Source organism: Mycetomoellerius zeteki, unplaced genomic scaffold, assembly GCF_001594055.1.
Source record: "Mycetomoellerius zeteki isolate Tzet28-1 unplaced genomic scaffold, Tzet1.0 scaffold51, whole genome shotgun sequence".
NCBI lineage: Eukaryota > Metazoa > Arthropoda > Insecta > Hymenoptera > Formicidae > Mycetomoellerius > Mycetomoellerius zeteki.
In genome coordinates, this window is record NW_017257512.1 from 901697 (window position 1) to 973785 (window position 72089).

General features: G+C 35.0%; 5 protein-coding genes across 5 annotated transcripts; 4 read left to right on the forward strand and 1 right to left on the reverse strand.

Moving 5' to 3' along the window:
* Nucleotides 1-23794: 23794 nt before the first annotated feature.
* On the forward strand, nucleotides 23795-25516 carry Phm (Peptidylglycine-alpha-hydroxylating monooxygenase). The gene is made up of 3 exons (XM_018455746.1): nucleotides 23795-24008; nucleotides 24330-24545; nucleotides 24624-25516. Exons 1-3 carry the CDS (start codon nucleotides 23892-23894, stop codon nucleotides 25290-25292), a joined length of 1002 nt encoding a protein of 333 aa, XP_018311248.1. The 5' UTR covers nucleotides 23795-23891; the 3' UTR covers nucleotides 25293-25516.
* A 7161-nt stretch (nucleotides 25517-32677) lies between these two features.
* Arl6 (ADP ribosylation factor-like 6) lies at nucleotides 32678-33203 on the reverse strand. The gene is made up of 2 exons (XM_018455722.1): nucleotides 33053-33203; nucleotides 32678-32922 (listed from the first exon to the last, which is right to left on the reverse strand). Exons 1-2 carry the CDS (start codon nucleotides 33201-33203, stop codon nucleotides 32678-32680), a joined length of 396 nt encoding a protein of 131 aa, XP_018311224.1.
* A 1458-nt stretch (nucleotides 33204-34661) lies between these two features.
* On the forward strand, nucleotides 34662-36642 carry LOC108727567 (uncharacterized). Its single transcript, XM_018455723.1, has 4 exons — nucleotides 34662-34831; nucleotides 34921-35408; nucleotides 35489-35830; nucleotides 35908-36642. Exons 1-4 carry the CDS (start codon nucleotides 34765-34767, stop codon nucleotides 36640-36642), a joined length of 1632 nt encoding a protein of 543 aa, XP_018311225.1. The 5' UTR covers nucleotides 34662-34764.
* A 2910-nt stretch (nucleotides 36643-39552) lies between these two features.
* On the forward strand, nucleotides 39553-42072 carry LTV1 (LTV1 ribosome biogenesis factor). Its single transcript, XM_018455745.1, has 7 exons — nucleotides 39553-39636; nucleotides 40085-40634; nucleotides 40705-40931; nucleotides 40997-41125; nucleotides 41182-41373; nucleotides 41559-41798; nucleotides 41880-42072. The coding sequence occupies exons 1-7, from the start codon at nucleotides 39634-39636 to the stop codon at nucleotides 41991-41993; spliced, it is 1455 nt and encodes a 484-aa protein (XP_018311247.1). The 5' UTR covers nucleotides 39553-39633; the 3' UTR covers nucleotides 41994-42072.
* Nucleotides 42073-42707: 635 nt separating this feature from the next.
* Nucleotides 42708-44244, forward strand: Vha13 (V-type proton ATPase subunit Vha13). Its single transcript, XM_018455740.1, has 4 exons — nucleotides 42708-42879; nucleotides 43468-43568; nucleotides 43663-43761; nucleotides 43846-44244. The coding sequence occupies exons 1-4, from the start codon at nucleotides 42798-42800 to the stop codon at nucleotides 43918-43920; spliced, it is 357 nt and encodes a 118-aa protein (XP_018311242.1). The 5' UTR covers nucleotides 42708-42797; the 3' UTR covers nucleotides 43921-44244.
* The last annotated feature ends 27845 nt before the right edge of the window (nucleotides 44245-72089 follow it).

A 72089-nucleotide genomic window follows, 5' to 3' on the forward strand; every position in this document is an offset into this window, starting at 1 on the left:
GCGAACGGCACGTGGAAGTAAATTTAATCCTCAAAAATACGGATGCGGAAAACGCGCGAGGAAAAAAACGTTACGTGGGAGACCAGCGATGTAAGCGCTATTTACGAGTACGAGATTTTAACGCAATTTCATCGGCGAAAGCCTAACGAGATTAAAAAGAAAAGAGGAGCCGATGCGTTCTCATCGCTTCCAACAACACTGTGAAATGAATCGCGAAAGTGTACGATGCGGCAAATCGGCAAATCAGAGAGAAAGAAATTGTTCCGTCGCCGACTAGTAATAAAATGCTTTCTGCTAATCGTATTTAAGACTCGCTATAACATAAATTGCACGTTTACGTGCAGAAATTAGAAGATATCGCATGGACCATTTGTAATAGACTCCTGCAATTCGTGTATTTATCTTCGTAGCATAATTACCGTTAACAAGCCGATGGAATAAAAAATATTTTAATTATTACTTTAAAATCATCAAATAACGAATCATACAGTTTGCAAGGATTTCCTGTGCTTCTGCCGGAATCGTGTTCTGAATAGGGGTCAAGATTTACATGTTCTCGCTCCTTCCAGCGACGAGGATTTCTCCGGTTCTTTTCTAGGTGGTCCGCCGTCTGATTGAAGGAATGACGAAAGTTATGTGGGCTCCCGTGAGCGGCATCGATGCGACGCATTGAAATAAATTCCACGCGCCAATTCCGTCTCCGATTTCGTTTTATTCCGCCGCCAAATTTCAACGGATCGTCCGCGGATCGCTAATTAAATTATTTCTTCGCGCAGTTCTAATTACAATACGCGGTTCCACCATGCGGTACTTTTCAGCTGGAATTTCGTTATCAAACCCTGCTATTTCTATAAAGATGGAATTCATAACGCTCCAAAAATGTGCGGCAATGCATTGGAAGTTATGCGAGAATCATACATAAATGTAAATTGAACATGTAATCTACATAATGATATATAAATAGTGAATTGCGTTTTAATTATTGACTTTTGCTTTGCATGTTGCGAAAGCGATGGTATATAGGATCGTTATTAATTACCGTTGATAATTAATATATTACGTAGTATATTTCTCTCTAATTAGTGAGAATAAAATTTATAGATGTCACAGACATTTATTTCTTCGCGCCGGTATACCGTTGAAAATAAAATAGTAGGCACTATAAAATTGCAATAAATGTCGAATTAACACGTAATAGTAACATAAAGTGGCATAAATCTCCATTTTTTAAAGAGAATATATGTATTTCTATTTTTATTAGACATCGTAATATTGTGTCATAACACCACTCTATGTCTTTTTACAATCAAATAAAAAATAAACTGCTGTTATCAGCATCTCGCGCAATAAATTTGATGTTATTAGTTTAAATATTTCGAACTTTCTCAAATTTTTCAAAGCTTTAAAGTTTATATAACTCAATAAATCGATCCACGGTCGTTATTTGATGTCTTGATATCAATAGCGCGGATAAATCAATACTTCCATCGAAATGCATCGTTAATAATTATCACATTTTTGTGTAATTGGCAGTTGCTAGTCTCGTATCGTAAATCGATCACCTACGCGTATAGCATTAAAATTATTCCTCTACAAGCCCTTTTATCAACAAAAGTCTTTGATATATTAATTTAATATGACAGAACGTTACAGATCGTAACGCGCGTGCCAATGTGAATTATTGTTAATGTTTATCTGAGTCTCGGTATAGAATTTAAATTTCGAATGTGCATAACACCTGTCTTCGTTAATTTTCGCGTGTTACTCTAGTATACAATCGGGCTTATTGTTTCGACTTGCACAAATCGCATCGTTATGCGCGACCATCTGTGGACAAGAACATTAATACAGTTCGTTTCGCATGCCAGTGGGTATATGTATATGCTCCAGTTGCATAACGTTACGAATATTTACACGCGACATCAAATATTGCTCGTGCAAACAAACACATAAAAGTGACGATTTTCCAATGAATACGTGGGAATTATGAATTCGGAAAATATTAACCGCTTTTTTTATTACGTGAATCAATTGTAGAAAATACGTTAAAATATTTCTTGTCCGTTTTTTATTTCCAAATATTAAATGCATATTTATAAAATCTCCGAATATTACTTTCTTCTCTTTTGCATCAATTCAACGAACAACAAATAAGTAAAAAGGTATATCAATTTATATAAAATTTAAATAAATTCTAACTGGAGACATGAATGCAAACTTCAAATTCTGCTAAAATAATATTTAGAAAGAAAAAAGAAAATATGAAGTAACATATCTACGTACCATATATGTCAATACTTTCTCACCTACAATACGTACCCACAAATATACTATAATCGCGACTATATGTTGTATTTAGAGATGCAAAATTATTGTCAAATTCAATTTTACAATTACTTACGGTAAAATTACGGTAAAATGGTAATTTATTAGTAATTTTGGTAAAATTTATTGTTTCTTATAGTTTTATGCACAAATAGACTGTATTTTCGTATTTATGTATTGTATAAAATTATACAATTATTCAATATTCCTAATAGGAATCGCTGATAGAATAACAAGGCTATTGACTAAATCTAAACGTACCCTACTGAAAAAAATTACGTCACAAACGTAATTTCGTTATATAACTAGAAATCGTTACATAAATAGAAATCATGTAATTAAAACATGTAAATCACGCAATGGATTGTTCCAAATCAATACGTGATTTTTTAAAATCACGTAATTTGAAAAGTTACACGATGATATTTTTTTTCTTCTATTTCTATCATTTAATTTTATAAGTTTATAAGGTATGAAAAATATAGTTTAAGACTACTGTACCTATCACACTTTTTGTTTTCAAAATTTTAATAATTTTATTTGAAGTTTCTCTAGTTATTACGTACCTATATAGTTTTTTAATTATTATATCAATATGTTGTATCAAAATAAAAATTTAAATTAAATAAAGTGTTTGTAAACTTTTTAACTTAATGACTAAATACTCTTATATATCAAATTACTTTATTTTTATAATTTTTTTAAATTACCATTTTACCAGCCTCCATAAAATTACTGACTAATTTACAGTAAATTACCGAGTAAATTATCGTAAAATTTGGTTATTTTCATCTCTAGTTGTATTTAATGTTTATTTCATAGCTGTGAAAATAATTTGGTTTAGAAATACAAGATAAGGTTTGTGAGTATGGAAGAAAATACTACTTGTAAATAGCAGCTCGTTGTTGTCACAATTATATTGTGACAACAAACGTCTTCTTCGAGCGTACTTACTGATGCGGCGGTACACTTTTACGGACCGCAACATCTAGACTGTTAGGATCTATTACCTACTTACTTTTTGTGACAGATAATCGCCGTACAGCTTAAAACACACCGCGTAAACGGAGGGATTGATCGACAATAAAACACTCTGTACATATACATGTTATTCGAACAATGATATTCAAAATGTATCATTATTCAAATTAGTATTCCAGAAATTTAATACAGAAAAACTTTAATGTCCACATTTTAGACATCTGCACGTGCGATATAATTCTTAATTCATTAATTAACATGCGAATTCCTCTGTTTGCTATCCACCACGTTAGTAAGACGCATTATATCCACTTTTGCTATATATAGCTCGGGAATGTTGTCGGAGGATGAGTAATAGCAAATATTGCAGAGCTCCCTTCTGCTCGTAATATGATGGGAAGTTCGCGAAATAATTAAGTACTCGAGTACTTAACGGTAATCTAATGTCATCTTAACGAGTGTAGGATCGATAGTGCCCATAATGAAGAAGCTACGTTTCCGCACGTCTCCCATACTGTCCTGTTGCGAAAATTGAGGAGGCGTGTTAATCGAAAATTGAGGTATTAGGGAAAACTTAATTGTCGTAAGCATCGCCATCTAACCACCTAAGAGTTGTTTCGCCTCTGTGCATTAAAATTGCAGCAAAATTTTCTCTATCTAATTGCGCGTGCGGTGCGCGATGTGCGGCCCTATCATGTTAACTAAAATTAAATGTATCAATATAGAATAAATTATAGTAAACATAGAAGACGAAACTACTGTTAAAAATGTATACAATATGTATGAATGTATGGTATAATTTCCCATTTCATGCGATTTTCAAGCCAAAGCTGAAATGTATAAAAGTATAGAATATGAATGCAATCTCAACAAACTCCATCGAAACTGCAAATTGAGTTTATAGTATTGAAATTCCGTTGTATCAACAACGCTGGGAAACGTAATCAAATTTCGTTATAGCAAATATATGCTATTCGAACTGTATTCGATATAACGAAATTTTTAAAAACAAGATCCAGATATTCAAGAAGACAAAACTAATAATTATAAAAAAATCATTGATATCCTATTTATAGATTTTTCAATTGACGTCACTAAATAGGACATATTCTAATTGAAACATCAAATTTTTTTTCGATTCGTATATTCAGAAGTTTTTCCAGGGATTCCGAGATCTTCTATAAATAATGCGAGAGACGTGTCCTCTCATTTTTGTCGACCCGGCTCACTTCGTCCTGAAAATCGATTTGCACTTCAGACGGCCTCTTGACCCGTTATACTGCTACTCTCGAAAGATCTTTAGGAAGGTCGATATCATCCCCGATAACGACTAGAACTGTATGTTCGCCTGCTGGACACACTAATTGGATTGGCAAATAGCAAACGAGATGAGGATAATGTATTCTCTCAACAATAAGACGTACCACACAAATTTCCAAATCGATATTGTGGTGTGAAAAATTCCAATAATTTCTTAAGAATTCTTCTAGAACATGATTCGCAGAATTTCTGATGAATAGTTAAAATATGGAAGTGTTTGTTATAAGAATTTTATCTTATAATTTTATCTTACAATAAAAAGAGCCATCAGCCATTCTTTTTAAATTTAAATTTTTTACTTAAAATTTAATTCACTCAAATCAAAATTGATGCGCATCAAAGTGCACGCCACAGATGTGAAAAGTTAACTATGTTGGTCGATTTGTCACTGCATGTTTTCGAAAAAATATTTGCACCCTATAAATTCTTTACAGTTTGCCATTCTACTTAATTCTTCACCATGACACAGTCAAATGTACCCCTGATACCTAGAGATTGTAAAATACCTAGAAAAATTTGTAACAGTGGCTGTGTTGTTTGCAACATCGGTTAGCCGTTGACATTAAAAAATGGAAAAGAGAGTTGGAGCTGCGTACCGACTCGCGAGTAATAAAATATAATGGCAGTTTTATCGCGCTAGCGTCGTGGAGCGCACTTACATCACTCGAATTCAACTATAGTAGGGAGTTAAACTTGTTTTGTCCCATACGCCCTGCGGTTACCTTCCCGCGGTAAGATACTTTTTACCCCGATCCAACATTTCGTGTCGCTGTGAAATAGGTCACTCTAACTCGTGCTGGATAAAATTTTTAGTGCTCCCGTCGAACTTGGTCATAATTTCCCGTTTACTGCCTATTCTGTGATATTAACACGGTAGTGTCGCTGCGCTTGGCTTAGCGTCGAGACTACCGTGTCTCCAGAAAAAGCTGAGGTCATCGAGATGAATCGAATGGCCAATATGTCTCTAATAATAATCATTGTATTAATCTCATATTAATGACAAAATAGACACTTTATCTTATTATTCTTTTACAGTTATATATATATATATCTTCTTTAAAAATATATATAATTTACCTTTCTAAAAATTATAAATTTCTTGCATGATACAAAATCAACTTTAAGTATTGTAATACTTTCTCCGTAAGAAATTTTAAAATGCTATTCATTAAGTATGATATAGAAACATAACTTCTTACGCGAAATACATTCATTTATCACTATCTTACACTGTTAGATATCAAAGAAGCAATTAACTCAACCTCTTAAATTAATTAAATTAAATTAACATTTTGTTATTTTTTACTTCCATCTCTGTGTCAAAATGTAAATCAATCCATTTCTGTGATTAATTTCAAAATAAACATCATATTAACAACGTAAACACTTAATAAATAATAAAATAAATCAAATTTAATACATTTTCTTGAGTTAAATTATTTAACTCCATTGTTCTCGTGAAATTAACGACATAATAAGTAGAGTAGCAGCGATCTATTATAGATATAATTAAAAAGAACTCCAATTAAGTATAATTTGACATTACCAAGTTAACAGAGCAAAATATATCATATAACCTGCATGCAAATATGCATCTTTCAGAATGAAAAATTGTAGGATCATGTTTGTAGTAACCCGAGCGAGTAACAACGTTCACGTTCTTCAACAAACTGATTATTCTCAGCGCACCATTGTCTTTCGATAGCGGCTTCGCTCGCGGTGAATGTGCCCGTGAAAAGTCCAGTTTCGTTAAAAGGGAACTCAGAAAACTCGTGGGCGAACAATTCGCGGGAGTTCTCGTGAAATTATGTTCGCACAAGCGGTATTTGCGAGGAGAAAAACTGAAGGAAAAGGAGATAAGATGTGCGACACCGCTCGGTTAAATGAAAAATTGAGCTTCGCTCTCAAGTCCCGCGCACCATCCGTAAAGTCTCGAGAAGCTTTAGTACGGGTGAAGAGTTTCATCGCGTTTGGAATTCTTCGCGAAGACGAAACCGTTTCTAAGTAATAACGGCGGTAAAATCACGAGTTTCCACAGCCACCGCAAAATAATAGGAAAATAAATTGACCGCTATTCAGGAATGAAATTTCATTCGTATATAACCGTATTTTGCCCATGACAAAATATTGGTTGCGGTATTTTACGGATGCCAATCAATCGCGATTGAAATCCGCATTCATGTTCGCCTGCGAGTGTAAATACGGCGATATAATTGGCTCCGTTCCCTATAAATTTCTCTGCTTCGGTTTGCCAACTCGATCGGTTTGCCAAAGTTACATCTTCGACTAAAGCAGGAATACTCGCGGACTAGATTTTGACTTGTCTTAAATAATAAAGGTAAGATCGTTCTCTTATTCATTGTTCATCTTCAAATAGTCGGAAAACTCATTTTGTTAACAATGTAAGTAATATCCTTCGTAGAATAATTAATTGTACAAGAAACTCAATGGCTATTGTTTGAAAAATGTATATAACATTACTGATTCATTAAGAGCGGATGTAATCATCATTTATTAAAATACTATCAGCATGCGATTCAATTTTCACAAAGTGGAATTGTAGAAAATAGTTGCGAATGACAGCAAGTATGATGAGTTCGTGCTCGAAATGAAAAAACTGTAAGAATAACAAATCGAGTTTACATTCACATTTAAGGAGCTTAAACGTCAAAAATGGACTCTATATTGAGTGGAAATATCCTAATGGCGGAATTAAAACCAAGAGAGCGGAATATTATTCGTCGTTGAACGTTTGCTGATTAAGCGTACGATATAATTTCAATTATATTGTATTTTTAATTGTAACTATTGTAAAAATAAATGAAAAAAAAGATGAAAGCAGTTATTGTTTAAAATAATAATATAGCTTCACGGATATCATAATTCTCAGAGAATGGAAGTAACGTGTTACTTTTTTATAATAATTTGTTACTTTGTTATAATAACAATTGGTAATGACGTTGCAAATTTTTTATAACTGTAATACTAACGGTAATAACGGTAATACTAGGATTGAAAAAGTCACTCGTTACTTATAATGGGTTGGAAAAGTCCACTCGTTACTGAAAAAAACTAACGCGTTACTTTTTAAAACTTGTAATGTATCGCGACACGTTACTTTTACTCGTTACTTTTTTTAAATAAACACGTAATAGTGATATAATACTCTTTTTAAAAACAATTCTTAATTAATTATTGTTACCATCATAAAAAATTACAATATCATATCAAATTGTTACTATAAAATGTAATGGCAAAAGTAACGGTGTTAGTTACTCCCCATCGCTGACAATTCCGTCAAAATACATCCTATAATTCCTTATATTAAAATTTCTTATAATTAATTAAGCGGGATGCAAATACAGTAGACCAAAACAAACAAACTAATGGCACGCGATACACGCAGAAGAATGAGAGCATGAAGGTGCAGCGGTGCAATCAACGCAAACCAGCGGAGGCGCATCGTCTGAACAGCGTGATCATTCACTCAGAAACGAGAAAACCCTTAACCCGATATCACGTAATCCTGCAACTCACGAACTTCTCCCGACGGTGAAGTTGCCCAACACTTTCATACCGGAGGTCATATCGGCGTCACGAGTTGCGATACGCGGTGCATCGCGTTTCATGCGTTACAATCTTCGCTTGTATCACCTCCGCGGGATTCGCTGCTTGCTTGTCACGGCAAATGACGACAGCGAATCCGTATCGCGAATCCGTATCGCGAATCACCACGCCCGCGAGTTATCACAGGCCAGAGAACGATAATAAATGTGACGATGACGAGTTGGCGGCTTGCGTAGAAACACGACGGGCCAAGCATTCACCTCCTCCACCTCCTCTTTCCTCCTCCTCCTTAAGTCACCTCGTTGGATTTATGAATACCGCCGGGTGTAAAGGGATCGTGCCTGCTTCCTGGTTGTAAAGGGAGATATATGCACCTTATGGGACATCGTACATTAAACCGAGAACGATCTTTGATGGTACTCATCTGTACACGTAATATCGCGAATGTGTTAAGTGTGTGTTGGTAGGGATACATTATGTGCACTTATGTAGCAATAAATTCGGATATATTTTGATAGCTTTTGATAGCCCTTGGTAACGTGAGGGAGATACAGTTTAGAATTACGATAACACATAATCAAAATCTCAATGTTCGTGACAGTATATTACACCGAAATATACATGGAACGAACGGTTTTGCTAAGGCATTTAAAAATTTAGCTAGATACAGATCTAAAAATAAATCTTGTTGGACTATCAAAATAATTATGTAGAACGCTCAAACTAACTGCTAGGATGTCGAAAGTTTTTACAGCATTGTTTACTATGCTTGAGTTCTCTATATAATTATTTTGACGTTTCAACAAAATTATTTTCAGATCCGTATCTACTTAAATTTTTAGACACGTTAGCAAAAAATCGTGTTTTAAGTAATTAATTACACGATGCAAAAATTTCATTTTGATGAATATAGAACATGATAAACATAACATTATTTAAAAATTTAGGTCGTATATAACGGTACGCATAAATATAAATGGCAATGGCAGTTAAACACAAAAATAAATTTTGTTGTGCTCTAGGTGTTTTCCCAGCTCTATTTTCTTCGTATAGTGTAATAATAATAAACGCAAAGGTGAGGACTGTGCACGTAGTTTATCAAACGTAATTAAGTTCGTGACTGTAGGAATATGGCATTGTCAATAATAATATCGTAGCTCGCTTATTTTTACGGTGCGCGAACTACATTGTATCATCTTATCACGCCGCATGGTTTTTAATTAAAATTCACAAGCTAGCTTCACTGAGGCGCTGAGCGAGCACATTTCAAATTCGCCAGACAGCCGACTAATAAAACGCGCAGCAATATGCACTGTGTGAAACAATTCTCCTCTTTGAGAAAAAAAAGTGACGAAAGTTAAACTAATTCAGCAGCCGAATAAGCGCGGCGATATTATCCTCGTGTATGTGTGAGATTTTCAAGAACGCTTACGGAATATTTGACGATAGCGACATTACAATGCTATTATCAGGCTATTACCGCTCTGCTTTTCCATTTAAATAGCAGACAGTAGTTTAATGAAGCAGGCAAATATATGTGTAGTTTCATATGTAGTTTGTATTTCGTCGCCTCTAGCGAAACTGTGTATGGATATTTAATTAATCTCGCTTGCAATTAAGCGAATCTCGTATTATAATTCCGTTAAAAATCGGGAGTATGTCTGGCTCTATCTCTCGATACATTTTTGCATGCGCATGCGCTGGCTCTTCTGTGAAGTATAATATGTCCCTTCTATTGAATCGCCCTGTTAGTATGAAATTTTAAGTCCTTTGAGGAACTCGAAATCAATTTTCTGCAGCGAAAAACTTTTAGTGCTTTTTATAACTCATATAAAAATCTATATGCGTAATTTAGTTTAAACATTCATTTCACTATTTTCAATTTCGTTTTCCAACGGTGAAGTATGATTGGTGGTTTTACGAGGAGCAGCATTGAAAAATGTGAACGCAGATTGTTAACGTGTCATAGAAATATCCGTATAAATATCGATCGACCACGTCGTAAAACCCTGGAAATTCTCACAACGGAGAGAGTTCGGACCTTTTGATATTCCGTGTGATCGACTGCATATCTTCCACATAGTGGAGGAAAAGCTCAAGAGCTGGAGAATTCCGATTTCCGTGGCGATCGGAACGAGACCGAACTTTGGCACTCTTCCTGAATGCCGATGAAACAGATGCAATTTCAAGCGCACGAGAACCCAGCAGATTGGATATAAGGGTGGCGGCATCACGACTGCGGCAGTGATCGAAAAAAAAGATGCTCGACCTAGTTCTCTAGGCAGTTTCTGTACCCCGTTCTGTCGCGCGTATGATCTTCCGAGTTTAGCGACATGCGAGCAGTTTAGCAACGTGATTGTTCTTAACAGTGCACAGTATATGCGGAGGAAACAAGCGTAAAAGCTGCTTTGCACACAAGCATTTGCGGAGCCGAGACGCGTCGTCGAGATTGGGCGACACTTACAGGCGAAGAACTTGAGCGCAAAGTTTCTAACATTACTGCAACGTAGATACGCAAAGGCAATCTTAAACTGAGTGTAAACTAGCGGTGGAACAGTATCCTTTAATGCAGGGTTTCTCGCGAGTAACTCTCAGACATCGTGTTTCAAGGTATGTATACAACGATATATTCTTTATTTACCTAAGGATGATATATATTTAACCCTTTCAGACCTGATTTTCATGGAGTCATGTTAAAAAAAATTTTTTTAATTCAATTCAAGAGGACTTTGGTAAATAGTTCATATTAAATAATTAATTTTTTTCAAAACTTTAATTATTTTTTCAATATATATATTATTACATCTGTTCTCAGATGATGTCGATAGAATTAAATAATTTGAATAATATCTTTAAATTTTATGTAAATTGCAATGTATACAAGGTCTGAAGGGGTTAAGAAATTGAAAACATACTGTTCAATTATCTTTCTATCAATTATACCTGCACGACTTGTTTTCAAAGTAGCTTATACGTTTCCAAGTAACTCATATGTATAATTAAATACTTCTGTTTGTTCTCTTTTTATAGTTGATGTAATCTTCACTCTTGCTTCTCTCTTTGATTCAATTTATTTAATCGAGAGTTCGATCTCTTGTACTTTGTAGAATTTTATCGAGCTCAGTGAATATCTCGATGTTCATATTTAATATCGTTTTACCCCTGCAGTTTGGGATCAAATCTTTCATGTTCTGAATAATTTGGTAACTTGAACTTTCTACCGCAAACTTTAGTCAACGTTAAGGTTAGACTTTCATCAAGTTTTGTGCTGACGTGAATTCTATAGCAGTTTTAAGCACAAATCGCACCAGATATATATATAATTGCGGACCATATTCGCGTACGAACGAGTGACAGGAACTGTTATAGTCAACGCAAATGCATTCGCAGCCGTGATTAATGCCAATCAAGCGACGATTTCGCGTTCTGAATTCGGGATCCGGTTAACGCCAGGAATCAATAGACCCACAAACCGAACCGATTAAGGATGCACGGGCGAGTGGAACCGCAAATCTAGAAATGCAACGTGGGTGGTGTTTCGGTCTGAATGCAGGATGACTAGAATTCCATAACTAGTTACATCGTTTTACATTCCTACGCCCATACCGTAGCCCTGTCTTATTGGCCGAACGTCATATACATAAAATATATTCTTGGCAAGAACGATACAACGGCAAATAGCTCCATCGATTACACATTTATCATCAAATATATAACACGCGGATGGTATCTTCATATTTATGTACTTTAAATTCTTATTTTACATCTTTTAAAAATACGCGTAGATATCGATGTTCAAAACTGCGATTTCTAATACCGTGGACGAGACAAAATTATTCATTATAATTTAACTATTTATTACAATGTAGATTTGTTTAATTCCCTTTCGTAACTGATTCATATTTAACATCTAAAGCTGAATACAATTTGCGAAAAGTTTTATAACACTGGTGAAATATTTTTTATGTGGATAAAAATAATGAAAAATGACGGAATAGATATAAAACTGCGTGATAATATTGACTCGGTCTAATTTTCCAAGCGCTTTCCCGACGAGACGACGCTTCATCCAGGAAGCTCGCTCGGAAATCGACGGAGTCACGGAAAAGCCATCGAGTCACGCGTGCAACGAATTGAACGGTCTTCAAGCTCATTAAGAACGATGGTAGCACGATTTGCCGCACATACAAACATACGTATACTAGTACACATATACACACGCACATGTGTGTATACATACAACGGTTCGCGATCCTTGATGACTACGCATGGCAATATCTGTCTCCGCTTAATAATATCGATACCGAATATCCATCGAAGAGCACACTGTCAAAGTTTCTCTTCACCCGACGAATACGAATCGATTCCGCTGGCTAGTGCGGTCTATGAATAGCGCAAAATCCGGATTAAGAAATGGATCGAACGACCCTGCGGAGCAGGAGGTAAGAGTAACGTGGCGTCGCCCAGAGGACGCATTTCTCCAAATAAGATATATAAAAGTTTGCGAAAACGACGTGACCTATATACCGAAGGGATCCTTAAATCTTCACAAAAACCTTCTTAGTTGAGAGAATGTATCGATTCCCTATTAAAACAAATATAGCCTCTTCGATTAGGCATCGTGCGCTTCGTATTACAGCGTTGTTTAGAAAGTGCCCTACATCTAATACACGAATGTCCTTTTCGCAACCAATTTCTTGGTCAATTTGCGTAATTAAAGTTTTCAATTTTATCGATAAACAGTTATTGATTAAAAATAAGGAGCTTTTTGCAAATTAACATGGAAGATAGAAAATAGACAACAAATATTTGTTTGTTCTAGTATAACTTCTATACAGATACATATAAGTATGTCGTGCTAAAAGTGACCCGAATAATCCTATTATTATAAATGGTTAATCATATAATCCTCTTCCTGATTATATTTTCAAATTTCACCGAAAGATTCATAGAGAATAAATGTCTAGTACCTTTAATGTTAAGAGGAAGCTCAGAGGAATACGTAAAGCAAGTGTGCATCTAAATTAGAGGCGTGTAGTCTTGACAAAGCTACAGAATAGTGTGCAGAGAGCTTTCCTTAATTTTCTCCTATCATCCCTTAACTGCACACAGAGAACATCATGCGAGTTTACGAGCGCCGACTGCGCATCGTAGCTTGCTTTGACCACTTTGTACTTGTAATACAGTCTACTTTAGCTTTATTCTCTAATTTTCAAGGGAATACCCAAAAACGGATAACGTATCCGTTTGTCTATCGCGAAGTCATCTTTTGTGAAAAGAAATATTTTCGCAAAGGATTCTCTCAATCACGAAAACATAGGTAATAGTAAAATAAAAGTAAAGAAGATATCAGAACATTTTCACAGAAAAGTATTCGCTAAAATATTATAATACACATTGATACTGTGTTACAATACAAAAATATATCTTACAAAATTTGATTATCGGCAATCATGTTCGCCAATGCACAAAGTAAAACGAGAGTTATTTAATTCTTCTGTTTCCAGAGTTTTGTCCGTAGAGATAGAAATCGTCGAAATAAAAAGTTAAAAGATTTAATCCTAATCGTTTCCTAAATCCATTTAAAAACTTGAAAACGATAACGCAATAACGGAGACACTCACCGTGATTAACTCGTCCTAGAGCACTCGCAGCAGCTTCTTCTCGCACATTGTCGTCTTTTCCTCCAACCCCTTCGTCTTTCACAGCTCTTTTCAAAAAGCTAGATCAGGATATATCGCTGTCTTGTCCTTTCACGATTTCCTGGCGAACGTGATTGACACTCGCACGGGATCCCAATTGAAGGGTCGATCCCGCGCGGATCGCGGCAAGCAAGAGGGAGAGCGAGGAGATATCTCGAAAGCTCCGCTTCACACGGAGCGCAGTGGAGAACTGAGCGAAGTGCCGGCCGGTCGAGCAACCAGGCGGGCTTTTCCGAGAGCGGTTTAACCAATCGCGACTTCTCTCTCACCCCCACGTATCTTTTGCGCGCGCTCTCTCTTCCTCTCTCTTGTGCTCCCTTCTCTGCCGCGTCGCGACGCGATAGACGCATCGTTCGCCGGTCCCACGACGAGTTGCTTGCTGCCGCAACCCCCACAAGTGTATAATCTTCCTGCAACTGGGGGATACGTGCATCCCCAAATTGAAATCAGCAGCGAAAATTCGTGAAAATTCGCGATTCGAATGAAATCTCAATTTTCACAGGTCGGGAGATCGATTACAAGATAGGAACGTTTTATCGCATTGCGTGTTGCGATCAATAGACAATTGCATTTATAAACAGTCAGCTGATAATGTTATATATATATATTGCAATTATATTTTAAGATTCTACTACTAACAATTATTAATATTTTGGCGCTAATAACTACTGTGGCTCTCATTGGCAATTCTAATTAGTTTGTGATTTATTCTTAGAGCCAAGGAAATAAATTTATATGTTTGTTATTTAAAATTCTAATTGTACATTTTATTATTTCGAAGCTATATCTTCGTAATTCGCGTGGAAAAGTAATTCTCAACTTTCGCGAACGTTCGGTTGGAAGCTGTCTAAATCCGAAATCCGCACAGCCGGAAACGCGCAATATTACCGTGGAAGTTCAACCGCGATTGTCGTAAAATTACAAGATTTTCAGAACAGCTGGATTCGCTCTGGCGAAGTAGGTTAACCAATCGCGAATTTTCTACTCGTTCGGCGCCCTTCTTTTATTTCCTATCTACCCTACCGTAGTCGCGTTGCTCATGGAACGAAACGAATGGTTCATCGCGCCTTCTGCCTGATGCCGACCTCCTCACCGGAAATTAAACGTGGAAACAATACGGTGACGGACCTCAATTCGCGAGATATTTTCAGTCGTATCTACCGAAAAAGCGGAAGTTTCTCTAAGCGTCTCTTTGGGCGTCGAAACTGACTCGAGAAAAAGACCCACGGAAAAAAAAAGCGAGAAATGCGCGACGCTGTCGTATATAGAATATCTCTCGGCGAAAATTTGTCTGGGCATTTCACGTAAACGTAAGCGTACGTGGTTCGTAACCGTGGTGTCGCCTTTCTAAAAGAAATGTAAATCCTTTCAACAGCCAACGGTTTTAGTCTGTTTACCTTTGGAATTCAGGCGCGGCGGAATTAGGACAGGGAACGTGGGAATACGTCGGAGGACACCCGGCGGCGCATCGGCTGATGCAGCGATTCGCGCGATGCAGTCTTGTTCGTCGCTAATAAACATAATATAATTTAGAAAATAATCTTATTATCATATATATAGTCTACAGCTGACGTGCTCTAACACGTGGCGAAACGCGTGACTTTTAGAATGGCAGACACCGAACAGGATATTCGCTTATTCTGCCGCTATCGATCGTGATACAATTTTACGAAGAATTTTTCGAGCGATTTCCTTTTTGCGACACATTTTATCTCCATTACAGCGACGGAGAAAGTACGGTTTCCTTTGCCCTCGGCTCAAATAGGCTTTTCCTATTTGCAATCGCGATTAATGATGCGATCGACGTTAATCGCGGTGTTTCGGAATGATGGAGTGCAAAAAATCAATAGAGAGAGAGAGAGAACAAGTCGAATGACGTCATGGAAGCGGTATGACAGCAAAATCGCCGACTTCGATATGAAAATTAAGTAGTGTCTGTCGCTTATCGGCGCAATTACGGTGTAATAAAAATCGCATTATAGTCTTGCTCTAGTTATCCCTAGTAAATGGCGTTGCAATTTTGTGTCGACTTATTATTTATGAAGTAAAGAAACAACCATTGGGTAATTTGATATAAAATATATTATATATAAATATATACACATCATATACATTAAAGAAATCTTGCTCTTTACATTGAAAAGCCGCTATGTAGATAAGCCGCTTATCTAATGAAAAGAGCAAAGCCATTTTGTAAACGTCAGACAATTTAATGAAACATTTTAAATTATAAATCTCACATAGCATGGCATAGATATAAATTTTCACGTATTCAAAATTAGATTTGTTACGCCCATAAAATTATTCCTGTTACGCCCACAACTTTCTTCCTTTCTTCTTCTCTTTCTTTAGAAGAAGATTTTGCTTTTATTTGAAAGAGTTTTCCATCAGTACACGCCTGTACGAGATTCTAGTTTGTCGGGAAAATTTTCTCGTTTATAACGTCACGATATACGGAACTTCTCGCGGGAAGCCAATTGTTGCAGCCCGCATCTAGCTAAACCAACTACCGTCATGAAACGTTAAACGACAAGTGCAGTTCGCGCGAGCAACGAAGTTTTTCACACGAAAAATCCAGAAAACACCTTTCAATAACGTCGGGAATTCCGTCTTGGATTGAACACGATTTTGTCTAGCAGGGATTCATCCGTGGAAACGTGCTGCGTCGTCGTGAATTCGAACCGCGTCGTCCGTTGTGCTAAGATCGAAGGGAAAAAGAGGACGAAAACAAAGCTCGGACCGTGCGCGCGTCTACGTGCGAACCGACGTCGAACGGAACGTGATCGAGGCCTCACTTTCGAAGTCAGTGTCTGCAGTCAGTCGCTTTCCTAACGATTGGCCCGTGTGCTTTTACCGGCTCGACGGATGCTTTTACGATGTCCGCGTTTACGTGCCATTTTCATCGGCTTTGCTATTCACATTTAGCATTATATTTGTTTATATCTATTATTTTTTAATACTATAATAGTAAGTAATAGAGAGAATTATATATATATATTCACATTCTAAAACAATTTCTTAAAAAATCTTGTAACGTTTGATTAATCATAAAATTACGAAAGACTCGTGAAGAATCTGGAAATACGAAGAGAGAAGAAAAGTATTTATAAATATTAATATAAAATATGACTTCACGTCTATTTCATTCGAATTTATGTACCTACAACTTCTATTTCCGGAGGTAGATTCGACCGGGAATATCGGAGAAGTTCGAGCAGCAGTACGAGTTGAATACACGGGCTCCGAAAATGTCAAACATCATTCCGCGTTGGGAGTTGCGGAATAGTATGATATCGCAGGACTTTAACACAAGGGCGGTAATTGTTGCGAACTCGATATCTTGCTTGCCAGAGGCTCAATAGCCTAGCTATGTTAGCATCTCCACAACAAACTCCTACCTTATACCAGCAATTAATTTGTTTTGTATGAAAAGCAGAATCAAACTATCAAACTAGTACATGCTCTAACATATGCAGGCAGTTCTCTCGTTCCATCAAATTGTAGTACACAATTGTGATCTATAATTAAAAGAGGATTAAGAGTTGAGTCTATCATTCAATTTAAATACGGTGAATTTGATAACTATAACTTTCTCTTTTTTTATAATCTTACAATATATAAACATAATTATAGAGTAAACTATAAATAATATACTGAGAAAAATGTACTATATATTTTAATAACAATTTTATTATATCTTTTTTTATTTAATATATATTATATTTATTTACCGTAAATAAATTTTAAATTAGTGCTATTCAAACAAAAATATTTATTAATATTTCGTTCACGAGAATTTGTATCCCGAAGCTGAAAATGCACAAAATGATTAAGAATAAGAAACATGAGCTAGAGACGTAGATGATGATTAATGACGTATCGGTCATGTATCGCGTTCACGCTACACGTCTGTCCGCTTTCTAAATCATCGTTATGAATACTGATCTCGGAGCATCGTTCACCAGAAGAATAGCGGAGATTTGTGATACGCTTCGTATACGAATGCAAAATATATCAGTAACCGGAAATGGATACTGAGCTCATACAAGCCATATTGACGCGAATAGATTTTACTTTCATATACTGACGTTGCGCACAGGAAACATAATTATGGGTGAAACCTCTCGACAAGAACCAAGTTTATGAGTCTTTATATCTATTAAGCAAATTCAGTTTTAATGGGAATTAATAAATTGCTGTTTATCTAGAGCCACAAGGTAAGTTTTCCGCGGACGAGAGACATGCGTATTCTATTGGCGAATTTATCTAGCTATTTAATTTATCGTTTAAAAAAAACGTTTTAATACTGATATTCTATTAAGATAATAACATTTTACATACGTTTATCCAGATAGTAAAGTACCGGTTTATCGTTGTAAAATGTGAGATGCATATAATTGACGAGAGGTTTATTATGGCAAAACCGCGTGAGAAATGACTTGAGAGCAAGCGCAATGTATTTCGTTTGCTTCTAGTCGCTGCAAAAATGAAATATTACGCGCACGTTTTTTTCATCCTCAGCTACAATATCTCATTTCGTTTTTAACTTCCACTGAGAGACACATTTTTAGAATTTGGCCCAGAATTATCGTGGCGAACAAAAGTAATCTTCCCGTTTTCCTGCATGTTTTCGACGCATGACACTGATCGACTAATGGAGCAGAAATGATCGAGCATTCGATCTATATTCCGTCGCGCTCGAACTTCGCTTTCGAACACACGATCTTCCTTAATACGCGAGTCACGCTTTGCGAAATCTTTCGAAGTCTCGTCGATTTATTTTGCCAAGAGTAATTCGTATTCTTCGCAACATCCTTCTCTACTCTTGTGAAATCGAAATAGTGATGCTGCTCACCGCACGACACAAATCGACCTTTAACCCTCTCCACGGTCAACCCTCGTGTATATTACTTTTCCGTAGCTTTGTACATTTTCACTATTGTTTGATGAAACTAGTACAAGGAAAAGTCAGGGTAATAGTATGTCTTTCTCATTTCTTCTTGTTTTGTTTTTAATAAAATATTCTATTTAAATAAATGAGATATATATATACATATATATATGTAGAAAATATAATCTGTCTTCTAATACAAAAATAATTGAATTTTACATGCGTATACTTAGATGAATTTTATCATATTTGCACGTTATACAACACCGTGATGTCTCATTTCGATGTTTCTTCGTCGTCAATTATTACAATAATAAAATGATGTTAGTTGTTTTTAATTGAAATCTAAATAAAATTAAAAAATGCGAAATGTTGATTATATAAAATTACTTTAAAATCAGATGTGTTAAGAAATAAAGTAAAAAAATAAGATAACGTATTTTCTCCTAATTTAACTTTGAAAAAATTTAATAATGTTTATCTCTATACTGTTCATTTGATATAAATAAGTAATTTAAATAAAAGATTTTAAATTATCAAAGAAATTTAATTAATTTTAAATTTAATATCCTTATAATAATGTTTTAGTTACGTATATAAATACCAGTTAAATGTTCTCAGACATCTCCAAAATTAGCGTCATTAAAACAGAATACAAGTTTTTGCGGAGAATATTCATTCATCACACAAAGGATGACTATCGATTTAGCGTCAGATATACCGCCTATTGGCACGAACTTCTACTGAAGGAGACGCGTGCAAGAGTGCGACGTGCGACGTAATGAACAAAACCGGTTTTCGATTTTACAGGTGGGCGATACGTCGCGCTACTCGTTCAACGAAAATCTAAAACACTTCCCCACTAGACATTCCTTCGTACGTAAAGTAGGTCATATCGGAAGAAACGAAAGCGATTTCCGCATTAATCGTCAGCTGATCATCGTTGCGTGAAATCCATTAGTGCAGAGCATTTACGGAACAATCCGATCTAAATAAATTAAAGCGATAAATGCGGAATAATTGGCAAAAATTAATATGCAAATTATATGTAACATAAAACATGTTATCGAATCGTCTATTATTTAATGATAAAGATAACAATGCTATTATTTAACGTAACAATCATCCTCTGATCTAATTTCGAATGCAACTTCTCTCTATACAAGCATAGAAATAAAAATTCAACTGCAAATCAATAGTTAGCTGTAGATTTAGAAACTCTGTTACAACGTCGCAACATAATTTAACGATTGCCACGCGGACGATTTTCAGCTCTGACACAGCTACAAATTATCATATATGTGTAAGACAGATGTTACAAGCGTGAAGAACAAAAGAGAGAAAGAGAAGACTTTATTAACTCTTTCGATTCTCATCAATGGCTCTTAAATTGTCGACCACACCTCTGTTAGATTCTTCAACTCGCCTGCTGCACTTTCACCGATCATTTATTTTCCAAAAACGTACGCCGGTTGTCGGCATACTTTTAACGACTGTCGATTCGACGACAATAGAAACGACATAAAAATGACATCCGTAAAATTCAAAATGTTGACGAAATTTGTAACTTATCGAAGGAATGAGAGAACATCACATTTCAATTAATTTTCACCGCGTTATTAAAAATTAATATCAGAATTTATTTCCAAAAATATCCAATTCATTAAGATTCAAATACGTAATTATTCAGAAAATTATTTATATAATATTTATAACATTTTTATAATTAATTTTTGAAATCAATATTAACGATTTTAGTGTATAATCTTTTCATAATCTTGTCGTTTTTAACTTTCAATGATCAACACCTTGTATATTCATAACTAAGAACTATAGTCAATTTTTATGACAAAAACTATTCAAAATTATAGTATAAAATAATACAAAAAAGGTTTTTCATTATATTTTTTTTTTAACTCATGAAGAGAGGACTTTTATCAATCGTGATTGTAATATAAGAATTATTGACGTTTATTTTTCACGATGAATAAAATAAACTCGACAATAAACATACAATATAAAAATACAAAATCTAAATAATAGCTGCAAAGTTTATTCCGTAACATATTGCACGTGGAAGGTATATATTGCTAACAATTCTGCACAACGTAAGCACACAAAACGGGAGCACACATTGTAAGATAATCGATTAGTCAATTCCCGCAGCTCCACTTAAGTTAATTAATTCCTCTCGTCGTTTAAACATATCATCTATCGCTTATAAATAGCTCAACTTCGTGATCGATCCTCTCATCAAGTTCCACGAATGTAATTTCGTAATCGGCAAATAAGATCCGTGTATAACGGTTAATCGAGGGTCAGCTAATTTACTGTCACGGTCCGTGCATGAACGTTAAGATATAACAACAGCCTAGCGCGGTTAATATATTGAGCTCATCGTAAAACTGTATTAATTTGTCGGCTTTTCGTCGATCGATCGACGGTAGGAGGCTCTGAGAAAATACGAGCGAGAGACGAGCAAGATTGTTATAGAAAGCGCGCACGATAAATCTGACATAAAGCCGCGCAAGACGTGCTTTATTGCGGTATTAAAAATCTTGACGAGACTATCTTTCTCTTGATGGACCCTTTATGTTTAATGAAACCGCGAATTGCATATAACAAACGTCTGTACTTAGTTTAAATCGCGGAATTCACGACTCGTTTTCACAGACCTATTAAAATTGTCATTATTGCCTGCTTAATCTTCAGTCTTTCATTCGTGTTTTATTCTTTTTGCTACGATATACGTACGTTCCTTTGTGATGAAATAAAAAATAGTTACGTCTAAATAAATTATTTTAAGCAATAAAAAGTGTTATATTGTCACGTAAGATAGATCGACAAATATAAAATTAATTTTGAAATTCTCTAGCGAGGTAAAAAACAGAATACCGAGTACAGAACATCTAGAAACAGAACGAGGTATGCAGTCAATACATAGTATGTGTACACGTAATGAACAGAATAACCCCGCAATACAATTTGCCGGCACATATGCATATGCAAACAAAAAACAGTCAATTGTATATGTAGCGGCCAAGAGAACTTTATTAACGTCGGACTATACACGTGATACAATATCATTCGTGGTATGCAGTTCGTTGTAGATACAACTGCTGCATTCAATTACGAGAGTGCATCGGTAGGTCGACGTGCCTCGCAGGAAATGTCCGATGCGCGATCGGTGCACTTTGCAAACGCGTGAAATTATATTAATTAGTTAGAAATTTCGTTTTAGGCAATTCTGTAGATTAAAATAGAGTGTGTTGGTTGCAAAAAAATTCCCTGAGACACTTCCCGGATTTTCTAGGTTTATTCAAACTACAAGTAAGAGAGAGATTAGAGAATTTTTTTTATATATAATGAAACTAAATGATAAATAATTATATTAAAATGAATTAGAATGTAAATAATGTCAACGTTATATGTATATTGTAAATTCGTAGAAGACTCCACGAGACACTATATTTTTTTTTCTACAATTGAGCCGCGAAATCTATAGGATTGTATAGAAAAAACTGATTACAATATATTAACATAAGTGAATTTCTGCTGTACGTTGTTTTCTGCTGTCATTGCTATTTTTTAAATAAAAAACTCGCGAGACATACGATACGATAATATACATGAATATACAATATACGCAGACGTATAGGCGGTATATGTCATACGTATTGGTAATCGATTGTTCACATTTGGCATTATCAAGAAAAATTTATTTAAAAAATGGTATTTTCAAATAGGCATAATTTAAATAAATTAAAAAATAAAGTTTTGTGAAAACTGTCTCAAATATACACATAAAAATTTCATAAAAATCCCTAATCTTTAAGAGTAAAAAGAAGAATTCCCTGAAAATTCCAGGTTTTTTAGGTTTTCCAAGTAGTAAGCATCTTGATTCTTAAATAATTATCGAATTTAATTAATAAGAGTATTATCGAATTAAGTCACCTGTTGGTATCGTATATTAAGGGGATGCTGGAGCCTGTATTACCAATAAAACTAGCGTTTTTGATGTTTTTGTTCCTGTCAAACTTCTTCGTAATGGTTTCACAAAATAAAAATTTCTTTTTCACGATTAAAATGTACACGCTAATGTATTTGTCGCTGGTGTATTTTGTGTTCAAAACTAGAGAAAAAATAAAAAAATACAAATTTCTTTATTCATTTCAGCCGTCTGTATTATCGACTAAATCGTAATTTTTGTATAACAAATACTTTTTTCTCTTTCACAGATTCGAAAATCCTTTTCCAGGATTAAAGTAGACATATTAATACGTGTTTGTGAGGTGGAGTTTGTGCCGAGAACGATACAAAATTTTTCTCAAGATTTCAATTTCGAAATTTTTTGTTCTCGGCATAAATTTCACCTCACAAACATGTATTAATGTGTATACTTTAATCCTCGAAAAGGATTTTCGAATCTGTGAAAGAGAAAAAAGTATTTGTTATACAAAAATTACGATTTAGTCGGTAATACAGACAGCTTTAGGATCCCCTTAATATACGATACCAACAGGTGACTTAATTCGATAATACTCTTATTAATTAAATTCGATAATTATTTAAGAATCAAGATGCTTACTACTTGGAAAACCTAAAAAACCTGGAATTTTCAGGGAATTCTTTTTTTTTACTCTTAAAGATCACGGAATTTTTATGAAATTTTTATCTGTATATTTGAGACAGTTTTCACAAAACTTTATATTTTTAAATTTATTTAAATTATGCCTATTTGAAAATACCATTTTTTAAATAAATTTTTAAGGAAAAGGATTTTCGAATCTGTGAAAGAGAGAAAAGGTATTTGTTATACAAAACTTACGATTTAATCGGTAATACAGACGGCTTTAGGATCCTCTTAAGACAATCGGAATTACGGATATGAAAGTGTATGTACGCGTTCCCGTAAGATGTCACCACTGCCATGGAATGTTGCAATTCTAAAAATATCCATTTGCTATTTGCGTCATTCGGCTGGGCTTAGGTTGAGTTAGGTGTCGTATCGACCGACCGGACCGACCTGTAGCGTTTGACAGGTGGTACACACCTTGTCATAGCATTGATAAAGGCCGATGTGCGGAAAACACTAACGCTCGAAAATGTTACAGAAACGTGTGTTTACGTGCTTCTTTGCGTTTGTGATTTTTTTTAAATTCACGTATTGTTATGATGTCAAAAGGTACTCGTTGCTAATGCCAAATGTGAAACCGAACACAGTAAGTATAATCTGTTAGTTTTTTTTGTTATAACATACGAATAACACATACATACATACATATATACGACTGCGTATATGACATAATATATATGTAATTATGTGATACCACATGGCTTTTGCGACACAAAAATAAAGCGTATAAACGTCAAATAAGTAACAGTCGATTTTTGCAAATACATTACATTTAACTTTAATTTAATTTCTAAGAAGATGTATTTAATAAGACCATTCACAGTGCTAATTTATAATATAATAATCTTTTAATTTTTAAACGTAATTTTTTTAAGAATAAAAATTGTATCTGACATTTTGTTTACAGCCTGAATTATATTTATGCACTCCAGTTAGGATAGACTATGGAAAAAATTATTATATTGTTGGTTTTGAACCAAATGCAACAATGGAAACAGCTCACCATATGCTTATCTATGGTTGCACCACACCAGGTAGCTCAAAACCAATTTGGAATTGTGGAGAAATGGCGAATGCTGGACATTTGGCAGATACCGCACCCGCTTGTAAAGAAGGAACTCAGGTAATATTAAGATCACCAAATATATTTTATGAATATATTTTAGATACTATTGAAGAAAAAATTCATCTGTTTATATAGATCATTTACGCATGGGCAAGAGATGCTCCTAAATTAGATCTACCAAAGGGAGTGGGCTTTAAAGTAGGCGGCGATTCTCCCATACAATATATTGTGTTACAAGTGCATTATGCATATATTGACCGCTTTAAAGATGGCAGGACAGATGACTCGGGTGTATTTCTGCATTATACAACGCAAATCATGGACAAACTAGCTGGAGTTATTTTGTTAGGAACAAGTGGAGTCATACCACCTAGGTCAACGGTACATATGGAATCATCTTGTCCTATAACAGAGAAGAAAACTATCTATCCATTCGCATATAGAACGCATACGCATTCGCTTGGAAAAGTCGTTTCCGGCTACGTAGTAAAGCCGAATGACGAGTGGATCGAACTTGGAAAGAGAGATCCACTGACTCCTCAGATGTTTTATCCCATTACCAACAGAGTTCCAATTACGTATGGTGATAAATTAGCTGCTCGTTGTACAATGCAAAGTACGCGAGATAGAACTACGTTTATAGGTGGAACGAACGAAGATGAAATGTGTAATATGTATATTATGTATTATGTCAAGGAAGGCACTCCGCTTGAACGGAAATATTGCTTCACTGCAGGGCCTCCTTTATATTATTGGAAACAAGATTTAAATAATATTCCTGACAAAGAGGCATCTACTTTATAATATGTTAAAGAGTGTCATTTGGCACAAATAGATCGATTCTGTATCATCATAGAGAATTAGACAAAATCTAAACGTTTTTCTGCAGATTACGTATTTGAATGCATTTGAATCTAATTCGTTAATGAGATAGGGCCCATATTTGGGGACCAAATCGTCCTAATATAATTTATGGCAGATCTTTTATAATAACTTATTTGTTTATTAATTATTATTTTTAATGTATCTTTTACCTATTCAGTTTATTCTATCGTTATTATTTATTAAATTTTAAAATAACTTGGAGCTGTTATCTCAGCAAAACGATTGTCTACCAGTTATCCAGCATACGCACAAATTATTCTAAATTAATTTCTAATCCAAATTAATTCCAAATTAATTTTATATCTTTTTAAGTGATTATAAATATTTTGTGAATATTGTAATCAGGGTACATATTGTACTTATTTTACGTAAATTTTTTAAGAACTCAATATCAATTTATATCTTAGAATATCTCTTGTTGTCAATTTTATAAATGTGACATATGATCGTTCAAATTATTATATTGCAATAATTTATTCTACAAATTGCTGATTGACTACATGTAATAATATATGTAATTCGTGATGAAAGAAAGCCTAAAAATTGTTCATTATAAACTTGCTTGTTGGCTAATCAATTATTGCATTGGACTTTGCAATATTCTATATAACTGTAAAAAAGTTTTAAATTTATATAACTTAATTTCAAATTTCATCATGTTTTACCTGATTAAAGTTATTGTGTGCATATATGTATATTAAAGCGCCATGCAGATGTGATATAAAAAGATAACGTTAACCTTAGACCTAGTTTCAATTACTATTTATTATTATACACATGTTTGAAAATATTTTGAAGAAATTATTGGAGGCATTGTTATGGCATATGCTATGTACATTCTTGTTTATTTTAACCAATTCATCGAGATATAGCAATATTTTAAAATTTGGGAACCACTCATATGACACATTCAAATAATTCTACGACTGATAAAAAAACACAATTGTTTATGATTTGTTAATCATAGTATATATGTATATATGTATATGTATGTGACGAGGATACTATTTTCAAAATCCTTATTCTTTCAATAACTTCTCTGGACTGTACATATACAATGCTCAGGAATCTCTACGCCTTCAGACTGTGTATGTTAAATAAAAAGATATAGATATAATTGTATTTAGCGCACTTTTTTCGCGATATCATTTACAGATAATATTTATTTTCGATAATGTATAAATGTGGCAACTGTCTCTGGAAAAAATCTAGTTGTGAGACATGTACATCAATAAATGACTTACGCCTAAGCAAAAGTTGTCTGATCTTTTTTCCGTATATTAAATAATAAAATTGATAATTTTATCTTTGTTAACAAAATGATGTTGCTAATAATTAAATGAATCACTAATTTAATTAATTGAATTTTTTTAAGTTACTGTAATAATTGGGTGACAAATGAGAGCAGTCAAAAATCTCATTACAATTGCTTTGAAGCATTTGACTGACCAATCAAAAAATGCTTTAAAACATTTTAGGAACAGACTTTCAAAATGCGTTTTATCCAAAATTTGTAATTTTCAGAAAACGAGAAAGAAAAAAACCACGCACATAAGAAAACTACGCACTTTACAGAAAATAACAATATGTTAATCAGTAGGATGTGAACTATTAAACAAAATTGCTTAACAATTGTTAAAAATGTTAAACAAATGCATTTTGTTTGTTTATAGTTAAAAAACATAATGCACTTTGAAATGTCTATGTTTTTCAGCAGACAAATTAATGATGAAAAAATACTTTCTGAACATCTCACAGTAGCTTATACTGTAAGTCATTCAACACTGAACACTACGTCATCTCTAAAAAAGGAAAGTTTGGACAAAACACATTTTGAAAGACTGCTTCTCATTTGTGTAGCATCACGTTCACTGTATCCAAAGCGAATAAAATTGATGAGACATCACAGTTTTGCATATATATAATATAAAATGTGTAAATATAGTGAAATTTAATTTGTAAATTCACTCACCAGCGTTGTACCCTACCTAAGTACGCTCTCTAGCTGCACCTGAAAAAATTAATAACATATTCCAATTAATTTTGAATTTCAAACTTCGACATTCTATTCACTTCATATGTTAATTACATATACTATCTAATCTTTTTATTTACAATAATTATTTCAAAAAATGTTTAACAAATATTTTTTACGTGAAGTGTAAATATATTTCTTAAAATAAATTTTCGAATACTTCAAGAAATTTTTTGCCAGTAACCGCAATCGTACAGATGTATTATAATTATTGTACATATTAATTTAAAAAGTGAATCTGAATAATCAAATTAATAACTTACCAGCTAGGGTATTGTAGTTTACTTCATCTCTTCGCAAGTTCCTCCTCAAAAAAGCCCGCATCAATGATCCCATTCAGGGCTGCGTTCGGACACATCGCCAGAGTGTATCGTTTTATCCTTGTTTAACATTGGGTGAATAACAAGGATAAAACGATAAGCGGGGACACTCGGGTGATGTTTCCAAACGCAGCCCAGGGTACCTATTATGGAACAAAGTCGGAATGGATTCCGATCGAAATTATTCAATTATTCCTTAGATTTCTATTGTGTTTTCTGGAGAAAACGGAATAATTTCGATCGGAATCCATTCCGACTTTGTTCCATGATAGGTACTCAGGAAAGGATGAACACCGGATACGGATGCTTCACCACGAACAACTTCAAAACTTGATTCGCGCGCTTTATCATCGAAGGAACGCGACTCACGTCAATGTTGCAATGTCGAAAAGAATCACCCTCGTTCTGCGACGTAGCAGATTTCCGTAGCAGATTATTTCCGTTAAGCGTATACGTACAACGATCTGTTTCTTCGACACTTCACGTCTTTAACGTCGATCGTGTCCCGACGAGTCCGAAAAGAACGCACGACTCGATATTGCGCGCCCAAAGCAGAGACCGGCACTCACTCGGACTGCATTCGGAAATATCATCCAGGTGACTCCGTGTATCAACTTATCTTTGTTTAACAATGAGTGAATATAATAAGGATAAAACAATATACGGGGGCACTCGAATAATGTTTCCGAACGCAGCCCTTCTCGCATTCGTTTTGATGTTTATATCATGGCACGATCTCGATTATATATGACGAACTCGCGGCAGTCATACACTCGTCACTTTAATCGACACTCCCGACATAAATTCGCACTCATAACATGTTTCCGACCGATAAATTCGCGATTAATCACGGAGTAACTACCTTCTCCGAAGAACTGAATGAGCCGCCGAACTGTCATGGGTCATGGCGACTGGTGTCAAGAGGTATGTTCTTTATTCCTGCACTGTTCTGAACTGGTGCACACGGTGCAGGAATAAAGAACAGACCTAAGATGCCTTTACATGCGAGCGTCAAGTATCAAGCGTCAGAGCATGCGCAGTGACATATTAAATAATTTTACTGAAATGCATTGGATTCAATTACATTGCTGATAGAGGAATCTTATAGATTACATTACATAATGTAAATAAATGTAAATTTTAAGTATTATATATGTCAGAACATAGTAGCAGAGAGAAATCTGTGAGAGGACGTGAGAGGAGGGCCTTTTTCCTGTAACCGCAAAATGCCGCCGCGCACTATTACCCTCTGAAGAAGTGAATGTAAACTACACAACAATATCCATTTTTTTGCGGTGCTCCTGATAGAAATCGCTGAAATAGCTAAAATCTATCAAATTAATATTCAGATTTTCCTCTGCCTGTATTCACAGTCAGATCTTATATTTAAGATCGTCTTAAGACAGTCTTAAGATGCTATGAACCAATCAGAAAGCCATATTAGCATCTTGGAACATTATTTATTTAAGATGGTCTTAAAATAAGAACAGACTATGAATACCGACCTTAATGCCTATTGCACACAGGATACGATGAGAGATCAGCGACGAGTAATATCTAATAAAAACTCCGCTTTGTATCGTCACGTGCAAAAAAGCAGAGCTTTTGTCATACTGTGAGATTGAGACCTTAGGCATTAGTTCCACCAGCATATATAAAATATTGCATGATCAATTAGCCGTGAAAAAGATTTGTTCTCGTTGGATCCCACATAATCTGACAAAATCTCAAAAAGATGCTCGTGTCGATTGGTGCAAAGAAGTGATTCGAACGCATGCAAAAGTGTATAGATCATAAAGGAGAATATTTTGAAAAACAATAAAGTCATTTTCAATGACAAATCACTGTTTTTTTATTATTAGGCTCAAAATATAAATAGTGCCCCTCGTATTATTCTATTTAGTCGAAATTGTTTCATAATTTAAAATAAATTCTGCATTTATCTTCATTTAAAGAATATATGACATATTATTAATTTTTATTTAATTGTAAATCACCAAATAGAGCAATAAAAATTGAGATATGTTGGGATGTCAAAAAAATTTCACGTGAGCAGTTATGTAAAAAAATCACGCTAGTAAAAACCTCTTTTTACTTCTTGCCTTTTGTCAGCACATTGCAATTGATACGAAATATTTGAAATTATAAAATAAATGTCATATATGTATCACAATATAATTATGATATCACATTAAACGACTCGCGCCGCTAAAACAAGAGATATCAGAAATTTTTCATTAATTTCGCGACGAAATACTAATTGGATTATAATTTATTTCACATAATATAAAAAATCGAAATTATTAATATATGAATATGTATACGGGGCTCGGTCGTATTTAAAAGATAAAAAATTAATGCGACACCCGGAGCGATTCATAACGCAACCATCTCCCTCCAAGGTCGCCAAGCGAATGCCGAAATGATGACGTAGTCAACCACCGTGCCGCGCGACGCCCCACTCCTCGCTGTTCGCCTGGCGCTTCCCTTCGCTATTCACTGTTCGGATATCCAACTGTCGCGTATGAAAAAATATTCACGGTTTATTCAATTAAAACATAATTAGTTTTAAACATAATTAGTAATTATTCGCGTGGGTGATATTTCTGATATTTCAACATTATGTCTCAATTTTCGTTATTCTTTTTAATGATTCATATTTAAATAAAGGTTGATAATATATTCTATATATTCTTTATATAAAGATATATGCAAATTTTCTTAATATTGCGAAACAATTTGCGCTAAATACAGCTTTGGCTAAAAGTATTAAATATTTTGTTAGTCATTATTTAATTTTTCAGCTAAAAAATTAATTTATGACACTACTATTGCTGCAAATTACTCTGTATTTCAAAAATTCTTTAAACTTATGTATAATGCCGATCATGACTTGGTAAAATAACTCTTACAACTTATTTAAAAGAAAAAATATAAAACAGTTACCGAAAACTCTTATTTAAAATATTAAATAAGAAATGAATCAGAAGTGTTATTTAAAATAATGAATACTAAATAACTCTTTTATTTTTAGAATAAGACACGAATGACAGAATTTAGTAACTCAAAAATAATAAGAAAACAGCAAGTTGTTTGTTTTCCTTAGTGATATATAAAAAGATATAAACAGGGTTAAAGTAATAAACTATGAATGTGCTGAATTGTGCAATTCTCTAATGAGTATTTATTTTGGATATCATAATAAAGTATCTCTGCAAAGCTCACTAATTGTAAAACTGTTTATGTAACTAATCTAGTCGAAGTAGCATGTCAAAAATTATTGCAATATCTTAATTAATCATTATATCTTAATTAATTACATTAATTACATAAGCCACTCTTAACATATAAATATTATTGTATATATGTACATGCATATACGGTTTTTTTACACATTTTTTTGGACGAAACTGCATTGAACTTGTAACGATCGATGTTTCTCAAATGAACCTCGTCATGAGATCCTTACGATTTGACTAAATAAGATTACGAAGCTTCTGGTCGCATGTTTCTTTATACTAATTAAGTAGATCCAGGACAAAAGGGCTGTTCCGAAACAATTCTTTTTCATAACGATAATTTTATATCAGAATTTGGTTTTCATGATGCTGGATCACATCTCGGGAAAACGCCTGGAAATCACTGGTGTAATTGACGTCATTAGTTACGCTATAGACATCGATTAGGTCGATTTGAGGACACGACAGACTCTTCGCCGAACAGTGTTGCTAATTCGCTGATAGAAGAAATCTCAAAATTAGCCGTCAAAAATCTCTAGAAATCTCTAGTTTTTCACCAAAAAACTTAAAAATCTCCAATTTTTCAATTTTATTGAGAAATTAACAAATAATAATGAAATTGTGATGAAAGGCTACTTTCCGTTATTCACTACAAGTATCGAAAATTTATAATTCACGTTACGTGTACCATAAATCTTCAGTACTGGTAGTGAATAATACAATATAATAGAACGCAGCTTTAATAGCATTTGCATTAAAAGGTTGTGTCCCGATATTTATTGGCTACGTTCAGCAGAAAAAGCAGCTTTGCAACTGTTGTAAAATTCTTCAATATGATTGGTTTATACGTTTAGATCTGTAAGGAATCAAAAGCAAGAACCAATCGTATTGAAGAATTTTACAACAGTTGCAAAGCTGCTTTATGCGTTCAGCAGAACGTTTGTTTTGCAACTGTTGGAAGTTTCCTTCGCGCTAATTGGATCATACTTTTAGATCTAGAAGAATGGTCCTATCTCAGCAGACAATCATAAAACGGTTGCAAAACTGTTGAGTCTGCTGAACGCAGCCATTGTCAATAAACAGGGCTGACATGTGTTTGAAATACTTTCATTTGAAAAACAGTATTAGTAAGACAAATATTATATATTTTGTTTTGTGTTTGTTCGGAGTACATAAAAATATTTTGTATTTTGTGTTTCATGGAAGCATAAAAAAGTATTTTGTATTTTGTATTTCAAATACTAACATTGACAATCAACCTTATTATTTTCAATTACATAAAATACAAAAATCTTTCAACCTTTCGATTTTAAATACAAAAATACGTAATACTTTTATATGATTCGCTGAAATAAAAAATACAAAAAAATACGCTTGTATTGCAAATAATGTGTTTTAAATAAAAGTATTTCAAATACATGTCAGCCCTGTCAATAGATAACCTGTAGCTGCGTCAAGTACATACACTATAAATTTTCAGTACTGGCAGTGTATATCGGGACACGGCCAGGAACGAGCTTGAAATATTCTAGAATTCTCCAAATATTTTTCAAAAATCACCAGAGTTTCGACATGTCGCAAACTTGTAATAAAAGTCTCTGTAGGCTATAAAAAATCTCCAAATTAGCGAGAAAATTGCTAAATTGACAATACTGTTGCCGAGAAATATCGAATCAGTCGTATCTATATAACGACGTATAACGACGTAGTTTATCTCTTGTTGATGTATATATCGCGAATTTGGTCCGTCAGCCACTCGATCGCCGGCTGCAGGCCCTCGCCAGTTAATGCATTCGTCGCCCGTATATGCCAGGGTTTATTTTGTATTCGCTCGAGTCCCAGTCCAGCGACTAATTTTACGGTGGTCAAAGAATCGGGCAGGTCCATCTTGTTCGCCAGGAAGAGAATGGGTATCTTGCGTCCTGAAAAGTTTACTTCTGCTTTCAAGTCTCTTACTTAAGAAATTACGTGTGAAATACGAACATTCGAAAGAATCTAGATTCTAGATCTTCTAACTGATCGTCTATTTCTGTGTTAAACGAGCACTTGCTATTAGAATTTTATCATCTACTATGAAAACCGTACCTGCAACATCGGGATGCTGCAGAAGCATGTCCAGTTCTTCCTTTACAACAACCAGTCGCAGTTTATCGCTGCTGTCAATTATGAAGATGATCCCGTGGCAATCTTTGTAATAATGCTCCCACAATGATCTATGACGATCATGACCCGACATATCGAACGCGGTGAAATTGACATTTTTAACTGAAACAATAATTTCGACTTAATCGCACCAATGAAATAAAAGCAAAGCCCTAATATAAAGTATATATACTATGGGGATTATATATTATTATTATTATACATATATTATATATGTATGTATATCACAATTTGTACAATTTTATGTTCAATTCCTTATTTCGTGTCTGTGGTTTGAATAAGAAAAATATTTATATTTTCTTTTCCCGGCAGAGTTTATGCAGAGTAACTTAACAATTAAAATTTTTTGTTGTTTACTTATCAGTTAAGTCTGTTTCCACTGATAGCAATTTAACTTTAATCTTGATTCTATCAGACATCTTTTTAGTAGACGTCTTATCTCTAAAAACTATCTTTTAGATATCTTATATAATATAACATGCGATATCTGGGATGCTTCATTTTCTTCTTACAAGGGAAGTTTCACAATTGTCCGGAACCGATTTGATTCTCCATGAAGTATGTTGTTAAACACGAAAATCTAAGAGAGAGAGAGACACATATTTTTTTATACGTGCGCTAACTCATGTTTAAGGGTTAAATTAAAAAAATTTTTTTGTTAACAATTGTTAAACAAAAAAATTAAAAAATTTTTTTTCTTTACAACATTGAAGTACTCTTGAAACAGTACAACTTTTGTTTAAAAAATTTTTTTTCACATCTTTTATACTTCTGACGGTATTCGGCTCGAAATAGAAATACCGTTTTTTTTTTTTCAAAAGGGTGTTTCACCCCTTAAATATGAGTTAGCGCACGTATAAAAAAATACGTGTCTCTTAGATTTTCGTGTTTAACAACATATTTCATGGAGAATCAAATCGGTTTCGGACAGTTGTGAAATTTCCCTTGTTAGTTTTAAGAATTAGAAAAAGGTGAAGAGTAAGTTGAACCGACATTAAGGTCCAGTTCCACAACTCACGGTTAACTCTTAACCGAGATTCAACTTATTCATTGTCTCTTTCCAATTCTAGAATTAGAAAGAGATGAGAAACAAATTGAACCTCGATTAAGAGTTAACCGTGAGTTGTGGAACTGGGCCTAAATGTAATCTATATTGGCGAAAATGGGGATCAGAAACCAAGAGACAACTCCAGTTTTTATAAATTTTTTAGCTTTAATACTGGAATACATGATTGATTTAATCAATTTTTTATCTACTTATTATTTATGGAATTGATTAGCTTGACATAACAATGTCTATACAAATAAATAAAAAACTATTGAACTTTTTAAAAAAGAATTGAATTTTATAAATAAATCCATAGATGTCTGTAATATTTTGTTTAAAATAGACGTCGATAAAAATTAATCTTTTAATCATTAACCGAAGTTTGATCAAAATCATCTTTAATCACCAATTGCATTAGAGTTTAGTAAAATTCGCCTTAAAAATAGCAGAAACACCAATGCGCCATCTGAAGAGGAAAGTAGAGCAGTCGAGATATGAAAATAATTGAAAGCAACGAATAATTTTGGCACGAATTCGTTTGATTTTGTTTCTGTTGCAAGTGACATAACGATTGTTAGAAACGAAAATGGAAACGCAAAGTTCCACGAGCGGTTCGAATAACGACAATATGAATATCGACCCGGCAAACAAAGGTGCGTGAACTGTTCATCACAAACCATCACAAACGAAGATCCTAACCCCACTAAAGCCACGAGGAAGTTAACCTATTTCTGGTTTTTAGATGCGATAGTCGCAGAAAAGACGAAACTGCACCAAGAGATAAAAGAGCTGAGAAGCATCATCAAGCAGTGTGAACAGAGTCTGCAAACTCGCTTTAAAGACATAGAGGATCATGTAACCAAGAAACCGTTGCAAAACTTGGAGACTTTCTTGACTTTTAATAAAATACTGAATGTCCAGGTTGATCTGAAGAACGATCTGTATAGATTCGCTGGTTTTCGTTGCGTTAAATTTCGGAAAAATGAGTCTATATTTAATTTTACGTCAACAAATGAAAAGCAAAAGGACAATACTCAAGCAGTACAGATTCTTGTTAAGGATGGAAAAGGCAAACTGGGGAAATGGGTAATGCCAGTGTCAATCGACATAAATAATATATTATCCAAAACGCCAATTGACAAATTAAAAAATTTATCTGCCTTTATAAAGAGCTGCAAGCACAATGTTGATTGTTATACTGTACGACAAGAGCAGTTCCTGTCGCTAAAGGTATATTTTCATCTTATTAAAATGATAATATATATGTAGAATAAATTACTTTTGAGCTATAATACAAATATTTTTTTTAGGAACGTATGTCACGTATGAAGCATTGTACTTTGCAATCTGATATGGGATTTAAGCAAATCAGTTTGGAATTGTATGGTGTACACAACAGTGAAAATGATAGCTATATGAACTTGATAATACATTTGCTGTATCATTCTGACACTACAAGACCTCATAAAGTTGAGATTAATACAATAAACGGAAACAAATTAAATGATGACATCAAACAGAAATTAAAGACATACTTTAAGCAATTTAAAATATCAGACCTGCAAACAGCTTTTGACGAGATTCTATCAGAGAATAACTCTACATTTACATGGATGCAAGAAGATGACACTGAAAGTCCATTAGAGCTGAATGTATGGCATTTAGATATAAAAATATTTGAAAGATTTTGGTTCATGATTAAGAAATATTTTAACAATTTTATTTTTAGGATACTAGCAACTCTGATGAGGAAGACTTCTTAGTCCAGCTACAATCAGAACAAACGAGATCATTCAGAAAATTGCAGAAAAAACGTCAATTACAGAAGAAGTGGAGTGAAAGAAAAAGGCAAAAAACTACCACTGAAAATACTAAATTATCAGAAGATAGTTCAGAAGATAATCAAGAAACTAATCATCCAAATGCAAAAAAAGCACGCACTAAACGTCCACAGCGAATTTCGATAAAGAAAAAGAAAGCAGAGAAGGCTACTTCTGTCTTAAAACAAAAGAAAATTAATAAAAATCCAATAGAAACAACTCTATTCGACAAACCTAAGGTTAAATTGAAACAAACGAAATTGAATTTCCAAACTCAAATGGCTACGACTTCTAATGCAAATCAAATATCTTCATCTGAATCAAAACTAAGTAATAAACCAGACAGCAAACAGTCAAAGACCTCTAAACTAATCACCAGTACACCACTATGTCGCAAAGATGAAATTAGAAATGTACCCTTGTCACCTACTCTGGAAATTAATAATATTACACGTATTGATACGACAAAGAAAACGGCAATTAGATTAGATTACTCCAAAGATAGTAATGAATTAGGAATTAAGACTCCAGAAAAGAAGACACCAGAAAAGGTTGATCGATTATTACGAAGTAGTACAAAGTCTCTTAGATCATCAAAGGTTTTGAATACGACTCAACGTCGTACTAGAAGTATGAAAAATTAAAAATGTATGTTTAAAAAATAAATAAATATTTAAGATACATAAATATATTAAAAATATCGAAGTATGTCAATTACAAAAAAAATAGATATAATTTCTTTACATCTCAAATATGCATTTTATAAATGTTTATACATTTTATTAACAATTTTTTATGTAGCGTCATCCTCCATTCTATATCATATTGTAAAATAAGTGGCCAATGCTGTGATTTTAAGATTGTGCAGGTGCAATAGTGGACGCGTGAAGATAGCGTTGAAAGCAACAGAATCTCACACTTTTGACACTTCGTCGCTTTTCGCTATTTAACTTACATGCGAATTTTTCGACATTAAACCCGACAGTGGGCACTATGTCTATGCAACGGTCATCCTCGCGTTTGAAATTATTTATGACCGTTGACTTACCACTGTTGTTAAGGCCCACTACTAAAACGTTTACTTCTTTTTTCCTAAGACCTAAAAGGTTCGCTAAACGATCGAATAACCCCATTTTCTTGGCGTTGTAAGTTTCCTCACATTTATTGAACATCAATAATCACCCCCACCCCTGCCGTTTACGTTATTGCGGATTAGAGTAGAGCTAGAACAATTCAATCCCTTCCGATGTTTTGCCTGCATCAATAGGGAATTTACGCTAATATTTACGTTTTTAGGGGTCTCTGATGTGTTCTTAATTGAAGACAAAAGACAGTGTTTTTAATAATTAGGTCATTTACATTTGACATTATGAATTCCTTTATTTTTAAAATAAAAAATGTAACTAAACGATACTTAATTGCTAGAAATTTTTTTGAGAGCATTGTTACCAGTCTGGGGGATTTCATCCATAAGCGTGGTCGGATTCCCACCTGAGTGCTCTCCGGGTGTCATGTCATCTTTATTTAACGTTCGGTAAGTAACAAGAATGGAATAATACCTGGGTGGCACTCGGGTAGGAATCTGAACACATGGTGGAAATATACACTACGCGCATAAATTAAAGCATCACCTCTCACACCTTCGAAAAATGGGTAAACTTCAAAGAAGTATAACTTCTACAAAAATGGTCAAAATGAGATTTTAAAAAAAGCATTTTGTAGCTTGAAATCTCTACTTTCCAAATCTGTATAATGAAATAACGATTCGGCTGATTTTTACGGAACTACATGATTATAAAGAAAGATCCGTAAAATCTCAAAATTTTTTGTAAACTTTGCACAGTTTCATGCCGTGAATGAGAAGTCGGACACAAATACAATTCACAGCTTTCGAAAGCGTGATCCTTTACCTTCAATTTACTTTTTTTTTACCTCTGTACGATTTTTTTTTACCGAGTTATTCAACATTGAAGTGAAAAAATGGTCCCTTTGACTTTGACTGCTCATAAAAGACGAACTGAGTGACGTACAGCATTTTTTGAACAAGCAAAAAAAAGTTCAAAGTTTTCTCTTTAAGATGCTTTTATCAATTTTTAGACACAGATAAGCTTTTTATGTAAAAACTTAAGTGAAAGATAAAGTTGAAAATTGAGACAATTACCTGTTTCTATTCAACTCGATCTATTCTGATCAAAAAGAGAGAGAAACCCTATGATATTAACGTAATTTTACACTTTAGGGTCTACTGATTTCAACGAGACTCATGCCTGGTTTATGCTTCGGTCTTAATCCTAAAATCCTAAAATTTAACCAATGGAATACAGATTTCAGTTAGGACCAATTAAGACTAGCAGACCTATTGGCTGAATTTTAGGATTTTAGGGTTAGCCTAAAGACCGAAGCATAAACCAGGCATCATACAAAACAGTTGCGACATTTTCCGGATAACGCTAATGCCAGCGGTGTGATCACATGCTGCGATATAAGCAAGCACGAACCCGTGTCCCGTGTGACTTGGTAGTTAGAAGCGTTGCCGATTATACTCTGACCTTTTCGCACTTGTTCAGAGTATAGTCGGCACGCTTCTAACTACCAAGTCACACGGACACGGGCTCGTGCTTGTTGCTACCGGTTGCGCCAGGCCGTCGACCGGTGGCGCTGATCGCGTGCTGCAAGCGGCCCGAAATTCGCATCACTGGGTGCATTCAGCAGAACGTTTGTTTTGCAACTGTTGGAAGTTTCCTTCGCGCTAATTGGATCATACTTTTAGATCTAGAAGAATACGTCAATAGCAGCGAACGCTCACTCAACTGTTGAGTCCGCTGAATGCAGCCAATGGCTGCGTTCAGCAGACTCAACAGGTTTGCAACCGTTTTATGATTGTCTGCTGAGATAGGACCATTCTTCTAGATCTAAAAGTATGATCCAATTAGCGCGAAGGAAACTTCCAACAGTTGCAAAACAAACGTTCTGCTGAACGCAGCCATTGGCTGCATTCAGCGGACTCAACAGTTGAGTGAGCGCTCGCTGTTATTGGTGTATTCTTTTAGATCATCCAATCATAATTTTAGATCTAGAAGAATGGTCCTATCTCAGCAGACAATCATAAAACGGTTGCAAACCTGTTGAGTCTGCTGAACGCAGCCACTGTTTCCACCATGCAACATATCTCGTGCATTCGTTTACGCAGCGGTTGGCGCAGAAGTATTATTTTAGCCTTGTTGTTCACCAAATGTTAAACAAGGATTAAATGATACTCTCTGCGCTAACCGCTGCGTAAACGAATGTAAACATCATGTTATATGCGCCGACCCTGGATTTTGCATCACTAGGCATATTTGATTGGTTCACCGTTCCCCACTATTTTTATACTACTGCGCATCCATCAGATTGTTTCACCTTATATATTTCCACCATGGCTGAACATAGCTCTCATTAGCTCTCATGTTCGAACTTCAACTTCTAGGGCACATGTTTTACGTTTTGCATGTAAAGTTCAAAGAAATATATATATATATATATAGACGTGTCAATGCTTAATTCGGATAGATAAATACATTACATTAGGACGATTACTTTTGTTGTATTTATACTACTTTTTTGTATATACGATCAGTTGAGCAAAACAAATCAAGATGGTAAGTTTTAATACGTATTTACAAAACATCTTATTGCTATATATATTTTTTTAAATTTCCACCGACTGTTCAATTCACCCTGAGGATTATATAGTACACAATGTTTTTGAACTATTAAATTGAAATTTGTATTCCTTAATTCCTGGTATACGAGATTTTTTAATGTTATAATTCATAGTCTCTAAACTTAACCTCAATCTTTCATCAAAGTAAGTTACTCCACCTGCTGACTACTAGGCTATGGTTGATTCACACTCACAACGCTCGTGAACATTATTTATCTTTATTTAACAAGGACGAAGTGATTTCCAGAATATTGTGAGTGTGAATTAAATCTCAGCAATAGTTGACCACATTCACATATAGCCATACGTCACTTATTTATTTTTTTAGAGTACTAATAGCTTAATAATTATTTCACATCTCTGAAATAACAATGTAATTGCAGCCAAAGGGAAAAACAAAAAAGTTTATTGACAAGAAGAATTCTGTTACATTCCACTTGGTTCATCGTTCACAAAAAGATCCATTAGTGGCAGATGAAACAGCACCACAAAGAGTCCTAGTTCCAGTTGCTGATACACAAGCGGCAAAAACAGAGAAGAAATCATTAGACAGTGAAACACGCAAAAAGGAGCAGCATAAATATGGGATTTACTTTGACGATGACTATAATTATTTACAACATCTTAAAGATGTCAATACATTGTCAGTGGAATGGGAACGCGTCGAGAACACGAATAATTCCAAATGCGACAAGAGTGCTCCAAAAATTAACTTACCATCTTCGGTGTTTCAATCAAATGTCGAGGAAAAAGTTGGTATGCTTAATAAAGCAGCACCAGTTTCCGGGCCACGATTAGATTTAGACCCGGATGTAGTCGCTGCAATGGATGATGATTTTGATTTTGATGATCCTGAAAATCAGTTAGAAGATAATTTCATAGAATTAGCTAATGCTGGAAATTGCGACAGCGAGGATTCTGACAGAGAATATGGTAAATTTATTAAAGTATGTGATAATATCATACACATTCACTTAATCTTACTATAATTTTGTACTTTTAGAATATGAATTAAACGAACCAAAAAATAAATATAGTGAATCAGATGTCTCATCTGATGGTTACATGGATTTATCCAATGAGGAGGCAGATGAAGTATGTAGTTTGAATGGACCTCAATATACTTTTAAGGATGAAGAAACGAAATCAAGGTTTACAGAATATTCTATGAGTAGTAGCGTGATGAGGAGGAACAAACAACTTACATTGCTGGATGACAAATTTGAAAAGGTTTATATTATAGATTTATTTTTTCAAACATGACATTGTACGTTCTTATCTTGTTTATTATACAGATGTATGCTGGATACGATGAAAATGAAATTGGTGCTTTAGATTGCGACGAAATAGAAGGATATATAACGTATGACTCTGATCTTGTTATGCAATATGCTGCTGAATTTGAAAAGAAGCAAAGAGAAGACGTAAGTATTATGTAAAAGTGTAATAAAAAATATACTATTTTCCCTAACATTTGTAGACGGAAAATATCACGGAACTTATGAAAGACAGAATGAAGATTGTGGAACCAGAATATTCGAGTTCAGAAGATGAACATTTTGAAAAACTTCTTGTTACTGCTCGTGGAAGGGATAAATGGGACTGTGAAAGTATTCTTAGCACATATAGTAACATTTATAATCATCCTAAATTAATATCAGAACCTCCTAAGGTAAATTATTAATCAATGTTATTAAAAAATATATTCATTCTAGTAATAAATATAAATATATGTATAATTTAATTATATATTAGTCTTGCCGGGAACAAATGTTATATAATTATATATGAAACATTTTTTCGCGGGTTGATACTACACTTATTGATTTTATATGTTTTTTTGTTTCTTTATAATAGCGATCAAAGAAAATTGAAATAGATCGAAAATCTGGTATTCCGAAAAATGTATTAGGCAATACTGGAAAATTAACAGCTGAAACTTTGGCCCAATTTGATATGGAAAATAATGTGCCAAAAGGCCTACAATCCGTAGCGGAAAGTAGGAAATCTACCTTAAGCATTCTAAGTATAAGACCCAAAGAGGAAACTCCTGACGGAAGAAAAGAAAGAAAGAAGCTGCTCAAAGAATACAGAAAAGTAATTTTATTAAACATTTACTGTGGTTGGGTTGATCAAATTTTATATATAACATGATTTCTGAAATTTCTTCAATTTTAGGAAAGAAGGATAGAGCGAAAGGCAAACACCGAAGCATTTAAAGAAGAAAAGAAACGCCAAGAGAAGATTCGATTGAATAACAAACAAAACATTCAAGGAACTCGTATAGTATAAAATTGTCAAAATAATATGTTTTGCAACTACGATTGTGTCTCAGGTTGCAGATTTAACAACTTTGATTTTATGTATAAAAGATACGCATTGTATATTAAAAACGTTTTTCTGGTAGGTTAAATATATCTATATTATATAGAAATATTTTATTTAAAAAGTAATTTTCTACATATAAGAAATATATTATATATGTATGTGACATTTATAAATCATTGTATCAACTATGTATGTTTATCAATTTTCATTAAAACCTTTCAATTCTATTGTTAAATCTATCTTCTAATTTTTAAATTGAGCAAAAAAAGATAAGGAAAGCTCTTGAAAAGAACAGTTAAAATTTACTTGTATGAATTCACGAGTCTTGATGGGCTATTCGCTATTTTTATTTGAGAAGAAACAGTGCAAGAATCAAAATTATAAAATAATGTACTATTATTTTCAATTGAGAAACCAGGATGTAATAATAATAATAATAACAATAACATTATTATAATTATAATAATTATAATTCTTACACTGCGACTTCTCAATAGAAAATAGCGAATAGCTTATCAAGACTTATTATTATTATTATTTATAAGTATCATTATTATTGTTATTAATTTTTATACCGTATGAGAAACTGAAAACATACTCATGCGTAGAAGAGCAATCAAATGATACCAAATGATATGGAAAGTGGAATGGAACCACGTGAGCGAGCACGAGATAAGGAGCGCCGTCGTTTAAGGCGGGGCAGAGGACGGAAGCTCCAAAGTCATATGATCGATTCGTGACAAAGCTCGCCGTTCCCGACTCGCAAAGATGGCCAGCCAGACGCAGGGAATTCAGCAGCTTCTGGCTGCCGAAAAACGCGCTGCCGAGAAAGTCTCGGATGCCAGGAAACGTAAGTGCACTCGTCGCCAAAATATTTCGGGAGAGGAAGAAAAAAATACGTGCTGCGACGCGGATGTGCTAACTGTGATTACCGTAACCTTTTGGTCACGACGTTGACTCTTTTTCTGAAATTGACGCGTCGTGTGATGAATTTTTGACCTTTTTTCCTAAGCCGCGAAATTTATGGAGAAATCAGTTTTAATTGTATTGTCCAGTGATTCGCGAAATTACACTTGATAGGGAGAACATTTTAGCTAACCTACATGCGATTTATTTTTGTTATCATTAATCATACTCTTCCATATTTACACGAATTTATTGAATATTGTGTTTATTGAATGTTATTTAGCTGTGTCTAACTTTGTTTAACAGAGTTCCGAGTCTTCTTTGATCTTTTGATTAATTATGTAGATGTTCTGACTTAATGGTTGAGTTTAAGAATTTGTTCTATACATTAACACTGATAAAATAACTAACATTCTATACATTAACATTGATAAAATAATGTTAAGATAAAATTGAATCAGAATGTATTTTGTGTAGGGATCTGGAAAAAAATCTGGAGTTTATCATTGTAATCTCTCTTTTACTTTTATAGGTAAGGCACGTCGTCTGAAACAGGCCAAAGAGGAAGCCCAGGACGAGATTGAGAAATATCGACAGGAACGAGAAAAACAGTTCCGTGACTTTGAGGCCAAGGTAAGTATCGTTTCCTTTATATTGAGATTTTTATTGTTAAGTTTAAATTTCAATATTCAAGTTGACATAATAATGATAATAATATTACTCGTAGCACATGGGTTCAAAAGAGGATGTAGCTGCGCGTATCGAGGCAGATACGCGACTTAAGATAGAAGAAATGAATCAGACCGTTGCTGTGCACAAAAATATGGTAAGTTCGTTACGTGTAAATTTAATCGATAGATTACAGACAGATATATGAGAAACTACAATATCGACTCTCTATGTAATTTAGGTCATGCTTAAAATCTTGGACTTGGTGTACGATATCAAGCCGGAACTGCACAAAAATTACCGCATTGAGGTCTAATCCACAAAAATCGCATCTAATATAGCTATAAATATGATACGTCTTACGCTCTATAAATATATATTAAATATTACTGTTCACCATATCTCAATATGTATTTATCGCTGTTATATCGTATGACATGTTATATTTTACCTGAGAAACTGTATGCAATGTAGCTGTAGGCAGTGATACTCAAACTACTACTAGAATTCTTTTCTCCCGCAGTTGCTACACGACAATAAATGTAATCGTATTGTTATTACCGCTGAGCTTTTCACTGGCACATATTCGGACAGTTTGAGAATTGCTGTAATGTAGCATCGTAACAAAGAGAAAAAAAAAGTAACGTGGATTCAACAGAGTACCTCGACCTGATGCGTCAAGGCCTAGACACATCGGGATGATGTACGATTGTTAAAATAGGTACGATTAATGCGATTTAGGGTGATGGTAACGAATTGTATATGTCGTTCAGTGTACGCCATTAGATGTCATTCCATGATTCTGTTACATCGAGGACGTGCTATCAGATTTTTCCCTACATCACGGACATGCTCCCAGTCGACGGTGGACCACGCGACGATGTAGCAATATTCAGACTTCTCATCTTTTAGCGGGAACGTTTCAAATCTCTGTTAATCTTGCGAGATGGGCAGCTTTGCCTTACATGTATATCCTTGTCTTTATGAGCTGGTTGGTTGTCTGTACAGTATTAGTGTTCAAAATATAAAAAAAGGAAAGAAAACCCCAAAATGTTGTATGATTTTTCGCTTTTCATGTTACTACTATTTTCACAGAACTGTATAACATGCTCGACATAATGTTGATCTTGAAAAGAGAAATATATATATATTTATATTATATAAAAATAAATATATATATATATATATATATAAAACATTAATGAGAGGAGAATCCTTACGTTTTCAAGAAATAAAAAAAAAACGTACCTACTGAATTTACAATGTATATTGTAACAAAGGTATACTCTATTATATAAGCATTTCGCTTTCGGTTGTTTGTAACCTTTTTTTTCCGATATGTGGTGTCGAATTTGCAGATTCGATTAATAGAATATTCAAAGAACTGTCGCGATAAAATATTGAGAGGTTCGTTGAATTAATCAATAACCACGTTATCGGTTTTATCGATTATTAATGACGCATGAAAATTTGACGATACGTCGATCTTCCTTCATGGATTCAGCATTTATGTGCACGCTGCTTTATAATTTACAATTGCAAGTTCAAGCTAATTCCTCTCTTGGTACAGCAATTGCACGATTATCGTTATATACGTATTGTCGAATTAATCTCACAATCAATGTGAAATTATAATGAAACTTGTAATTATATAATTTTCTTGTCGTAAATTATATATTATACATAATTTTCTTACTAAAATTAAAATTAAAAAATCTGATCAAACTTTTTCTTAAATAATGTGTACAATGCAGACATTCTTTTATGAAAAAAATACTTTTAAAACTTTATAAAAAAACATTTCTATATAAAAAATGTAGCAAAAAATTAATGTACTTCGTTGATTTCTCCTCTCTACGATATTTTTTATCTTTTTTTTTACAAAGAGCAAGAAATATCTGTTCAATTAAATAAAGCTCCTTGGATAAATTACTGGCTGCAATCGAGAGCATTTGTGGCAGCATCATTGAAGATAAAACAACTTTATATCTAAAAATTGACTATGAATATCGGTTCGGTATTTATAGTCAATTCTTATATTTAAGATCGTCTTAATTGTAGTTCTTAAGATGTCATAAACCAATTTTAGACAATCTTAAAATAAGAATAGACAATGCATTAAGCCGGAATCAGACTACGCATTGAAGATTGAGGTTGAAGATTGAAAAATTCAGATTTAACTAGTCTGATTCCGGCCTTAGTCCGTTTTTATTTTAAGATCGTCTTAAGTAATATCTAAGATGTTAATACAATAAAGACTTCTGATTGACTTATGACATTTTAAGACTGTGTTTAAGACAATTTTAAAGGTAAGAATCGATTGTGAATATCGGCTTCTGGCTAGTATTAGCATTTTAAAACATTATTTAGTCTGTTTATCTGTTTATCTGTTTATCTATTTATCTATTTATGAAATAAGAAGTGACTATCGTCGATATTCATAGTCAGATCTTATATTCAAGACCATCTTAAGTTTAGTTTTGAGATGTCACGAACCAATCAGAGGGCCGCATTAGTATCTTAAGACATTGGCTACGTTTACACCGTGCATTTAGGCCGCGGCCTATACAATAGATGTCCTTGTTTATCTTGTAGATTAAACAAAGACACTTATCGTATAGGTCGCGGACTAAGCGCACGGTGTAAACGTAGCCATTACTTAAGACGGTCTTGAAATAAGAACCGACTATGAATATCGGCCTATAAATGTCGATCAATGTACAGAGAATTTGATTGGCTGATCAGTTTGAGTGCGCCGACGCACGACTATTTTAGAACAGACTTAAATGTAACCGATAACGCGTTCTTCGCGCCAATTTGAAACACAAATATTTTCTACTTTTCCTTTTTCGCGTCTTTTGTACGTAAATTTTCACACGTTCAGATCCTTATGAGGAACATTGAGTAAATCGATATACATTTTGCTGAAAAATGCAAAAAAAGCATCTAACTTCCGCCAATTTAAATCATTCACATTTCAAATTTTCTCAATTTTGCGCGGCTGTTGGGCCGCCATGACAGTTCGGCGAATCTTTCGATTCGAGTCGCTCCGTGATTAATCGCGAATTTATCGGTCAAGAACGCGGTCAAAAATCGGTTATAGACGCGAATTTATGTCGAAAGTGCCGATTAAAGCGACGGGTGTATGATTGTCGCGAGTTCGTCGTATATAGGTTGCATTCGAGGAGTGCGCTATTAGCGCTATTTGTGTCATCTATCTTTGTTTTACGTTTAATAAACAATGAAGATAGAATGATACAAGTAGCACTAATAGTGTCTCTCCGAATGCACCCATAGTCGAGACCGTCAGGGCTATTCTGTAACTCTTAACGCAAGTTTCGTTATCGTTATAACGTCGTTGCGTAGCTTTTTTACCATAATAAAAAAACTGCGCAACGATGTTATAACGATAACGAAACTTGCGTCAAGAGTTACAGAATACACGCAAAAAAATATTTTGCTGTTCCAGCTAGAATTATAGCTGTTTTTTGTATCTGATAGAAAATTATGTATCATACACATAGAATTTATAGCACAAATCTAAATTCTATCTCTGTCATTTATATGATTAGATGCAATACATATCCAATATCGCAGTACTTGCTAGAAATTTATCTATTCCAGCTATTTTTCGTACTTAGATAATTTCCGCTGTAACTGCAAGATCACTTTTTTGAGTATAGAGGCCCGTGTCATGATATGGGCTGCGGTCCACTTGACTCTATAAACGCTTCGAAAAGCATTCTTTGATTAGTCAATTCGTAAAATTCTTTGTTCTGATTGATCGCTCAAACGCTTCGAAGCGTTTATAGAGTCAAGTGGACCGCAGCCATAAACATCGAAACGAGAAGGTAAGCGTCGATCCCTGTTTTGGACGCGCAATACCGATCCTGGTAGCAAGCTGACGTCAAAATGATGGCCTTCGACATCAAAATGACGTCAAAATGACGTGTGTTGCTACCTGGGGAGTCGTTCTTTTTGGACAATCGGGGCGCGATCGACGAAGTATTTCAAAGAAATAAATCGTCGTAAATATGCCTAACGAAATAATCTGCTACAGAAATCGTACGTCGCGGAACAACGCGATTCATTTCGATGTTTCAACACGGCGGCACGAATATGCGTTTGTTCAACGGTAAAGCGCGCGAATCAAGTTTCGAAATTATACGTAATAAAACACGTTCGTTTTCGTTCATGATCGTTTCCTGGATGGGATTCACGTAAGCGTTCTGAGAAGAATTCTCTCTTGCGAGAGAATGGAGACTTTTTACCTTAGCTGGTGAGTTGTTAAATTTATTATTCAGATTAATTCGTTTTTTAAATTAATATATACATAATTATACAATGACGCATTTGCACGATTGCCATTATTTGCAAAAGATTTATTGAAGTATTTTCAAAAGTATATTTTAAGGAATATTTTTATGCGTCACATATAAAATATTTGCTGAACATTGCTTCTTGAAATAATGAAATAATCGACAAATGAGTGTGCAATGAAATTTATAATCGATTAAATTAATTAGAATATATTATTAATTGTTCCAGGTGCAGCCGAGGACGTATTTAGCTCAACCGCAATGCCGATTAGTAAATTTCTGAACTGAATTTTATTATACTTGCGCGTTGTGATGTCTTATCTGTTATTTTGTCTCTTTATTGCCAATTATTAAAATGACCAACCAAAATTCGATTAATTTAATTGGTAATTATACATAAGTATATTATTTTATTATTGTATTTTATCATGGATAAATTTTGTTATTTAATAAACCTAAAAGAAATTAAACAATATATCATGTTAATTAGTTAGAAATTTCATTTTAAGTAGACCTACTGTTTAAATTCAAAGAGAATAACGTTTTCTATACTCTTTTTTATTTCAGACAATGCCGCGGTGATGTGAGAGAAGCGTTTAAAGAATCAGAATGTACGTACGTGTACAAAGTACAAAATTACAAATAGAATTTCACTTTGAAACCTGATTTAAATTATAAATAAGATCATTTTACAGGTCTCGGACATAAAACAACGATTCCAAAGTTCGCTGCACGTTTGTTTACGCGTGATGCATCAACGTAGCGACCGTTGCGTGTGCCACTGGTGGGGGTCGGCCATGCGCGCCGCGCGCCGCCGCGCGTGATAGTAGGGATGATCAGCTGTACTTAACTCCCGTCGTGGCGTCGACGGTCGACCTCCCTCCCCACCATCCCCTCCTCGTGCTCGACGCGCCGCGCCACGCCGCGCCGCACACTCGACGGTACGTGTTCCGCTCGCTTGTATCCTCGTATCTGTGTTGGTGTGCCAGTCCCGACGCCGACGGTAGTGTCAGCTGCGGCGCTAGCGCCACTCGATCGAGCGGCCGGAGAGCGATTCGATTTCGCGAACTGACCCGCGGCGGCGACGAGCGGTTAGTGCGTGTGCCATTCCGTGCCGAGAAATGGAAGCCGACGAGCCACGTTCGGTCTCCGATACGAGAACGAGCACGTTGTCGACGTCGTACGTAGTCGTAGCGCGCGAGCCCGTCGCAGTGACAGCTGTGCACGTACGTAGCTTTTGAAGTTTTGTTATGACAAAGAACGTACCACCGGGGACGACCGGTCGCCGACCAGCCGCGTATCCGGAGAACGAGAGACCGTTGTTATTGTCATTGTCACCTTCGTTATTATCTTGGTCGTTTTCGTTGTAAACGTCGGGCGCGATAAGAGTGCATATTGGTTCTTGTGAAGAGGAGAATTGGTCGCCGGAGTACGGCGAGGGATTAATTCGACGCAGATTCGAAGGTCACCGAGGAAGGAGCGATCGCGAAGATGTGGTGCCTCGTCAGTCAGGCCAACTCCGTTATCCTCGAGGTACAGGTCGACCCGAAGGCCATCGGCCAGGAGTGTCTCGAGAAGGTAAGTCATACGCTTTTGTTCTCGTTGACAATGGACAGACTGATAGTGTGATATATACATACACGCATACATATATATATATATGTAAAATAATAGCAAACGTTCGGGAATCCCGTTTCTAACTGTACATAGATCGAATTTGATGATAAACACCGAATAATTGCAAGTGATTTTCGCCCATTTTTGCTCGCGCGTCCTCGTGTTTACGCCGTATAATATTCATGCTAGGTCAAATCAAATACGCCGCAAAACGCTTATCTTGCCACGCAAGTTACATATCAACAATCCAGGTACGTTTCGTATTAATGGACTCCAAATTTGTCCCGAGATTACATTCACGAGGAAATGTTTGACTTCACATATTTGCTTTTTCAATTAAAGTTGGTCATTACGTATCTTGAATTTGATATCAAATTTGTATTAATAAATTGATCAATGTATTAATAATTTAGCCTAATTGTATTTACGCTTCATTTCATTTGCTTCGTAGTGATATGATATAGTAATGTATGCGATTTAATCTAATTATATTCACGAGAAAATATTTGACTTAATATATTTGCTTTTTTGATTGAAATAAATCATTTTGTCTCTTTCAACGTCAGATCGAACATTAATAAATAATACATTATGAATGATGTGTCATTAATGATTTATCCTAATAAAGTATATAATAATTTAATTTTGCTTAAAATACGTGGATGATACTTAATTTAATTATAAAGAATGATGTACTCTGATAGAATAACAAAACACATTCCATTAAATACAATTTTTTATTTTCTACGAGATAACGTTTAATGTATTTCGGGAGTCAAAAATCTCAGAGAATGTAACAGGACGTTTATATTTGTTGACATATTGCTTGGCAAGTTTGACCTTGTTTTCTTTTTTGGGAGGAAGGAGAGTGGTATTGTCCATGTAACACCAAATTACGATTAATCAAAATCCACTGGAGAGAGAGCAGTGTGCGAAGTCGAATCGCTCCCTGTTTCTTGTCGACGCCTGAATGATTCATCATGCAAACTCCTCTCTGGGGTATTCCAGACGCGATTCGGGTCGGGACAATTGTACGCGTTTTGCAGCTCGAAGAGAGTACGTCCTCGTATTGCGCAACAACGCCTCGAAGCGTAGCAAGACTTGCGATTTCGTACAGAAAATCGCGGGAGCGTACAGTGCGATGCAAAAAGACGGGAATGACAATACTCGTCTCAACGACGGAGACTGTCGACTCGTCGAAAATTGGGTTAAAAGTTAGACGCTTCATGAATCGACATGTAAATTTGTAGAGTCGTCACTCGCGAGCATCAAAGTCCATTCAATGATTTCTACGAATTCGCGTAGGAGTGAATCGCGTAGACAGCGATCCCAATCGCCGATTTACAGAAGAAAGTTTCGCGTACCGGCAAAGTTTACTTTATATAGACGCCGCAAGCGTTCTCGGTTTTGATAATAAGAAACTTCTCTCGCTCTCCTCGCGCCTTTTTTGTCGCCTTATACACGAATGTAACCTCGGAGTAACATTGTGTATTCGACCGTTTTTACGTTAATTTAGAAAGCTTTGCGCGATTACATTTCCTAACTGTTTCTTGTCTTTCGAAGATGCCGTCGATTTCGTTAGGCTGGACTCAAAGTGGTTTTATAAACATTACAGATATCGTCCAATTTATCCGGTAGGCTGTTGAAATGTATTGAACGTTGTCTTGTATCGTTTTTATCGGAAAAAAATCATGTTTAAAAGTCGATTACAAATATATTCATCCTATATTTACGGAGATTCGTACTAACGATAAGCGATAAATTCGTTTTAAAAGTCCTCTAAATCCTAGCGATAGACGGCGAAAATAAATGTTACCTTATCTCGCAGAGCGTGCTTTCAGTGCGCTGATATTGATTCGTGCATTAAGTAATATATGCCCACTATATTTCTTATACGTTAGAAGTAAATTTATCATTCAATTGAGTATTGTTTCCATATAATCTTTGTTTCTAGTATAATCGTTGATCCAGCAGGTAATAGATATTCAGTTGACATTTTTGTGAGCGTTTGGTTTATTACTAAGACGACCTCGAGACATAGTTTGCATTGAGGAGTATCTTGTGTCTAGGTCTTAATAGGTTAACGCACGTTTCGTATTACACGAGAGTTTCGAAGGTACCTTGGCCTAGGTCCTAACTCTCACGTGCGCAACAGATGTCGCGAAGACACACAGTCAGCGTGATCTGAAATCTCAATTTGTCACGGTAATATTAGGTGGTTCTTTGTATTTTGGAAAGGAGTTTTGGAAAGGTTCTTCGAAAACTATTTTTGCAATCCTACACTAACGAGGGACCGTACTACATAAATAATATAAAAAAAAACTAACGAAAGCTCACGTTTGAAATAGGTACTTTAGGTAGAGTTAAATATTGGGATCGTATTAGATTTCGACATTTCCGTACCAAACGTGGACTGGAACGTGTTTAGCCATTTTAACTTAGACGCAAAATATCTTAAGAAAAAAATGTTTCAATCGTATTTTGCGTTAGATTTATAGGGAAGTTTTTTAAATTTTATTTTTTAAACGGAATTAAGTAGCGGAATTAAGTCCTTCGTACGGAGACATCGTATTTCTTCTAACAGAACCCTCATAGAAATATCTCCCATCACAGAATACGTCTCGCCTGGCTCATTTGGTTTCTATTACACACTCCTTATGCTCAGGTCGACTCGCTGCATTATCATTCTTATAAGTTACGCCGACCGATGTCATCCCGCGAACCATCTCCAGGATTTTTCCCCGACAATCGATTCTCATTTCTTTTCGTTGGTGCGATTCTATTTAAAAATGAGACATACGTACATAAGAGCTAATATGTTATAGAAATAACTCGATATCTTTCAAGGTCTACGAATTGTTATCGACAAAGAAGATTACATAACCAATAATAAACGCGATAAATAATTTTATTTTAATAATTTGCTGATATTTAATATCTAAAGACGAGTCGAAAAATTATACATTAGTACGTTATACATTATAGTTATATATTATACATATTAATACATTTATTAATATGTAACACTTATAGACCAATTGTTTGATCTTATCTTTATTTACGTATTTTTATATGACTTACTGACATTTGTGTTTGCATATCGTAATCTGCTATTGAAAGTATCAATGCCGTTTCATATTGATATGGTTGAACATTGTATAATCTATTTGTGACGATGTTATTTTCTGAATTAGCTTATTTTAAATTAGTTATAAATGGTTTATATTATGCTAATCTGTTTTTCAACAGCGTAATCGTGACTCGACGACCGCGCTATTCTCACGTTTATCGTGTGTGTAGAGAAGGAACCGGTTATCACGCGTGTGAAAATAGCGTTCAAGGTCAGGACGTACCAAAAATAAATCTCCAGACTTCTCCGTGTTATACACGTTCGTTATTCGCTCGTTCTTTTCTGCTTGGAAAGATATTCCTGGTACGCGACTGCAAATACGCATCCACGATGCGTGATACGATTTATCGGTGATTGCGATTAATTGTGATAATTGTGTTTGCTCAGTAGATTCGGCATACCGGATAATTCGAAGCACTGCCCGAATTGTTAATTCGCGGTTCGCCACCGGGGAACCAACATATGCGATTTTATCAAATGTTAAAGGAGCTCGTTTATCCGGATGATACGAGTAATTACGCATTACACAAATGGCATGGAACTTTAACTATACGTGTGCCAACAAAATTGCGTTGCGCGCCAAAACTTCGACATTTGCGATCTTTGTTGAAGGTTACAAACTAACTTGATCGGTGTATCCTAGGCAAACAAGAACGCAATAGGAGACTTCCGGCAGCGTGACGTATTTACCTCTAATATCAGTCCATATCATGCACCAACGATGATTACGATGCATCCAAGTGGGTCAGGCAGTCTAACTGGGTCGCGGTTTCACTGACCATCGCATTATTAGGTTCCCCACCTGCGAGATTCTTGTAGATTTGCGTTTTCTGCGCGATCAGCAAATCGTGGCTCCGATCATATTACGTTGCTCGCAAAAAAACAATAAAAGAAAAATCCAGTTCTTTTTTTTGTTGTACATAATGAATATTATATGTTATAGAACATTCGTTATGTAATCGAGGTTCATTATATTGTTAAATCAGCAACTAATTGTTATAAATAAATTATTATATTTAATAATTTATTTATAACAATTGCAAAATTGATGTTTATAAATTGCTTTTCATATTAAAAATATTTTTTCATGCTCCGGTATTATTTTCAATTATTGTTCTTTTGTTAATCTTGCTGATCCAACTACAATATAATGAGTCTTGATTACATAACGAACGTTCTATAACATTTATTATGTACAACAAAAAATAAACATCCGGATAATATTAATTATAGAGAAAAATTGATAACGCAAAAAAATTATGGGTTATCGAAATGGTGATGGGTTTTAATTTATGATTAAACTAGTAAGATTAGCAAAAAAATAACAATTGGAAAAAGTTATACATGTTCTTTTTTGTAATTTTTCTTGATTTGAGTAACGTAATCAGTATTTCCTTCTACAATCGATATTTATTAATTTGTTTATAACAATTAGCAATTGCAAAATTGATTTTTGTATAATGTGCTTTTTATGTCAGAAATATTTTTTTATTCTTGGCTTCGGTTCTTTTTTCAGTTGTTTTTTTTTTTTTGTTAATCTTGTGGGATCTTAAAATGAATTATGTGTATGAAATATTTTATGGGATATTCTCTTATTATTGATAGTAAATTGAGTATTCGCCATATAAATGCTGAATGATTTTCTGAGCATTCAGTATATTCATATATTCCTATATTATATATCTGAATGTTTTTATACGGAGCTTGCTGAGTGGAGCTTCTTCATCGCGATATCGACCACTTGACAATACTCTGCTTTCGTTGTATCGCTTTCATTGCAAATACCCGTATCGCGCAGAACATGTGAAGCATGTATCTACTCGAAAAGAAACCTTTAGGATCGCGAGACGACGCTTGAAATTTTCCCATCAGCTTATAGGCGGCGGCGTGTCGCGCCGCTATGGAAATTAGGTCGAAATTGGCCGGAATTCAATCCGGGAATTCAATTTGCTGTCGTCTTTGTGCCCCGCGGAGTCAATCCGATCGACGCGCATGTACGGCAGACGTTTTCGAGATCTAATTTGCGTTTACTAGGAGCCTATTTCCCGCTCTGTTCGCGTCATGCGAGATGAACGGTAAAAGGAGCGGGCGAATGTCTAAACTCTCCTGCCAGTCTCTCGTCTCACGACACAAGATCGCGTACTCTCTTTGTATGTGACAAAGCGACGTCTTTCTCGTATTCCCTTACGTTCGATTTGTCACAGTCTCAACCGGCAACGGGCATGAAGAGTCCCACTTTCGTCGGATCACATTTAATAACAGGCTCTCCGATTAATTTGGACTAATTCCTCTTTCCATCAGACAAAAATTTAGGTTCAATTACAGATAGAATAACAGTACAATGAAAATTGATAAAAAATTGAATTTACGATTGTATAACTATATCGATCGTTACCAATTCGATAATTTAATTTTTGTCGCATTGGTAGTTAGAACGCATCGAATGAAAATTAATACGTTTTACAGAGATAATAAATCATTCGTGTTCGATTTGTTGAAGAATTGTTTTAATCAGCTATACGTTTTAATCAGCTATATAGGTGTGCGATATATGTTTTATTCGATATTATAGATTAACATGTTAATGTTAAAATTCTTGATATTAAAAATTATACCTATTTAAATTATTTTTATATTAATTATACCTATTTAAATTATTTTTTTAAATTAAATAAGTCAGACATGTATCGAATGATTATACATGTGTTTATTAGCATACGTCTTTCTTATAATGGAATAGAGGAAGCACTAATTTGTACAGTTGATTTTATCAGTTATAGTGCGCAGGTGTACTTTATCGAATTATAATAATATAATCTTTTGCCGAATCTGCATTCAATATCGTACGATTTGAATATCCGGCAGCGAAAATACACGTGCACGTTTACGTACATTCATATTTGAACTCCAGGCATTCGTAGCTAAAATATTAAAGGCCGCTTTTGGTTTTTATTTTCTTGTGATTCGTAAAGATTGAGAAAAGAATGTTACTTTGTAATATTAGATCTCCCTCCCTGAAATGTGGAATCCTTTAAAATATCTTTGAAAGACAGAAGATATACTATTTGTATGGTTTGGCACTTAAATCCTGATTTGATAAATTATTTGTATGAACAGTTTCATGTTTCTTTTTTACTTTTACCTAGCAGAATTATCTCATAATTTTTTTATCTCGTATTTATTCCTACAATGTTTAATATTATATGTAAAAATGAGTTTACAATCACAGTAGTAGTGTCATCAAATTCGTTTCATATTTCACAGCTATACAAAAAAGTATTTGTACCTCTAAAATAAATTTTTATATGGGCAATAAATAAAAAGTGAGCTTTTGTATATTCTCTGATAATAAACATTTCAAACTGTAAATACGATCTTTATTTTTACGATCTTGGACAGAACGCTTGGAGGCAACTCAGCACTGTTTATTATCAATGTTAGTTTCCTATAAAGCTCCTTGACTTAAAGGACTCTCTCTCTAGGTGGTCTAGTAGATAACAGCTTGAGTGAGTCGGATCCGAATTTCACTCGTCTCTTATGGACTCTCCCAAGTGTTTTGTTTCTTTGTCTTTCAGAAAAATAACCTGAGCTCAAGAGAGATATTAAACCTGGATACCATAGTATTATATAACGTATCTTGAATCTACTATGCTTTCTTTTTATATCAGAGAAGCAAATCAAAGGAATTTGTATACAAATTCTTAATCTGTAATTTTCTTTCTGAAAGAGATTTAGAATTCTTAAACACGCAGCGAATTTAAGTACTTTTCTGAGCTTCATTCGAAGTCACTTTGGCAAGCCGCGGAAAGTGTACGATATTCGATCGAAGATTCCTTCGTATGCGTAATAAGAGAATCATCTCGCCGTGGTACATGAAATTTTATGACGCCATTCGGTTCGTGCGATTGGCCGATTCTGATTTCCATCGCGCGCGAGTAAGAAGCATCTGCCGTTCGTTGTATTTTTTTCCGTTTCTTTTCATCATGCGATAAATCGAGGCGGTTGTTTCAGAAATGCATTCGATTGTGCAATTAAATCGATATCATTGCGCGAGTGCGAGAGAGTTTGACATTATCGCTCGTAAAAATGGAGTGATTAAAGAAATACCGCTAGATCGTTAAAACTCTTGACGAATTTCGTGGAGTTTGCGAAACGTCGCAAAGGACGTTACCAGCGGAATAAAACTTGGCGAAACGAACGGAACTCGAAATTATACGATTACGTTTACCGCCGAGTACGCGGTGCCAATAAATGGGATAAATGCGGTGAACGTGCTTCACCGAATCCTACTAACTTTACAGTCGTCTATATTTTCTTTCGCCTGAGTCACAATCTTAAACTTTTTATAATGCTCGCGTATTTGCGGGAGCACTGCCGCACACCCTGAGTATAATGCCGTCTTTATTTCAGATACGATTCTTCCGGATCTTTCCGAACGGCGTAAACTCGGGACGATGATATCATGAACATGTGTAAATAATGAAACTTGTCTAAGTACTGTTTTATAGAGCAGTATTTTCTATTACATTTATCTTGAGACATTCCAAGGACTGATCATTTTACGTATTATTTTTACTCCTGAGCGATCGTCCGAGGAATTATCGGAGTCTGAGAGGAGAGAATTAACATTGGCACATTTGAATATACAGAGCATTGTATTGTAACGCAATTTACATTTTAATTTGATGTCTTCCCTTTTGCGGAAACTTAAATCGTAGATATATTTGCGGAGTCAATTAGTTCTGAAAATTGAGGGGTTTCGCCGAATTAAACTTCAGACACATAAGATAGAAGAAAACTTCATTTCTCTACTAATTTCATGTAAATTTGTCGAGAATCTTAATTCGCGGCCAAGTTTAACGTTGAAAACACAGAAATTTCTAGCGAATCTCATGCATCACCTTTGATACCAATGTTGTATCTTCGCATCGCAAAATTTGTCGTTTCACTTTCGAAGTATATACCGAGAACCCTTTTGTTATACTTTCTGTTAAAAGTACACACAGGGCGTGCAATATAATTTTTTCCTCAAAGGAGGATTTGAAATTCAATTAACTCTTCGTTACCGGAAGATCGCCGCGAAGTCCGCGATTTACCTTTTTCTCGTGGCGCAGAGACTCGCGCGTCCCGGCAACTTTATCGTACTTTTGCAATCAGTTTTCTGGCGTAAAGTAAAAGTCTTACGATCAACAACTTCCGAGTAGGATCGCCGTCGATTTTCTCTCTTCTGTCGCGGCCGTCCGGCAGACTTGCTGGCAAAAGATAAAAGTTAATCTTGTGAAATAACGTGAATATGCAAATACGCGGAGAATAGGGTGGATGAAGTTCTTCTTTTCCTTTTTCTCGTCGTGTATGTTCTTTCCTCCGATGTTTCTTGGCGCGGTTGAAAATCTCCGTAGTAGCGCGACGTCGAGCCGAGTTCGTTTAAAATGCAAATGGTCGCATTAATATTTGCCCTAAGTGCTCCGTTTCCGTTTTGCACGGGGCTACCTGCCATCGGTGCGAAGCGCGCGGTGCATGCAACCGCGAGATTGTTACGAACACGTGCGCATATGAGAGAGAGAGAGAGAGGGAGAGAGACAACATGCGGGACGACACTTGGATTAAATCGCGTAAATTTTAATTGTACCAGTCTAATGCTGGCGGGGTGGCAGCATTATGGAGCATTATGGAGCTAGTTGAAGCTAGATTACCGGAGAATATTTATCCCGTGGGACAGATTAGTTACTCTTTCTCCCCGTATAGGGGAGACCGGGGATAGTAGACTCATTTTTTAGTTACTTAACTATATACAGAAAATTATAAATCGACGTACAAGGAATATTATTTCTCATATCATTTGCTGTGCATTTAAAATGGAAATCGTCTACTTGTAAATAAATCTGCAGAGTTGACTTTTTCACACCGAAAGTGATACAGAGTTGCTACAAAACTGGAAATCAGGGAAAAATTATGGAATTTTAGGATGACGAATTTGTGACAATCCATGTGATATATTATTAGTATGTACATACATTACACGGAAAAAAAAATTAATTGGGTGGTACAGCAAACCTATAACTTATTGCGCGAATTCAACATCTATAACTAAGAAGATTTGACGGTTTAACAAATCACTAATGTTATTCAGTTGTCAATTTTGCTGCTACTTTAACATAGAAAATTGATTGTCTGTATATTAGGACTGTAGATTTGCTGAATCAGTGAAGTTTTCAGCTGTGTTTTTTTTTCCGTGTTGGATTCTCTTTCTTTTCTTTCGTTATGTAACTCTACGTTATGATTTTTTGCAACACCCGTCTGAGCAGCAGGTTAATTTCAGTTTCTGGATGTGCTACCAGTCATTATAAATCTCTGCCCACATCTCGCTTACTGATTCGGTTCGCGTGCTCTCACTTATCTCGCGCGCCGCCGAAGCGTTAACGAAGCCGCGTCATGTCTTGTTACCGAAAGCCCAAAGGGGTTCGGAAGTTTAATTAGGCATACGGACGACATCCGATCTTCTTCCCATGCACCTGGCGGGAATGCTCATTTAACTTGAGCCATTTCCGAATTTCACGTGCAACCATCGCCGCAGTCGTGTTCCGCTGTTTTTGTGCGCGCGTTGAAAAGCCGCCGCCGTCGATGTCATAGGAATCTCATTACGCCCCTTAATTGCGTTTCGCAGAAATCCTTCTGCTGGCGAATGGGGCAAGTTTTCTGTGTTCTCCACGATGTGACTTTCTACTTGTGGGATGGCTAGGTTTGAAGCAAAGAAACTGTCTTTGGATCTCTCACCAATTCATTTGATCGATGATGTCGCTCTATTTATGGGTTCGACTATCAAGATCGGATAAATTTTTGGTTCTAAAAGTGAAAGGAACATTCTCGTCTCATCAGTCATGACGAATATACTCGCATGATTCCTAGAACGTGAATGCTTATATGAAATTTTCGATGTATCCGCTTGTTGCATATATTTTTGGAATTGTTGCATATATTCTTGGAAACAGTTTCTTTTCTAAATTTCTGGATGAATAAAATGGAAATTTTATTGGCTATATGAAAATTATTTCATTCAAGAGAGAGTTAAAACTTTAAAATTTAAAACTTTAACTTTAAAATTTATCGATAAAAAACATTAATATTCAGAATCGGAAAATGTAAATATTGTAAAATGTGTAAAGAGAAAATGTTTGAAAGCTAAAAAGAAAGACCGTCGAAAGACAAATTATATTTCGCAAATTAATTGTCACTTAATTAACCGCGAGAGATAATGAAGTTGTCGAACTATTTTACTTAATAGGTCATTTAAAATATTCTGTAATTACTTTTTGAATAGGATAGACGTCATATATTTTTTCTGGGTCTTGGAACTTTTCGATCCAAGTGAATATTAAAAGAACTACGCTGTCTTCTAGGAAATTTGCTCGATACGTAATCCAATGTAAGCTAACAACTCCTTGGGGGTAGAGCGCAATTTCCGTTAGCGTGTGCGCGCAGTTTTTAATCGCTTTACTAGTATATAAACCGTCAACGTTATTTACGCATATTTTTCGCGAAGTCTTTCTCCTGATACTTCATACCTCTTGAAACACTGAAGCAGACTTGCGTGTACATTCTTAAAGCATATTTACGCGATTTACTACTTCCTATAAGCAGTATCAATCTCTCTAACTGATCCAATAAATTGTACCTCGTAATTTAAATGCAAAATTGATCTTTACGATACGTCACGTTATTACACGTCTCGCTTTCTGTTCGATTACAAGTAATATCTCCCGAAATAAATAAATAATTAGATATGATAATTGGATTAATAGGAGACGAGCGCGGTAAGTGATGCGCAAATTTCTTTGGAAATACATATTTAATAATGACGTAACTGTAGAAAAATTTGAATGTTTCAGTTCGTATTTGAGTCATCTTCAGCAAGATCACGTAAAATCAACTTTTTTACAAAGTTTCCATGTTTCTCAATTCATTATGTATTTGATGTGAATAAATAATCGCAAAATAGGCGACGGTTTCAAGATACATGGTTAGAGTCACGTATACGTAATTACGCTAGCTAATAGGTGCTTATGTAATAAAATTAATATTGAAATATTAAAAGAACAATCAATAAATAAAAAATGCAATAAATATTAATAATATAAAGTATAAAAATAATCAAATGTAAAGCTGAATAATAAATTAAAGACACTATGAAACGTTCCAAACAACGTCTTACGTTTATTATATATTTAACTGTTTTTTGATTTTATAATACTTAATTTATTACTTATTGACTTTTTTGCTCCAATACGAATTTTATTACGTCATGCTGTGATCGCTTATGCTTGAGATTCTTACGTAATTATTTTGATAATCCAACAAAATTATTTTCAAATCTGTGTTTAATTAAATTTTTAGATATTTTTAACAAACTCGTTCTTTCCTGCAGTAAAATTTTTTTATTACTCGAGAAAAATAATTAATTATTTCACGGAAATTTATGAATACAATTTTTCTGTTTCCTCTTCATTTAGAACAGTTGACTATAAGATGATCATGAAAAAGATGGCGTGTAAATTCGGCTTTATTCCTAATGACTCTTCATAACCTGTCCACGATAAGTTCATGCAGCGCGCGAGTTTTCGTAGAGTCTCAAGCGTCGTCAGATGTTGCGACAACGGTGTATCTAATTAATAGGATTAATTAAGAACTTTGCGCCGACTCCCGGGCAAGTCCTACGTAACTTCGCGACGATTTTTCTTTAACCTCGTCCTCCACGACTCTGCGCGTACGCAATTACGTTACGTGGGTTAGCTGCGTGCTCGTCCTTGCATACGTACGTATATACCAATGCAACTGTGGCTAGAAATTCGCCAACTGAATTCTAAATGAGGACGAGGATATATTTGCACGAAATTCTCATGAGATTGGGTAGAATAATATTTTTTTAGATCTATCTTCCCTCTCTCTTTCTCTCTCTTTTTCTCACTCTCTATCTCTCTCTTTATTTTTATATTCCTGTTCTTTTTGAGTGGACTTTATAAATATAAGATTGTATTTGATACGGTCAACGTAAAAATTTAGATGGGCTCAGAAATAAGATTAAAATAACGTTACTGTTTAAAGATTATAACCAAGATCGCTCGAGAGTGTATGTAGTAAATGGTATTGCGATGTTTTCCTCTTCAACGATCGGATAGCAATTTGCTTCGTTTGCTTCACGTCTCTCGCGTCTCCCACGTCTCAGTCTATTCATCATGCATTCATAGAGCAATTCTCAGCTGCTATAACATCGTTAAAGTCCACCATCCGTATAATTGGACCGTGGTGGCAATTTTGCAGTCGTAAAGAAATTAAGACGCCGTCTACTTGACGAGGACGTGTTTACGCGCGACCGAGTCTCAAAGGTAATCGACTCCATGGAAAACGGGAGAAACGGAAAAATAGAGGATCACGTTCGTCGTCGCCGTCGTTGTCGTTGGAAGTGTTCGATCTGGCACCAGGGCTGTTCATCACTGAGGCGCTCGATGCCCTTTAAACGCCTCCTCCGTGGGTTTTAAAACTTTTAACGGACATATCCGCGCTCCGGAACTACCTCATCGATTGTTTTATGGCCGTTATGGTCCCGCGAGATTTATTTCCGCCGTCATCATCGTGAAGCAGCCCTTTCCTCCTCACTTTATTCACCCTCCCAGAGGAGGTTTTCGTCCGAAAAAAATATCGTGCAGCCGAGAATTCATCTCGAGTTTTTTCTCCGGTAGGTATCCGGTTCGAAATTCGAAATTTAAAACAGACATGAGGAGCTATCCTTCCCATTTATTATAGATTTCTTTAATGGGATATAATCTGACCGTTGCCCATTTTCCTCTCAGTCCACCTTGGATAGAGATGTTGGTGGTAAGATTATGTAATGAATTAGGGATGAATAACGGCATAACTTTTCTATAGGATATGTAATGGTTTGGATAATATTATCGTGTAAGGTTAAAAACGCAAATAATTTTCATGTTGAAAAGATCAGGGAAAGGTACAAATATTTTGTAATATGTTTTTTGTAAAATGGAATTTGCATGAAAATGAAAGGATACAAATACATATCTTATTGCAGGTAGATATTCCGTGTTTCACGGAAACAGTTTTTTAATTTAATTTCGTTTAATCTAACTTAGCACATCGGAAGTTTTCCAGTTTTAAAAGCCCTAACTTTAAGTAACCCGTTGTCCTAGTTTCAGAGATATCAATATGTTAGACTGCCCGCGTTGCGACGGAGTATGCGACATTCGTGTACGCTATATGCAAACGAGGAAGTTGAATGGAGGACGCATCGTGATACATTGTTGGTGATACTTGCACACAGAAACAAAAAGACGTCTCTTGATATCGTTAGATATACCAAGCGAGTTTCTATGAAGCGCCACATTTCGTTGCATCTTTTATCGACTGCAATTACGCGCCCCCCGGGTGGACAATCAGATTCTTATTTTCGCCGACCTTATTAAATAACGAGCTTCTCGTTCTTCTTACCCGAGGCTTTTATTATACTCGATATCTTCATTTCCGCACCGCTTTATTGCTTTCCGCGATGACTTCGCCACGCGATAAATGATAGATGCAGACGGCGTTTATTTTTTTCCGAGGGGCGCCTTTCGCGACACTGGCGAACCATGGGGGCCATGCCCCTTCCCCTTAAAGTTTTCTTTTTTAAAAATATTTATAGCAAAATGTTAATATTTTTAATATTTCTGAAATACTCAATTTCAATTTTCATATTCCAAAAATATTTTTTAATTTAAAGAAGTCCTATAGATATAAAGAAGAGATTCTATTATATTATTCTTTTTTATGTTATAATGTAATTTAAAATAAAATGTTTTATGAATTATACATTTAAACAACGTTTTTAATGTAACAATTTAAATAATAATTTAATATTTTATCTTTTCACATATTTGACTTTAAAAAAAATTTTGCTTGCGGCACATCAATGGCCCTGCTTTGACAAATTTCTGGATTACACTCGCGATTTCAGGATGATTGCGCTTTTTTTATTAACGAAATGTCAAAATCGTCAAAATGAGGTACACGTCTTGTGCACTTGGATGTAACATACGGGGAATAATATTTTTTATGTTACATTCGTATTGCATCACGCGCATAATGTACAATGCGACGTAGTCATTTTTTTGTACTTCAAGCTATTTGCTTCAGAGGCATTCTATTTTATTGATTCCATACACGGTACTCGTGACGCGGATCCGAGAGGTTCTTCCAAAAGAATTGATATCTCGCGCAAAGTATGTCGTTCCAATAACCCGCAGAAAACAGATATGTTCAATGTGTCTTTTGTACTCTGTATATTAGATATCATCTCCGCTAGTTTTCACCTTGTTTCTGTTCGCCGATTATGCCAGGGTTAAGCACGATACATCCCTTCGTTCTCTCCCGCTTTCGTAAGTGGCGGACGGGTAAAGAAGACGGGCAAATAACAAAGCCTCTTTGCAACTCCACTGGTGTTCACCGCGCTGAATAAAGCAATATCTCGGGATTTTCCCGGGCGTTTTGCGCGCGAACAAGAGCCTGTTATTACATCGGGAAATTGCCGGACTGCCGTATCTCCTTTTCCCGCTGTGCGCATCAACCGTGGCGGCCATCTCCCGTTTTCCAAAGTTCATTTCGTGCTCCGTCCGGCCACTTCGCGCTAGCATGCCCATGGAAAAGCCATCAGGCTGTCATCCCTTTCCCTCTCATCCGCGTCTCTGTCCCGATCGCCGACCCCTGTTGTCTCATCACGCACGAATTGTCGCGAGATAGATGGATCGGGTATTATCGCGCGAAACGAGATCTCGTCGGTTGACCTGATGATTGTTTTTTTGTAACTATCTCTCGTACAACCGCGTATAATCGCTTCTCTTCGCGTCGTGGCTTCTTCCCCACCGTCGCGTCGCTTCCATCTCGTTGCCGGCGGCTGCTCGGTCGTTGAAAGCTTTTTTTTTGGTGGTTGATTGAAACCACTAAATCGATTATCGCGCGTCGTGATGACTATGCGATGTTAACAATGAATATAGTCTGCGTTATCGCGCAAACGCGTTTTTTGTCGTAACTCGAGGAAATAAATCGATGTGAAGATGAACGTGTAAAAATGTATTACAATAAACAAGCGCATAGTTGCAAATGTAGATTAAGAATCGAATAATATAATAATATTTTATAAACGACATCGTTTATATGTATAGCTTATACCAGACTGACGGTACAGTCGCCGCGTTGCAACGCAGCGGTTAACGTTGTTAACCATCCTCTCAATTTTGAACGTAGTTACGGAAGTTACTGATGTGAAACTTCCCCCGCAATTGACAGATTAATTAGTGACATACGTAATCAAGCCTAAACTCAACCTAATTGATGACTGCAACCCGCTAATCGTCGGTATCGCCAATTAAATTTTCGTATATATTACGAATCAGTATTACGAATTGGCGCAACGATTGGCGCCGAAACCGCAAAATCAGAACATATTATTTTGCATTTTCGTTGCTCGATCGAGTTCTTTCATTTCCTCTGTCCCGTTTCCATCGTCAATCACGACAAGTCATTATATGACGTATGATTATGTCGTTAGGCGTGGTAGTACGTAATAAAGTTCTTCGCCGAATGCGATTGAGTGCCATTAGGACAGCGAAATGGCCTGTCATTACTATGCGACGTCATGCGCGTGAATTTACGAACATTGCTCGTCAAAATGAGAGATCGCGGAGGTGGATAAAATGGAAACATCCCACGCCGACTTTCTAATCGTCAATTAAGGAAAATGCGCGAAAGAAAAGCCGTGTTTATGCTGGAATGATATTCGCAAATAACGCTCATCCGTTTTTACTTTGAGTTTCACCGTAATTAACGAAAAGCCATGGTGGGGCTTGATCGCGAGCTAACCTGACTCGTCGATAAGTGCACCATTACACTCGAAATTGCTCGAGAAAGTTTCGACAGTGGCGTAACTAGAATCTTTCGGCCGCTGAGCACGATATTTCTATTTCATTTGTATAGAAAGAAACCAAAGACGAAAGGCGAAAGTACATTTAATTAATCGTTGAAATACTTTACTTTCTAATCTCTCAATTTTTTATTTTGTATTTTCTAAGCAAGGGAGAAGCGTCGTCAATTTTCGGTGAAAGTAAATTCTGTTATATTTAACAAATTTTGAATATCCATCCAAATACTAACACCGATTTGGCGCCGCAGAACACGGTCGCGAGAAAATTCAGAAAGTCTCGTTGCACGATGGATAGCTTGACGTTTTGTAAAGTTGGAATTATAGTAGGAGAAAAGTTTCGTTGAGATTCGTTGAAGAGTTCCGTTTACTCTTCCTTTTCAGTTTGCACATTCCATCTTGCATTTGCAAACGGGGTACAGAATTATGAGGACAAAGTACAGGACGCGGAGTGAAAAACTGCTAAGTCTCTTCGCACTTTGGAACGGAACTGTAAACTGAAGAAACGTATTTCCATTCTTACAAAGTTGTTTGCGTGCGCGGCTGAATATTTTATAATTGAAATAGCAGTTACGTCAACACTAACAGTTGCAATAATAATGTAATTTATTGTTAATTAAATCATGCAAAGTAGAAAATGATAATCGAGCGTCCTTCAATGACACATTGTCAGCAATTAGATCAGCCAGTTGGCAATCATATCGAGCGCGTAATTAGTTAAAATTTTTAGAATAGCTTTTCGTCATATCACTTTCGTTCATCTGGTCGAATTTGACTTGCGGCAATCTCGGAATCTCGTCGCATGGTATTACGGGAATTCGACGAGCGGGAACGACGAAATGCCACGTACGTAGGAAGGGACGTGTATATCGATACTGATTCGAGAGGGATACGTTCTCGAAGGACATTACCGAATCGGATTCCTGGTATCGACGAGATGAAACGCGTGCAGACGAACGTCTTCGAATTCGCTACGACTTCAGCAACGCGGTGAATACAGGATCGTGAAAATACAGGGTCGAAATCACGGCACATCCATCATCCTAGATGTCATTCATAGCGAATGCTATATGAGATCGAATAAATTAGCATAAAGAATGCGTCGCAAGTTTATATTATAACAAGTAAACTATATCGGATATCCATGTAACTTAATACAATTTTATATGCGCATATATATCCATGATCCATTTATGTGTAAATCGCATAATTTTTCAGATTTTAACACTTAATGTAAGCATGATAATTTTCTGACCCTTAATTATTGCACGCAGAAAAAATTGTTCAATTGACTCTAAATTAAGTTAGTTTTCTACTAAATTAAGTCGTCTTTATTTCTTTTGATAAAAAATGTATAGTAAAATATATTATATTTGACCCAACCCAATCGTGTGTATTAAGGATTAACTTTTATTACACTAATTCGCTTTTAGTTTTTAATATACAACGTGAACGACTTTTCCTACAGAAAACTTGTGTTTGTGTAATTTTATTTTTTCTTTTTTTCACTTTGCACAATTCATTCGATTTAAATGTGAAAAGGGAATGGTGTAAATTCGACTTTGGAATACCAACCGGCGTCTCTTGTGTTAACATCTTCCCGCTGCCATACACATTCATATAAACTCGGAAACATATAGCTATTCTCGCAGGATATATCCCGCTTTTACGACTCTCAAGGCGATACCTTATACTAGATGACTTCGCGTGGGATATTTATCTCCTTCGACGTTATTTCTTACGTTCGCGATAGTTATGGGATCTTAAATATGTTTCAGTAACTTATTAGGAAGGAACTCATTCATACTTTCATTTCAGAGAACAAATTAAACGCACAATAAATTGTACTTTATACATGTTTTTATAATAATCAAAATACTTTTTAATTAATCATTTTATATAATGATTCCAATAATCAAATCAATGCAATTTATTGTCAAAAGGTATCTTTGTACGTTTGTGTTTCTATCCGTTGGAAGTGTTCATAATTATTAACTTTTAAATTTTCGATCCATTTCGTGTAAAGAATACATTTTTAATCTATTATCATTCTACTTATTGATTGCACTGAATTAATTACATTCTGTTTGCAATCTGTCGGTCATCAATAAAGAAAAAAAAATGAATAAAAGCAAGTAGATAAGCCTTGATGTTGGTACATCGAAATTATCCAGAATTGGACGAGGATTGTTCATTTGGTAGATTGAATACCCAAGTGATCGGTTTGCTTGTAGGTCACGGGTGTACATATAAGTGAACGAAACGTAAACGAAAAATTACATGATGCACCACCGATGCAGTCGCCGATGCGTCTCATTGCGCCACAGACTTTCGCGTTCTATTCTGTGGAGTGGAAGATTTCGCATTAAGAATAATGGAGAAGTGGAGAGTTGGATCTAATGGCAGTACTTCGCGGCATAAATTTCAGTGACCCAGTTATTAATCCGGAGAATAATTGAGATGTGGAAAATCGATAAACTGCAGAGGCTCTCTTTTTTTGCGAAGCCTTGAACACGCCGGTAATGGCTTAAGTTCTTCTGACTCTCTAAATGCCAACTGTGAAATGAGCTAATCGTGTATGCGAGATTATTACGTAATGATGAACTTTATGAGCACTATTAGTGATGAGCTTCGGATTTAACTTTTCAATCTTTACGTTTTGCTCATGAGTTATTTGTCTATTCGCTTCTGTCCTTTTCATGAGCGATACAACTTGGACGTGACTTATATATCGACACGGAAAAGCAACGATATCTGGGTCAGTAGTCAGATGGAATGCTGGCAACGATTGGATTCTTAACAGCGGTGGCGGAAATTGGACGAAATGCATTAAATCGGGGCAGGCCTGGCAGCCGGAAATGAAGAGATCACTGCATTACCTATACGGCTACTACAGCGTTTCTGCCTCCTCTTGACCGTACCCTACCTCTGTGAATTAGCCGTTCAACACGTGTATGACCATTTATTGTCAGATAGTTCCCGAAATGGTATCTCGATTCACCTTGCGCGTTCAATGCCCGTTGCATTTCAGATACTGTTCCCTCTTTTCTGTTCGCAAAAATCGTATTAAAATCTATATTTATTTCTTATAAAAGATCAATGATAATAAGAACTTTATTGAAGTGCAAACAGGTAAAAATGAATTATTATATACAAAGCAAAAATATAGAGACGTGCACTACAAGAGCATTTTATTATGAAGCATAAGTAATAATACTTTAGACCTTTCGTATAATTAAAACAAAGATAGATAATACAATAACGATAACTCGTATGTTGAATACATGATATTAAGATTTACATTAAAATTTTACATTAAGAGTATGCAAGTTGACTATGCATACTAATCTATTAACCAGTATGATATAAAATACTTAAAGTAGTTTTAGTAGTTTTATAAATTGTAAGTAATAGATATAATTAGAGATATTATAATGGTTGGTATATAAAAAGAAAAATATTTATTAAATATTGATTTAAAAATGAGAAATAATATATAGTGAGAAGTAGTTAATTTGAAAGCAGAAGAACGAAAAGCAGGTAACGGATTAAAATATTTTAACATATGAGAGGGCAACCTGGAATTTTTGATTAATGAACTTTTGTCTGTGAAAGGTTAGAAATGAAAAATAGCAACATTTCTGAAAGATATAACTAGCAGGACAAGGAAACGTTATTCATAATTTGCAATAAATCACCAAAGTCTCTTTTTACCTGCTCTATCACAGTATATTTTAGAGTTCGTGTTCATTCAGGTATGCTAACGATTCTTGGACCGATAAACTGTTAAGCATGATGTGCGTACCGATAAATCCTACGATTATTTGGTTTTCCGATAAACTATACTATTAGTCTAACCAGCGATAAACCACGCGATTACGATGCACTGTAAACTGCCGGATTACACGAACCACCGATAAGCTACTTGTCGTACTAACGAACACCCCGACCCAGATTTTGCAAATATCAATTGTTCGAGGATTCTGCTATCTCTGAGATGACGTCGAGATGAGTCTCGTCCTATTTTGACTGAGGCCGGCTCTTTTTAGTTTCAACTTGATGTGGGTAATGGCATTTCTATGCGCGATGTATGCATTATAAAAAGAAGCGCATAACAATGCAGTCTGCCGCAAAAATTGGTCGATTAATCTTTCGTCCCACAGTCCACCGAGCAAAATCATTCCTGCGCGTCGCTGTTTGTTGACGTAGCACCCTGACGAAGCTTCATAAAAAATTCATAGAGGCGGTGCAATTTGTATTCGATGAAACTCGAGCGAGAATTCGCCATCGTCGCGTCGTTGCGAAGGCTTCGTCGGGAATTTGTCACGAGGGGAATTAACGTTTCTCGTTTAGCTGCCCGACCATTCGTGTGAATAGTCGCCAAAATTTTTCTACGAAAACGAGTCAACGATCGAAATTATTGTCAAGCCCGACAACTCATTTTAAAAGAAAAAAAAAACAATCGTTTTACGTTCGATTCTTTTTTTTAATATAGCAAGCCGGATAAAAATTTATATTAATGAAAGTAAGTTTTTGATTATTATTTTCTAATCTCGTATTTATAACGTGAATATGTGAAATAGAATTTCAGATTGTAATAACCGATTTATGTTTTTTGATCGAAAATAAAAAAGGAAATTATACAAATAAGCGATAGGAATAAAAGTGTAAATGGAGATAAGATACGAAGCTCGTAATAAAATCTATTTGCATGTAAACGAAGATTTTATACGAAAAGATTAAGATTAAAAAGCAGAAGAAATTAGATATCGATAGTCGAGATTAAAACTGATTGCGCCCCTGAGTACGTGAGTTTATACGGAATGGATTTCTTATCAGAGAATTGAAATTATGGAAGCTTGATTGAATAATAATGTCAGAAGTTTTCAGCTACTTTTAAAATTTTTTCTGAAAATAAAAAATTAAAAGATTCTCATTTCAGTACCCAGATAGACTTGTATGACGATCACGATATGCACAAATTAATTTACTGAAAATTTAGAACAATTTTATAATCATTTATGACATTATAAAAGCGAAAACGTTTATATTAAGGAAAATATAAAATTTAGGTTATTTGAATGATTAAATTTTTTGTTATAGAATTACAAAAACATATGTATGAAAATATATCTTCAGATCTATAATATTCGTTTTACGATATTGCTATATGAAATATTTACATCATACATAATTAAATGAAATACATCGTATAATGATGCACATTTGCAATTATCATGTGATGCTATAGAAAGCTTAAATAATTTTTAAATTTTTCTTCATTTCATGCCGCATAAAGTAAGATAAATATACTGTAAAATTTGGGTAAACAAATGTCGATTTTGATATACCGAATTTTGTTGAAAGAATTCGTAATCCTGATGTGATGTCATAGTAAGCATAAATGATTTGTAAACTTTTACTTATTTCATGCCGCATAAAGTAAGATAAATATACTATAAAGTTTAAATAAACATGTCGATTATGAAAAATTCGCGCGAAAGTCCACAGAAATCACGCAGTGTGGCGTTGATTTTTCCATCGAAAGTTGCATGGTTTGAAGAGGGACACATGATGGAAATGTGGACTTGACCTTGAGTGACCTTGTCAAAATCAAGTTAAGGTCATTAATGTTTTTTTTCTTAAGTAGAATCCCTATTTTTTATTACATATTCTTGTAGCTAACCTCGAGAGCTTTCCAAAACACTATAATTAAATTCATTTTCATTAAGTTATATACTTTTCGAATTATAAAGGCTTGAAAATTACAGTACCGCCGGCATTAGCATTACCCAAGGTGTCCGACGGACGGCTAAAACCTCTTGTTGTTCAGAATCATGGATAACTTTGTTCCTGGATAAATTTGTCAAGATCAAGGTCATTGGAGGTTGTTTTTCTTATTTTCATTTTTGCACAAAAATTCATTTCTACGTAAAAATGAAAATAAGAGGTACAACCTCCAATAACCTTGATCAGACACCCGTATATAAACATGCATATTACATATATGATCAGTACGAATGACAAAATAAAATCCAATATATGTCAAATTTATAAGTGTTCAGACAAGCGTGCGATTAGCTCAGCGTTAGCGTAGGTAGGCTACCACCCCAAAGATTGTAGGTTCAAATCCCGTCGATACTCCATGCGTTTTCAAGAATATTTATAATTGCGTTATATAATTATAAGAATTTGTATGTACAGAAAAATAATTAATAAACTTAATAATTATTCCGAAAATAAAAAATAAAATCTAAAAAAAATAAAAACAAATTAAATTATAATTAAATTTTTTTTTCGTTAAAATATACTCAGTAGACAAATGTACATATACTTTACAGCAACTTCACGTTTATCTTACAATCATCCAATGCTTCATAGATGAGCCGATTAAGATCCGAAATATTGCAGCAGCATTTAGTAAATCAGAAAACGAAATATCATGATGTGCAAATATG

Excerpts from the sequence above, each read along its gene's own strand:
- LTV1 (XM_018455745.1), top strand. Across the intron at positions 40,635-40,704 it reads GGATTCTGACAGAGAATATG|AATATGAATTAAACGAACCA; the intron begins GTAAATTTATTA and ends TTGTACTTTTAG. Across the intron at positions 41,126-41,181 it reads AAAAGAAGCAAAGAGAAGAC|ACGGAAAATATCACGGAACT; the intron begins GTAAGTATTATG and ends TAACATTTGTAG.
- Arl6 (XM_018455722.1), bottom strand. The coding sequence starts at position 33,203 with ATGTCGGGTCATGATCGTCATAGATCATTGTGGGAGCATTATTACAAA. Across the intron at positions 32,923-33,052 it reads GCAGCATCCCGATGTTGCAG|TAAGAGACTTGAAAGCAGAA; the intron begins GTACGGTTTTCA and ends TAATTTCTTAAG.
- LOC108727567 (XM_018455723.1), top strand. The coding sequence starts at position 34,765 with ATGGAAACGCAAAGTTCCACGAGCGGTTCGAATAACGACAATATGAAT. Across the intron at positions 35,409-35,488 it reads AGCAGTTCCTGTCGCTAAAG|GAACGTATGTCACGTATGAA; the intron begins GTATATTTTCAT and ends TATTTTTTTTAG. Across the intron at positions 35,831-35,907 it reads AAAGTCCATTAGAGCTGAAT|GATACTAGCAACTCTGATGA; the intron begins GTATGGCATTTA and ends TTTTATTTTTAG.
- Vha13 (XM_018455740.1), top strand. The coding sequence starts at position 42,798 with ATGGCCAGCCAGACGCAGGGAATTCAGCAGCTTCTGGCTGCCGAAAAA. Across the intron at positions 42,880-43,467 it reads AGTCTCGGATGCCAGGAAAC|GTAAGGCACGTCGTCTGAAA; the intron begins GTAAGTGCACTC and ends TTACTTTTATAG. Across the intron at positions 43,569-43,662 it reads TCCGTGACTTTGAGGCCAAG|CACATGGGTTCAAAAGAGGA; the intron begins GTAAGTATCGTT and ends TATTACTCGTAG.
- Phm (XM_018455746.1), top strand. The coding sequence starts at position 23,892 with ATGTTACAGAAACGTGTGTTTACGTGCTTCTTTGCGTTTGTGATTTTT. Across the intron at positions 24,009-24,329 it reads CAAATGTGAAACCGAACACA|CCTGAATTATATTTATGCAC; the intron begins GTAAGTATAATC and ends TTTTGTTTACAG. Across the intron at positions 24,546-24,623 it reads CTTGTAAAGAAGGAACTCAG|ATCATTTACGCATGGGCAAG; the intron begins GTAATATTAAGA and ends CTGTTTATATAG.